Genomic DNA, 71,471 nt, shown 5'->3' on the forward strand with positions numbered 1-71,471 from the left:
CTGCCCCCACGTCACTGCTTGGCCCCGGCTGTCCTGATCTCTGTTGACAAATGGTTGTCTTCACAGTCAAACTAACTGTACTCTAAGTAATGAACATGCTAATTATTCTTCCCTACTCCCAGCACATTTTTCTAACTAACCTGTCACACATGGATAAGTGCAGCGTCTGCATCAGCACGGAGGACGCTGGGAGCAGGGGTCCGGGAGGAGAGGGTGTTGGGCCTACAGCCGGGATCTGTGGGCTCTTTCTCGTTCAACTACCTTTACTCACGGTCAGGTGTCCGGAAATATGTTAATTTCTCCTTTCTTTTCTTAAAAAAAAAAAAATCTCTTTAGGGGCTGAGCGGCCATGGGTCACTTCACTAGCCCCTGAGGGGATTGCCAGATTCGGATGCAGAAGGACCAGGGGCCCCAAGCTCTGAAAACTATTCCAGAAGCAGCATTCGAGGTGGTTAAAACCCCAGACTTTGAAGCTAGACAGGCCTGGTTTTGAATCCTAGGTCAGCCCCTTGCTTCCTGTGGTTTAACCGCTCTGCAGCTCAGTCTCATCTTTTGGGCAATATCATCTGTCCCCAGAGGGGTGTGTTGAAGAGCACATGCACAAGCCAGGGCCCCAGGACACAGCTGCTCAGGGCTTTGGGTCCAGGATGGGTCTGGTCTGGTGTTGGCCGGACCAGGGCCGGCTCCAGGCCTGGAGACCGTTCTGTTAGGAAATCGGCATCGGGCGCCGGCCGCTGCGCCCCGCGCGCCCCCTGCGCGCCCCTCCCCCGTGGCCTTGGCCTCCCTCTCTTTTTGTTCCGTCTCAGCAGCTCTCTGTTGAGATGAATGGCATTTCCAGAGGCTTCACCTCTGATAAGTGTTCCTCTGTAGCCGCAGCCAGAATCTTAATGTGCGCGCTGTAATCTAATGGCCATCTCGGCTGACTGTTAAAACGCTCTCCTCCTGGGTGAAGTGGACTCGCTCCACTGGTACGCGCGCCCCGCCCAGGCGGCGTGTCTCCGGGAGCTCAGATGTGGAGGTCCCACCACGGGAAGAGTGACCTTCTTCCCAGGCGCCTTCTCAGCTTTCTAAAGTGGAGCTGGCTGGACATTGCGCTCCATGCCTCCGCGCCCCATCCTGTTTGCGGGGCTCCGGGGAACAAGCCGGAGAGGCTTGCTCCTTCCTGCTTTCCTGCGTTCCTGGCACCTGGCAAGATTGCCACAGACGCCCTGGGCTGACCATGTAGGATTCTGTTGATGCTGTTTTCTGTGTGCCTGCAGATCCTGGCGCAAACTCAGACGCCACAGACCTAAACACTGGAGCAGGAAGGAGGTCAGGATGAGCCTTAAAGACATCAGGCTGTAAGATACAGAGAATTCTTTAAAGCTGGGCATTTAAAATCTGGGATATAAGTGGTGAACAGTCACAACATGGCAGCAGACGCATCGGGCACTCCTCACCCCGCCCCTACCCTGCCCAGTCTTTCTTTATGGAACAGTGTCCCTCAACCATGTGACAACTGTGGAAAGCACCAGGTCCTTTCATTTTCCTGCCGTCTGGTGGTCCTAGGAGTAGATATCTGACCAGCCTGGGCCAATGGGATTGTCCTAATAGTTCACTGAGAAGAGTCAGCCCTTTACAGGTGACAGAACTGAAAGACATAAAACTCCAGAGTTGGAGGTGGAGGTATTTTCCACTGTGTGGAGAAAACTGGTCTGCAGAGAGAACATGGCTGCCGAGTTGTGAGAAAGTGGAGAGAGAAGGAGAGAGACTGAGACAGAGACTCCGTTTGAGAGGCCCAGCCTCATCTCCGCTCTTTTCAGTGTTTGGTTGTTCAGTTCCTTGGATTCTTTGAGTCAATAAATTTCCCTTTTTTGCCCAAGCTAGCTTGAGCTAAGTTTCTATTGTTTGCAACTAGAGTACTTTTCAAGGGGCCTGGCCTTCACTTCTGATGCACTGTCACTAAGACAGCAGAGGTCTTAGAAGGGCTAACACTTTATGGGGACCAGACCCCTTGTCTACTGGGACCTAAGCGTTCCCTGACACCTACAAATAAGATCTCGTTCAGGTGAATACACAGATCTTGCTAGTGCCCAGCCCCTAACCAATCTTGTAAAGACTCCACACGTTGTGAAGTGCCCCAGGCACCCAACGGGAGTTCTCAAGAGCATCATGACCAGCCAGGGCTGCCCTTGCTCCTGGCCTCTGTGCATCCAAGCTCCAGACGCTTGGGTCCTCCATGGACCCCCATGGACCTCTTTCACTCAAGCTGGCCTCAGCTGCTTTAGGTATGAGGCCTGTGTGATCTCTTCCCCGTGCTGGCCTCTCCCACAGCAAGATGCAAATCCTGCTGCCACTAAGTAGAGTGGCCAATGTTCTCTTTCTTTTTACTTTCTTTCTTCTTGTTGTTGTTGTTTTTTTTTCTGGCTGTGTGGCATGCGGGGATCTTAGTTCCCCGACCAGGGATCGAACCCGTGCCCCCTGCATTGGGATCGCGGAATCTTAACCACTGGACTGCCAGGGAAGTCCCCCAATGTTCTCTTTCAAAGTGAGGTTTTGATAAAAGCTCTTCTTCATCACTGCCAAATAGATGTTGAGCCTGGGATGAAGTTTGCAGAATCTTGCATTTTCTGTGTAACTTCCGAGGGAAGAAAACTGTCCTGTAAGATGCCAGGCCACCACCTCCCTCCCTCAGCAGGTTCCCTCTTACACCTTCTCTCGACTCTTATTATGATGCTGTGAAGATTCCAGGGAAGTAGCTCAGGAATTACCTCAGAGAAGCCAGCTGCAGTGGTTAACAGCCCTTCCTGTGTGGAAGTTTTCCTGGGAGACCCCCTTTCTGCTCCTTATCTAAGTTCTTTGGTTTAGTTTTAATTCTCTTGTTGCTTGTTTCCTGTGGAAACAGAGGCATCAGCCGTCCACCTCCTCATCATTCATTCATTCATCCAGGGCTTATTACTTGGCTGCTACTTTGGACCCTGCCCTGTGTCAAGTAGTTATTTTTTTCCTGGGAATTCAAGGAAAGAAAGAAAGACAGTACTCTGGACAGAGATCTTTTTGGTGCTCAATAAATAAAAAACATGCTTCACTTTTTCTTGCCTTCCTGCCTCTCTCCCGAGCCCTGCTTCTTCTGGCAGGACACGCTGAGCCAGGGTACTTTGGTGGCTATTTAAAAAAAAAAAAAAGGAAGAAGATGAAGCCCTGTAATTGTGCTGGGACGTTTGGAAATTCTAATGATGAAAGGCAGAGTCCGGCCCTCACTTCCCCTTCCTGCACAGTGAAGGCCTGGGGTGCCACAGAGCTGAGCAGTCCTTGCTGGGAGCCTGAAACAAACATGGATTACGAAACCCTGGGCGGTATTGTCCTGCTGGCCATCGTCACCCTCATCAGTGTGGTCCAGAACGGTAAGGGAATCCCCTCCCTCAGGGTAGATTTTGTTTCTAGTTGTTTGAAAGTCAGGCTTACACAGTTGTGTGTGTGTGTGTATGTACACTTTTGTCTTTATCTGTATTTGTATCTTTATTTGAATGTATAGGGGTTTGAGCCTTCCTGCGTGAATTTAGGTTTTTCCTTCTCCCAATCGTCCTTTCACGTTAATGGGGATGATTAATCATGTCTGTAGGGCCAGGGCAGCAAGCTGTACAAAACCCGTCACTGGAGTGTCTGCAATCAGCATTTTAACTATGAATTACTGTGGCCAGAGACCAGTTGGAGGGCAGGAAGGCTGGAAAGGGACAATCAGATATATGTTCACCCAGACACTGGGTTATACTAATTGCAGCTGGGCTGTCTTCACCTGTCACCTGTAGGCTAAGAAAAAGGAAACTTTTGGTAGCTCCCTGTTGGTCCAGGCTGAGTCGGGGGAAGCTGGAGGGTCTCCTCCTGTGAGAACAGACTCTTTTCATCTCTCTTGAGATGCCCCAGGCCCTGGCCCTGGTCTGTCCAGGGGGTCCTGGGCTTTTCCATAGAAGCACAGCAAACCCGGAGCAGACTTGAGGTGGACGATGAGATTTCTAGTTATTTTTGGCAGATGAGATTAAGTCTTCTTCTTTGGTGCAAGGGGGGAGGAGAGATTACAGATGGCCACATGTCTGAGTTTGAACCGCAGTCTTTCGGCCAGCCATTTCAGATAGATAACGACAGGGCACAGTGGTCTCCCTGACACAGTCCCATGAACTGAAGAGGCTTCCTGGTGGGGGAGAGACAAGTGTGGACCAGCTACTGCTTCGGGCTGGAGACTTTTCCTCCTGGGCACACAGATGATTGGGGTGCACGTGCAGCGTGTGGAGAGCACGGCCCCAGCATCACAGCCTCTGTCCCTCCCCATCCAGTCCCCCCAATTCCCTTTCACAGCGTTGTCCCACCCATGCTCGGGGGAGAAGACATGCTGCTGCCCTTTTGAAGCCACAGAAGGAGCCCTTGCCTCCCGCTCAGAGGCTTAGGATCAGCCCTGCTCCCCTCTGAGGCAGAGACCAGGGCTCCGTGGTGTGATGCAGACATCACCCTGTGAGGACTTGTTGTTTCTAACTGTTAAATGTGCCCGTGCAGGGGAACAAGAACAATGCAAATGACTTGGAAGGTAACAGCTCTACCTGTTTTCACCATTGAGTTTTTAGGCAAACACAAAGGTCCAGTTGTAGGTCCAGAACTTCTCTCTGCAATTCTAATTAACCTCGATGTTGCAGCCACAGGTCTACCTTACTGAGGGTGGAAAATATGCAAAAACTCTGGCCCCACCCCCAATTACATTTGATACCCTTTCTGTTAGCTTTAGGAACTATTTACATGTTGTTGCCAGGCATGGCGCACTTTGTCCTTGTCCCAAGACAAGGAGGTCAGTCCCCGTGTCTGTGACAGTGTTGGAGAGCTCTGCACTCTCGGTACATTGTGTGAGCCCGATTCCCCAGGGGTAGGGCCAGAGCCCACCCGCCTGGTGGAACCTCCTCCTCTGCCTCCCTGACGCTCGTTAGTCATCAAGATCTTTGAACTCGTGGCCCTCTTCCAGCTTGATCCAGCAGAACATACGTTTGGAAATGCAGACCAAGTTTAAAGTACCTCGTTCCAAGGGACCTGGACCAGAACTACCAAAGCCTGGTTTCCCAGGGAGTGTAGAGAGATGGATTTCCTATGCGTAGCATCCAGAGGGCCTCCAACTTCTTGGCCAAGGTGCCAGCAGCTTTGCCATGAAGCAAACCTGGGAAACACAGATTTAGAGAAAGTGATTTCCATAGGAAGCCAAACTAATTAGATGGGGAGGAGAGGGTGAGCTGAGGGGAGGGACCCGGGCCTCGTGCGCGGAGGCCTGAATGGTGACCGCAGAAGTCTTCTTTACAGCATCCTCAAGAGCCCCTGCTGAACACTCCCCTGACGGGGGCTCACAACGCACTGGCCTTGCCCTTCCCATTGTTAAGTGTATTGAGAATTTGCTTTGTGTCAAGTATGGTGCTGGGCATAATATTATCTCATTTAATCCTTGCACCCTATGAAATATATAGTATTATATTGCTTTGCTTTTTATTTTTAAAATTTTTTAACATCTTTATTGGAGTATAATTGCTTTACAATGGTGTGGTAGTTTCTGCTGTGTAACAAAGTGAATCAGCTATACATAAACATATATCCCCATATCCCCTCCCTCTTGCGTCTCCCACCCACCCTCCATATCCCACCCCTCTATGTGGTCACAAAGCACTGAGCTGATCTCCCTGTGCTATGCGGCTGCTTCCCACTAGCTATCTATTTTACATTTGGGAGTGTATATATGTCCATGCCACTCTCTCACTTTGTCCCAGCTTACCCTTCCCACTCCCCGTGTCCTCAAGTCTGTTCTCTATGTCTGCATCTTTATTCCTGTCCTGCCCCTAGGTTCCTCAGAACCTTTTTTTTTTTTTTTAGATTCCATATATATGTGTTAACATACGGTATTTGTTTTTCTCTTTCTGACTTACTTCCCTCTGTATGACAGACTCTAGGTCCATCCACCTCACTACAAATAACTCAATTTCGTTTCTTTTTGTGGCTGAGTAATATTCATTGTATATATGTGCCACATCTTCTTTATCCATTCACCTGTCAATGGACACTTAGGTTGCTTCCATGTCCTGGCTTAATTCACAGGTAAGCAAAGTGGAGCTTGGAGAGGTTAGACCATTGGTTGGAGGTTCCAGAGCCAGTAATGGTGAAACTGGGATTCAAACCTACTCCAAAGGGTAGACCTTTACACAGTGTATTTTGTCTCGAATTCATTCATTCAAACGCTCACTACTCAGGAAGCTCTCTCTTATATGGAACTGAAATCTGCTGCCTTATAATTTCTATCCACTGGTGTGTCTGTTCTTTGGAAAAGCTGAGACTGTGCCTGCTGCTTCTGTGTTTACAAAGTCACCTGTAACATCCCTTCTTCAATGTATCATTCCTCCTATGACTTGGTTTCCAGAGTCCCTTGTCATTGGGTTCCCCCTCCTACCCCACTCCCCAACTTGCCATGTTCTTTCTAAGATGCAGGTGGGTGTTTTCCATGCAGGGAAACTGTTCCCGAGATTCAGACACCAGTTCTGTTAAAATAACGGATGTGTGGATTGTTCTTTTGTATCACACTGCTGGCTCATACTAACTTAATGAAAATCTCAAGAGCTTTTTATGTGATCCTGAGAAAGTTATTTACCTTCTCTGACCACCAGTTTCCTCAACAGAGAGATGGAGTTACTAATATCTTCTATGTGTGATGGTTGAAGGTATTGCCTGAGATCATTAACACAGGTAGAGTAGCCAGCAGAGACCAGCATGTGGTAAGTTCTTGGTCACCGTTTGCAGCCTTCTCTCTCCGTGTCTCTCTCTGTCTCTCTGGTTTGGCCTGACGTTAGCAGCCAGCCAAGAGAAGCGTGTGAGTGGTCTTTGCACGCATAGTTTCTGTAACGTGGTCAAGGAAAATAGGAGTTGGAGTGTCAGTGTTTGGAGGAGTGGACAAAGGTGGCCCAACTCTTTCACGTTTAGCTTAGAAGGAGGGGGAGGTAGACCCTAGTGGGATACAGGACTAAGGCAGGCCTGTTTTTGTTTTGTTTTGAGGGTAGGAAAGATCTGAGTGTGTTTCAAAGGTAAAGATTAGGAGGGAAACAGAGACTGAAGGTTCAGGAAATGGGGCAAACACTGATGAACAAAGACCTGAAGAGGGTGGCAGAAGCAGCGTCAGGGTTGCAGGTGGAGGGCTAAGGCTTGGAAAAGAGGAAGGAGTTTGCTCTTGGGCAAGGAGAGGAAGAAGAGAGGCAGACTCGGAGAAGGACGGCCACGCCGTGCAGTTCGTTGCAGAAATAACCTCAGACTTTCTTATTACGGTCCCTGTTTACATGTTCAGGGGCAAGCGGTGTCACCTTGGGTTCTGGAAAGACAATGATCAGAATTTTCCACTGTATTCTATTGTAAGAAGGGACGTCCAGAGTGGACAGTTGGATACTTAAACCCTATGTAGTTGATGGAATCCCTGAAGTGAGCGTCTATGTGACAGTAGGAGCTTCTATGTGACACACCCTTGAATGCCCAGCTGGAGTTGAGTCCCAACCTCCCTGCTCCCCGGTGGAGTGACTCTGAGAAAATTATTTAACCTCCCTGAGCCATAGGGCCCTTGTCTACAAAGTGGGGACAGTACCACCCACTTCACAGAGCTGGTGCCAGGCCCAATACAGGAGCATATGTCCAATGCCTAACAGAGGGCCTTCAGACAAGCCAGCCCTGCAGCTCTGCTCAAAACGGGCACAGTTCTAGGAGAGGAATGTACTTTTGACAAAAAGGAAAACGTGAAGACTTTTATTCATGTACACAATGGATAAGGCATCCTTTTTATGTCTTTTTGAGGAGCCTAAGAGGAAGTTGATGGAAAGAAACCCTGTGAGTGGGTCCCTGACAATCACCCTTTTCCCTTTCTCACTCTTGAAATAGGAGGAAAGGAATAAAATAGGAGGGGTGAGAGAGAGAGAGAGAGAGAGGGAGAGACCTTTATCCCACCATCCCCACCATCCAGCCTGCAGATTCGGTCCCCTCAGCATCTCTTAATCCCACAAGCATCACCCTAACCAGCTCCCTTCTGTCTTTCCCCTGTCCTGGGTCTCACCCCTTTAAACACTCACCATGCTAAAGACACAGTGGCTTTCTGGCGATGCCGCTCCTCAACTTACATCTGCCAGTAACTCCTTGTTGCTCTCAAGATGGAAGTAAATTCAGAAGTTCTTAACGTGGCTCTCATCAAGGTCACGGTCATGCTGCCAAGTCCGGCAGGCACTTCTCAGCCACCGTCTTCTTCAGCCTTGGTTCACTTACTGCTTTCTCCCTGGGGCTCCCTCCGGCCACCCTGTCTGCACCCCCAGCGGCCCCTGTCGTGCTGTGCCTTCTCTTTTGTCTACAGCTTGGCACACTGTGTCATTCTAATTTTTGCATTTTGTTTACTGTGTGTGGTCTGTCTTCTCTTCTTGTATCCTCGCCAGAATGTAAGCTCCTCAGGCCAAGGCTCTTTGTGTGTTTTGTTCTCAGACGTAAGCTGAGTGTCTGGCACATGGCAAGTGATAATAGAGAAATGTCATTGAAAGAACAATTCACCACCTACCTCTTTGGTCTCATCTGTAATTGTACCAGGTTCCACTTCCCATTCCCCACCACCAATAAGCTGGATGTACTGACCCCCAGAGGTTCTTGCCTCTGGACCTTTGCACGTTCCATTACACTAGAGTGGAGTGGTCTCCTCTGCTTGCCACACTTGTTCTTCAGATTTTATCTTAAATATCACTTCCTCTAGGAATCCTTCTGTGTCCCAAACACTGAATTAAGTTGCCCCCTTTGACCCTCGATGGCTCTGTATTCTCACTCAATCTGATCTTAGCACAAGTCCCTCTGTAGTGTAATTTCTTTACTTGGTTGTCTATTTCTTCCGACTGTCGGATCCTTGAAAGTGCGGGTCGTGTCTTGCTCACCATTGAGTCACCGACACCAAATGCAGTGATTAATGGAGGGTAGCTGCTGAATAGACTTTTGCTCAGTTACATTTGATGGAGGACATTTAGGGCTCTTTAGATGTCAAGTTAAGGAACCGTCTAACATTCTAGTAAAATAATGGGATACCAGGCTCGTGAATGTTCCCCGTTATAAACCAAATCCAAACCTTTCCCCCTGGCAGGGTTCTTTGCCCACAAGGTGGAGCACGAAAGCAAGACCCATAATGGGTGGAGCTTCCAGAGGACGGGGACACTTGCCTTCGAACGGGTCTACACTGCCAAGTGAGTCCAAACCCTGACACTGCTAACTGACAGAGAGGGGGCCTGGGCACAGGGCTGCACGTCTGTCTGGGCCAACCTTCCAAAGGTGGGGGAGGCGGGGTTCCCAGGGAAGCTTGAACTTCACCTAGGAGACTTTGGGGGCACTTTTCCTCATCTTAGCAAGTGGTGGTGTGTAAAGAGAGGAAGCCGGGCTGTGAGATGGTGGGTTGGAGCTCCGCCTGTTCGGGAACCTCTCAGCCAGTCATTCAGTCGTGGAGTTGACTGATTTTCTGGGGCGTTAGTCCAGAGGGGCTGCCGGGAAATCCAGCCATTGCTCACCAGCCGGCTTCGGAAGCAACAGGCAGGACCAGCTGGCAGCTGCCTGCAGCCCCTCAGGTCCCCTTGGTGGGGTCTGGAGGGGACTCTAGTGCGTTTCCTAAGCCAGGTCTCATGGAGCAACCAGAACGGAGAGAATGGGGGAATTATGCAATGGCTTCCCCACCTCTCCTGCTTTACTTCTGAATGAAAAGCTGTTTGAAAACACCTGAAGAACTCAGTGAAGGAGGCGGGTGCTATTTGGGATGCAAATCCAACATCCATTTTCCTCTCTGCTGAAGCATTCAGACAGAGGGTTCAGCCAGCGGCCTGTCACCTGCTTCTCTGAGCCTGTGATTGGCCTGTGAGAAAGGGAGGCTGAAGCTCTGAGCTGGCCTTCAGTCTCAGTTTGGAGGTGACTTGGATGTCTCCAGAGATCCTTCCAGAGTGGGAGTCGTGGCCACACAAGCAACGGCAGGAATAGCACAAGCCAATGCAGCCCCTCGAGGCCCCTCTGTCTCCCGTGGGCCCCAGCCCCTCAGACCCAGCACTGCTGCGCAGTCTGATTCCGAGGAAATCCCTTCCTGAACTACTTACAGGGAGATTTCCATCTTAAGATTCGGACCTGCGGTGGGTTAATTCTCAGAATCCGTTGAAGAAGCGTAAGGGCGCAATTTAAGCCATATTAGATGTTCACGTTTACAGGACGTGGAGGAGAGTGTGTGCGGTGCCCGCAGCCCCTCTGTGCTGTTTGCAGGGGAGATGGGAGAGGGCCCCTCAGACACACCCACGTGCAAGAGCGCAAGAGGGGCAAGGACAGTGTCCTCCATCAGGGGTAACGCCAGAACCTCCCCGCACATGGAATCCAAAAGAACGTGAATGCCATTCTACCTGTTGGGAAAGGGAAGCTTCTTCCCGCCCAGATCACTACATTCTCACCGGCTGCCCCGTGTTCTTAGGGGCACAGCCGGGCCCGTCTGGAGAAGTGGCGCAGGGCTGCATGCGGCGGAATTTCTCGGTACCGGGTGAGAAGCTAAGTTTCCATCCTGCCGGAAATGAAGAAGAACCGGGCCAGGCCAGGCCGCCTGGTGTCTGCCATCTCCCCCAGGAGTGCACTAGCCCTGCTTCTCAGAAGACGCCTCGCTGACGCCTGGTCCCCGCTGCCAGCCTCCAGGTGGCATCCCTGACGTCCGAAGGCGCTAGAGGAGAGTGGTGGGTGATTGGTGCCGCCTGGGGGTCCCCACCGCATGGGTGCTGCCACCCAGCTCCCAAACCCACGTGACTTTCCCACTTACCCCCCCGAGAGAGGGATGGGGGGAGAGAGAGCTGTGGAGAGGTCGGAGCTTTGGGGGGAGGGGGGAGCGGAGGGGGATTTTCTGTAATTAAAAGGTTGCCCAGACACTGCTGTGGTTTTGTTACAAAGACTACTTCCTCCCTGACCCAGCTGGCAGCGCCCTGTGTGTGCCTGGGGTGGGTTGTGGACGGTGCTGAAGATCAGCACAGAGGCTGCCGCCTGCTGGCGACGCCAGGAGCCCCCGGTCTGCGTGCCCGAGCCAGGAAGCTACCAGGAAGGGCCTTATGTGATAGCCCGGTAGAAAGTCATCCCCAGTGATAGCTTCTCCAGGGGCCTCCAAAAGCACCAAAGAGGGGTACAAGAAGAGCTGTAGGGGTGTGAGAAGAAAAGAACATGTATTTTATATTGCTATCTAAAAAATAGGAAATTGAACTTTACTCAATTTTAATATACAGATTGAGAGAAGGATGTGTATATAATTTGTACATAAATACACCCGTCATAGGGTTGCATGATCAAAACTCTTGGTTGATGGGGTGTGGGATCATAAATGTTTAAAGACTGTATAAGGGGAAAAATAGCAGAAAGAATAAATGATGCTGGTGGAGTGAAAGGGCTGATGCATGTTTGTCAGCATAAAGTATGACTGTTGAGTGATCCAGAGAGTTCAAGATTTGGGGGCTGTTGGTAAACAGACGTCCCAGCCAGGTGAGGCCTTCAGCTCAGACTCAGCCTCGGTTAGTGGGCTGCGCTACCACCCATCTCCCTCGAGGGCAGAGCTGAGTCAGGGTTTGAGAGTTAAAAGGATCTCGACCTTGACTCTGTCTTCATGTGTCTAAAACATAGATCAAAGTCCTGTTCCCAGCACAGCCAGAGCCGTCAAAGTTTGATTTTTGGAGAAAAGTCTCAGTTAACTGACCTAAGATTCTTCTCCATGAGTGTGGGTGAGCACAGGTTGTGGAGAGAAGATGGGTCTCTGCAGATGTGTCATTTTCCAAAATGTGACCCATAGATTACAAGTTCATGGGCTGTTAACAGGTGTTAAAGAAAAGAATAAGTTCTGTACAGCAAGACTTTTGAGAAACTTTAAAGTACTAAGACACTGTGATTCTTGGTTCTATAAGAAGGGGAGGTCTTATTTAACTACAGACACCCCTCCTTTTTTTTTTTTCTAGAGCATATCAAAGGTTTAGTGTTTCACAAGATGCAGTTTGGTAAATGACACCCTGAGGTCCCTTCTCCCTCCACTGGACTCACTTCCAAGTAGCAGGGACTTATACCAGGGTTGCAGGATTCTTCAATATACATAAATCAATCAATGTGATAAACCATATTAACAAATTGAAGAATAAAAACCATATGATCATCTCAATAGATGCAGAAAAAGCTTTTGACAAAATTCAACACCCGTTTATGATAAAAACCCTCCAGAAAGTAGGCTTAGAGGGAACTTACCTCAACATAATAAAGGCCATATATGACAAACCCACAGCCAACATGGTTCTCAGTGGTGAAAAACTGAAACCATTTCCACTAAGATCAGGAACAAGAAAAGGTTGCCCACTCTCAGCACTATTATTCAACATAGTTTTGGAAGTTTTAGCCACAGCAATGAGAGAAGAAAAAGAAATAAATGGAATCCAAATCAGCAAAGAAGTAAACTGTCACTGTTTGCAGAAGACTTGATACTATACATAGAGAATCCTAAAGACGCTACCAGAAAACTACTAGAGCTAATCAATGAATTTGGTAAAGTAGCAGGATACAAAATTAATGCACAGAAATCTCTTGCATTCCTATACACTGATGATGAAAAATCTGAACAAGAAGGAAATGCTCCCATTTACCATTGCAACAAAAAGATAAAATACCTAGGAATAAACCTATCTGAGGAGACAAAAGACCTGTATGCAGAAAACTGTAAGATACTGATGAAAGAAATTAAAGACAATACAAACAGATGGAGAGATATACCATGTTCTTGGATTGGAAGAATCAACATTGTGAAAATGACTATACCACCCAAAACAATCTACAGTTTCAATGCAATCCCTATCAAACTACCAATGGCATTTTTCACAGAACTAGAACAAAAAATTTCACAATTTGTATGGAAGCACAAAAGACCGTGAATAGCCAAAGCAATACTGGGAAAGAAAAATGGGGCTGGAAGAATCAGGCTCCCAGACTTCAGACTATACTGCAAAGCTACAGTAATCAAAATAGTATGGTACTAGTACAAAAACAGAAATATAGATCAATGGAACAGGATAGAAAGCCCAGAGGTAAACCCACACACATATGGTCACCTTATTTTTGATAAAGGAGGCAAGGACATATAATGGAGAAAAGACAGCCTCTTCAATAAGTGGTGCTGGGAAAACTGGACAGCTACATGTAAAAGAATGAAATTAGAACACTCCCTAACACCATACACAAAAATAAACCTAAAATGGATTAAAGAACTAGATGTAAGGCCAGACACTATAAAACTCTAAGGGGAAAACATAAGCAGAACACTCTGACATAAATCACAGCAAGATCCTTTTTGACCCACCTCCTAGAGAAATGGAAATAAAAGCAAAAATAAATAAATGGGACCTAATGAAAGTTAAAAGCTTTTGCACAGCAAAGGAAACCATAAACAAGATGAAAAGACACCCCTCAGAATGGGAGAAAATATTTGCCTATATTTTGAAGCAACCAACAAAGGATTAATCTCCAAAATTTACAAGCAGCCTATGCAGTTCAATATCAAAAAAACAAACAACCCAATCCAAAAATGGGCAGAAGACCTAAATAGACATTTCTCCAAAGAAGATATACAGATTGCCAACAAACACATGAAAGAATGCTCAGCATCACTAATCATTAGAGAAATGCAAATCAAAACTGCAATGTGGTATCACCTCACACCAGTCAGAATGGCCATCATCAAAAAATCTACAAAGAATAAATGCTGGAGAGGGTGTGGAGAAAAGGGAACCCTCTTGCATTTTTGGTGGGAACGTAAATTGATACAGCCACTAGGGAGAACAGTATGGAGGTTCCTTAAAGTACTAAAAATAGAACTACCATATGACACAGGCATCCCACTACTGGGCATATACCTAGAGAAAACCATAATTCAAAAAGAGTCATGTACCACAATGTTTATTGCAGCTTTACTTACAATAGCCAGGACATGGAAGCAACCGAAGTGTCCATCAACAGATGAATGGATAAAGAAGATGTGGCACATACAACAATGGAATATTACTCAGCCATAAAACGAAATGAAATGGAGTTATTTGTAGTGAGGTGGATGGACCTAGAGTCTGTCATACAGAGTGAAGTAAGCCAGGAAGAGAAAAACAAATACCGTATGCTAACACATATACATGGAATCTAAAAAAAAAAAAAAAAGGTTATGAAGAACCTAGGGGCAGGACAGGAATAAAGATGCAGACATACAGAATGGACTTGAGGACACGGGGAGGGGGAAGGGTAAGCTGGGACGAAGTGAGAGAGTGGCATGTCCATATGTACACTACCAAATGTGAAATAGATAGCTAGTGGGAAGCAGCTGCATAGCACAGGGAGATCAGCTCAGTGCTTTGTGACTACCTAGGGGGTGGGATAGGGAGGGTGGGAGGGAGATGCAAGAGGGAGGAGATATGGGGATATATGTATATGTATAGCTGATTCACTTTGTTATAAAGCAGAAACTAACACACCATGGTAAAGTAATTATACTCTATGTTAAAAAAAAAGAAGAAGATAAAAGGTGGTAAAGACAATATAAAGTTAAACATTTTAATACTGAAAAAAAAAAAGTGGCAGCCCCGAGTGGGACCCAGGCTTTGTGACTTTAGGGACCACACGAGTGACCTCTAAGGTCTCTAAAGGCAGCTCTATCACTGACCAAAGGACAAAAGCTGCTTGAGTTCAGCCCAGCAGCGGCCCTCTGGCGAGGAGGGGCATGTGTGCACGCAGCTGTGGATGGAAGATGTGTCAGAGGTCCTGGATGGGGAGAGGGACTGGCTTGAGCCAGAATGGAGGTTAGGACTCTGGGCGTATTCTGGAAATCCAGAGAAGAGCCCATTTTCTTAGAGTTGGGAGAATTTCATTCAATTCCAGGCAGACTGTGTTGTACCAGGGCCCATGGTGACTTGATATAAGAGGCAGGAATGATTGAATGGCTGATCTAATGCCACATCACTAGACACTTCTCTCTATGAGCACATCCCTTGGACAATAAAGAATTTTTAAAAATTTTGCATCACCCAGACAAAATCACAACTTCAAAACAAACAAAACAGAAGCTTGAGAATGAGAGGAAGCAGGGGAGAGCTTTGATATTAATAGATTTTCAAACTGTTGGAGCGTTAGGTATTAGATCCCATCAGACATGGAACATTATTCAACTAAAGAAAGGAATTTTCTCTCTAGTTTTCTGAAACTGGGAGATGGATCTTTTCTCAGTCCTGAGTCTGCAGTTTTGTGTCTCTAATGAGGTGTAAGAATAGACGTGATGCATTTGCTTTGCGGCTGCTACAGTTATCACTTTCGGGCTTGTTACTCAGTAAGTGCTTCACCCCAAATGGCAGATTTGTAAGGGACTCCCGCCCTTCGGAGTTCTTACTGTGTCCATAGATCATTGGAAATCCTGGGTATCCAGAGCCCCCAGCAGTGTCATCTGGGCTCTTCTGGCTCTCCTGTGTCTATCCAGGACAGGGTACATTGGTTTCTTACCTTTTCCATTTGTTAACTTCTCCAGTAAAGGATTTTTTGACCATTAGAAAGGTCTGAAGGCCCCTGTGACCCAACCTCTGGGTTCTCTGCCGGGGACAGCCCAAAGGCTGGTCATTCCAGGGTTCTCAGTGGTACCAACTGAATCATGAGATCCTATCGGTTTGAACGAGGCTTCAAGGCTGATTTTTAGGGAACTTTATGAGAAACAGATCAGGAAGGATCCAGATGAAGAATCCAAAGAAGGAATTTGGATAAAAGGCCAAATGTAATTTGAAAATTGCATCTTTGCTTTTACCTATACAGTTCGAATTACCTTAGACCAGTGGTTCTAAAACTTGAGTATGTATCAGAATCACCTGGAGGGCTGTTAAAACTCTTGCTGGGTCCGCCCTCAGAGTTTTTAATTCCTTAGGTCCAAGGAAGGCATTAACATTTGCATTTCCAACAAGTTCTGTGGTGATTCTGACGTTGCTGATCCAGGGGCCACACCTTGAGAACCAGTACATTAGACCATCGACTCTTAGAGCTTAAGTGGATCTCAGAGTTATTCTGTATCAGTCTCTTAGTTTTACTGGTAAGGAAACTAAGTCCAGAGAGATTGCTTTGCCAGTGACAAACAGCAGGTTAATGTCAGGTGGGGGACGAAATCCTAGTCACCAAATCCTTCCCGCTCTATTGCATTGCCCCTCCTCTTTTGAGTCTTCTTGTGTTGTGTTTCCATGGACGTGCATATTGATTGTTCTGATCTAGGCTGTAAACTCAAGAGAACACTTGCTGTTTGCTTTAGTGCAGGCATACCTCTTTTTATTGTGCTTCACAAATACTGTGGATTTTTTGTTTTGGTTTTTTTTTTACAAATTGAAGGTTTGCAGCAGCCCTGCATTGTCACATGATGGTTACCATTTTTTAGCAATAACATTTTTAAATTAAGGTATGTACCTTGTTTTTTAGACATAATGCTATTGCACATATATTGGACTACAGTATAGCATAAACATCACTTTTATGTGTACTGGGAAACAAAAACATTCCTGTGACTTGCTTTATCCGGTATTTGCTTCATCGTGGTGGTGTGGAACTGAACCCACACTATTTCTGAGGTGTGCCTGTAGAGTCGAAGAGATAACACACCTGGTTTTAGAGTCGTACTGACCAGGCTGTGAATCCTGGCTTTGCTACTCTGTAGCTGGGTGACCCTGGGCAAGTTATTCAACTTCTCCAAGATTCAGTTTCTCATCTGAAACATGAGACTAATTGTGGTAGGCCGAATAATGGCCCACAAAGGTGTTCACATCCTAATCTCGGGAACATGTGAATGGGTTATGTTACATGGCAAGCAGGAATCAAGGTTGCTAACCAGCTGAATTGAAGTTCAATTTAAGAGATTATTCTGGATTATCTGGGTGGGACCCAATGTAATCACAAGGGTCCTTCAAATGTTGAAGAAGGAGGCAGAAGAGTTGGTGTCGCAAAGAAGACATGATCAGACATTGCTGGTTTTGAGGTTGGAAGGGTCCACAAGCCAAGGAATGCAGGCCATCTCTAGAAGCTGGGAAAAGCAAGGAAACAGAAGCGATGCATCTCCAGAAGGAATGCAGCCATGCGGACACCTTCATTTTGGTCCAATGAGACCGATTTCAGACTTCTGACCTCCAGATAATCAATGTGTCTTGTTTTAAGCCACTGAGCTTGTGGCTAGTTGTCCCAGCAGCCACAGGAAACGCATGTAGTCACCATGTATGCTCACAGGATTGCCTGAGTTTAAAGGAGACCAAGGGTGTAAGACACCAACACGAGGGTGAGGACTGAGCCCTGCACAAAGCCATTGCTCCAGCAGCAAGATAACGCCGGGAGCACCAGCTTTGCTGAACCGACCCTGGTCCCTCTAATGCTTGAGGCTCGCCTTGCCTTCCTCAGCCTGGCCCGCGTGTCTGGGCTGACTTGTGTGTCTGACCTGAAGGTTTCTTAGTCGGGTCCCTCTTCCCTGCTGCCCCGACCCTGACTGCCGCCCAGCCCTGCTGTCCGCGGCGCTCACTTTTCAATTCCAAGAAGCGCTTTGGCGTAACCGGGAACAGGAATCCTGCCAAGGCGAGTCCATCAAGAAAGTGGGTCTCCGATCGGCTTCACCGAGGAAGGGAGCGGATGGATTCCGAACACGTGTCAGCTTTACACACACCACTGTCTGTTTCTGACATCTTATCAGGTAAAGGTCAGTGGAATTATGAATGGGGTTTGTGCTGTGCGCGAGAGTGATTATTAATTCGGGGTTTCAGGTAATTTTCAGACTGCACTGCAGTAACGTGTCTTCTGATGTTTCCCCTTGTGTATTTATTCTACAGCCAGAACTGTGTCGATGCGTACCCCACCTTCCTTGTCATGCTCTGGAGCGCCGGGCTCCTCTGCAGCCAAGGTAACCCAGGCTTCTTGTGTGTTCTCTTTCTGAAACATGATGCATCACCCGGAGATTCGAGTGCATGCTTTTTGCTGAAAAGGCTTTGCCTGCCCTCCAGCTCCAATCCATGAAGCCCTGGAGAGGCGAGACCCTCCGGACGCCATGTTTCAGCGGGCGGGGTGCCCGCGCGGTGCCCTGCGGTAATGCAACGCTAATGCTGCCCCCCTGGTGGCTGGTGGAGAGTGGCTGCGCTGACAAGGGTGGTTTAAGGCTAAATGTGACTCAGAATCCTTAAGCAGTGTTAACTCAGATACAAGGGCATTCTAAATGAGAACGCCCGAGGGGTCTATTCTGGGCCAGCTGTCACTTGGCTGTCCTGCTAATGGGCTTCTGCATGTGGTCCTTCGTCGGACCAGGTCTCCAGCCTCCCCGGTTCTTAGCAGCCCACGGTCTTGACTTCAGCAAGTTGACACCCAGAGTTGATTTAAAATTAAATGGAAACCCGAGTGGTGGGTTTTTTTTTTTTTTTGGACCGTGCCACGCGGCATGTGGAATCCTAATTCCCAGACCAGGGATCGAACCCGCGCCCCCTTCATTGGAAGCACAGAGTCTTAACCACTGGACCGCCAGGGGAGTCCCTCTGTGGTATTTTTGGTCCCCTTTGGAGACTGGCACTGTGTCTGGTGAAGGCTCGGCATGACCTGGCCGGCTTCCATGCTGTGGCCCAGTGGTGCGTGAGAAAAGGCCACTAGTGTCCTCTGGCCTTCACTCATTCTATAAAGTAGGTAAAGTGGATATTATTTCCCCCTGTTACCTTTGAGGACCCTTTGGTTCAGGGACATAAAGTGACTTTTTCAAGGTTGCTCAGCTCAGTAACAGAGCCAGGATGGGAGCCAAGGTCTTTCCGGCTAAATCCTGGATTTTTCACAAGTATCCTCTTTATTTATTTCTATAAAAATATACATTGAACACCTACTATGTGCCAAGCCCTGTCCCTGGATACACAGCGATAAATAAAACAGAGATGGTGGTGAAGCACACAGCAGTTGGCGAGATGGACCATAGAAAATAAATGAATGGATAAATTTTTGCCAAGAGTGAGACATGCCATGAAGGAAAAGAATAAGGTGCAGTGAGAGAGAAGAGAGGTGAGGGATGGTAGCAGAAACCACTTCAGGAATATCATGTGCGCTGTAAGGCAGTCAGTAAGCTCACTCTTTATTTCCCACTTTCTGTCCTCAGTTTAACAAGAAACATGTCTGGCATCACTTGAAAAATCAAGTCAAACTACACTTAGAGTAGGAGTGATGATTCCTTTTATGCCTTAGACGATACTTGATACAGGTGAATCTGGAGTTGTTCTGGTTAGTTAAATACAAAGGGAGTTGGAAGGGGTTTCAGGGTCCTGGAAATATGCATTTTCTGCCAAAACAAGTGTTGGCATTGCTGGGAGACAGAAGTGTCAGTCACCCCTGTTCAATAATCATCACTTCCTATGAATATGGTAGATTGTAGAATTTTTTAGGTGAAAGGAGCCCCAGCCCAAACCCATCACTTTACAGAGCAGGAACCCAGACCCCAGGAGAACTTGCTCAAACCTGAGAATTTTAGACCCTAGATTTGAATCCACGACACCTCTCCTGGTGTTCCAAGCAGCCCAGGTCCACACCAGAGGTGGGCACCATTCCCTGCATATGGGTGATGAGTTCAGCCACTTGGCACCCTGATTTCTTTTAGGTCATGTTCACCTTAGCTCCCAGTGAAAGAGAGATGGGCCGGTAAGTTAGAGCATAGCCACCTGGAAGGGACCAACCAGGAAAGACTTTGTCCAAGGCAAATTGTGAATTGTGACAACTTTGTGACCTTCAGAGAAGAGAGGATCGGAGACCAGAGTACCCGGTATGCCTCGGGCAGTAGGTGACACATAAAAAGTGCTCGGTTAATGCACTTAATTTGGTATTTGAATAATGCTGGGGGGTTTTCACAGAGCTTTTATACCCATGCTTCTGTTTCACCCGCATATTAATTTCTGATAGGTAGGAAAGCTGGAATCAGCCCTTTGTCCAGATGTGGAATGAGTTAAGCATTAGCTCCAGGTCGTAATAGTCCTGGTGGGGCTGGGTTTCCTAACTCTCAGCTCCAAGTGTTCAGGACTCCATGGGGTTATTTGGCTGGAATGCAAAGGGCATTTCTTTCCCCAGAGATCTTTCCTGAACTGTAACAATTGTTCAGAAAAGGTTGCGCATCGCAATTCCTGGAGGCCCACAGGTGAAGGGTGTACTTTGAAGAGAACCAGCTTCAGAGCAGGGCTCTGGGTTCAAGTCCAGCTCTCCTCCCAAACACACACACACACACACATTTACAAGCTGACAGTCTTACACAAGCCCCTTGGCCAATGGAGCCCATGTTTCCACATCTGGAAATAGAAAAGATTATATCAGTCATGTGAAAAGGATTCAAATTAGATGAAGGGTTTGAAAAGACTTTGTAAACTACACCGTGATGCCAATACAGGGTAACATGACTATTATTATTTTTTTTTTATGTGAACATAATTTTTTATTTCTCTGAGATAAATGCCCAAGTGTACAGTTGCTGTACCATATGGTAATTCCATGCTTAGTTTTGTAGGAAATTCTTGAAGTCTTTACCAGACTAACATTTCACATTCCCACCAGCAATATGTATCCTCATCAGTGTTTGGTGTTATCATTATTTTTTGTTAGCCATTCTGATAGGCGTGTAGTGATGTCTCATTATAGTTTTAATTTGTGCTTCCTTATAATGTCTAATGAGAGTAATCTTCATGTGCTTTTTTTTTTTTGCCATTTGTACACGCCCTTTGCTGAAATATCTTTCATGTCTTTTGTTAAATTTCTAATTAGATTGTTTCGTTTTATTTTTTCTGTTGAGTTTTTTTTTAACATCTTTATTGGAGTATAATTGCTTTACAATGGTGTGTTAGTTTCTGCTTTATAACAAAGTGAATCAGCTATACGTATACATATGTCCCCATATCTCCTCCCTCTAGTGTCTCCCTCTCACCCTCCCTATCCCACCCCTCTAGGTGGTCACAAAGCACCGAGCTGATCTCCCTGTGCTATGCGGCTGCTTCCCACTAGCTATCTATTTTACATTTGGTTGTGTATATAAGTCCATGCCACTCTCTCACTTCGTCCCAGCTTACCCTTCCCCCTCCCCATGTCCTCAAGTCCATTCTCTACATCTGCATCTTTATTCCTGTCTTGCCCATGGTTCTTCAGAACCTTTTTTTTTTTTTAGATCCCATATATATGTGTTAGCATGCGGTATTTGTTTTTCTGTTTCTGACTTACTTCACAACATGACTATTATTAAAGACCTCAGGTTTCTTCCAGCTGCAGGCTCTTTGCTGAACTTCACATCGGCCCCGACTGGCAGAAGCTGAGGCCTCTGCTCAATTTGGTGACCAACATTGATTGCATAATGACTGTATTAATATTGGGTTAACTTAGCATGCTTTGGGGTCAGCGACACTAACACGAGGTGTTTTCCTTTCTCCACTTAGCTCCTGCAGCTTTCGCCGGACTGATGTACCTGTTTGTGAGGCAAAAGTACTTTGTTGGCTACCTGGGGGAGAGAACGCAGAGGTAGGCCACTGGGACTGTTTAAGAACCGTGCAGGGAGTTGTACTTTTCCAGCTGGAAGAGTGATCATTCACAACGGTATTCTGTCTACCATTTAAGGCCCTGTGGGACCACTCAGGGTGGGAGGGCAGAGGTCGACTAGGGTCCCTCATCCTTTTCTCCCTGAGCTTTGCTGGTTCTGAAATACAGCTGGGGCCCTTGACTAGTTTTCCCATTTAAAAATTCCTCCACTCGGTGCTGGGCTCACAAAGGATGCTTTAACGCATTCTTTGCAACCCCACACCCTCTACTCCCACCCTGCAGAGTCTGGGGCTTGAATGACGGTCTCTGTCTGGCTTCCCAAAGCCTCCAGTGAGTGAAACATTTCATTGTTCGCCTAGAGAAACGAGAATGAAAGCTTGCACCTTGTGAGGAGCTCTCTTGAGTAACAGATCATCCGGGGACCCTCAGAAAGAATGTTGAGACAGTTAGATGCGCTAGCAGGCATCAGATGGAGCCAGTGGATAGAGTCACCCCTGCGCTGCTTACAGACGTTGCCCAAAGCGGCAACTGTACTTTCCCTAGACCTGGGTTGGGAAGACTGGATTTTAGTAAAATGAATGATAATACTTGAAGAAGAAATGTTTGAGTTACAATTTCCACCAGTTCCTGAGTGATCAGAATTCCTGATGGGCTTTGAAGGCCAGGAAGATGCTCTGGGAGCTCCGCCCACATGCTGACCCCAGCCTCCCGCTCCATGTCTCTCCCTTGTGTGGCTTCACTTCTCTCTGACTCTCGCAATAGCGCCCCCTCTAGTGGATAAGGGACTCTCCGTTCAGAGAGCCTCCTTCGGCGGTGATGAAGGCAGTGCCATCCCAGAAGGTCACCAGGTGAAAACACTGCTTCTGGGGAACCTGGGGGCCTGCAAAGCTGAGTGATTTCGGGTGGTTGGATGGTCAGCTGCAGCCGGAGAGGAATGCTGGTGCCCCAGCGAGTCTCCTCCAAGCTCACCTCCCCCTCATTCCTCTCTAGCGACGTTTTTATTTATCCTCTAAACCCACAACTCCATTACCTCTCACATCCTTATCAACGCTGTCCTCAGTGATATTCTTTATCCTTCTTTATCCTGGAAAACCTCTATTCTGCCTTTCCCCAGAGGTTTACCTGTTGTCCAGAGTCGAAGGCGGCAGAGTAACTATCAGTGAAATGAGGGGCCCTGCTCTCCCGGCTGGCTCTCCCAAAGTCCCATCTTCCTCCCCCAAAGTGCCAGGAATTCAGCCCAGTCACTGGTCTCCTCTGTATCCGTCACCACTTGCCTGAGATTTTTTTTTTTTTTTTTTGGCGGTACGCGGGCCTCTCACTGCTGTGGCCTTCCCCGCTGTGGAGCATAGGCTCCGGACACGCAGGCTCAGCGGCCATGGCTCACGGGCCCAGCCACTCCGCGGCATGCGGGATCCCCCCGGACCGGGGCACGAACCCATGTCCTCTACATTGGCAGGCGGACTCCCAACCACTGCGCCACCAGGGAAGCCCTTGCCTGAGATTTTAAAGTTGCTTTAATTTTTAAATTTTTTTGGCCACGCCGTGTGGCTTGCGGGACCAGGGATTGAACCCGGAGCCACGGCAGTGAAAGCATGGAGTCCTAACCACTGGACCACCAGGGAACTCCCTTAAAGTTGCTTTAATTCCAAGACGCTCTGTGGGACATGATGAAATATGCCCATTTACCCACAGGCTCTTTTCATTTCAAAGGTGGTCACTACTAGGGAATGAACAAGAATAAACAACAGGATATAGACTTAAAAATGGACACATCTCCGGACCTCATTGAAATGAGGCCTATGCTCTTAAATCCCTCCCTGGTCTCCCCCATTAGGTGGTAGGAGGAAGATCCCATCGCCCCTTAGCCCACGGTCTGTGCCAGTTCTGGACCCTTCTCACCACCCCTGCATATGCATTACTAATCATCATGGGGCTCCTTCCCGCCGAGACCAAGCATGGCCTCACAATACTTTCTCAACACAGTGTTCTGGGCAGTTGTCATCGGCAGAAATGATATACACTAGATGAAGTGTCTGATCCTAATTTAGACCAAAATATAGCCTGAGGTAGCAGTGAGCCTGAGGGCCTCTGTGGTCATGTCAAGGGGATTTTTTTTTTTTCTGTGCCGTGGGGCATGCCAGATCTTAGTTTCCTGACCAGCGATCGAACCCATGCCCCCTGCATTGGGAGTGCAGAGTCTTAACCGCTGGGCCACCAGGGAAGTCCCCAGGTCAAGGGGGTTTTTAATTCTGCCTTCTAGAAACTACTTGCTAATCCATCTTCTGTTGTGGACTCCTCTCCTTCCCCCACCTTCTGTCCCTGGGCTGTGTCACCCTTGGACTCTGCAGACGCCTTAATGCCCTCCGGACCTGCTTTAGTTCTTGGCTTCACCAACACATGGAGGTTACTGCTCAGTGAGCTCCTTCCCCAGACCTTTCTCCCTTGGGCTCTAGATCATCTCTTGGGTCTGCTCCCTGCAGAAGTTCCAGTGTCATTTTTGGTCCAGTGGGTAGGTAAGTCACTCCTTGAGGTATCTCCCTCACCAAAGCTTCGCCTTCCGGCTTCAAGCTGCCCTGCAAGGATTTTACATCTCCCTCCTTTACTCCTAGAAGTTATGGCTCTTATTCTCAGTCCTTCTCCTGACACGGTGACCCCTTTCTCCCTGTCCTGATTAGGTCATCAGTAGCATCCTTAACGACACTGCAGTGTAGGATGAATTTTAGTTTCTTCCCCTTTCATTCTGAGCTACTATCTGGGCCCAAACTCAATGGCAGTTGGCATGATGTTACAAGACTCTCTGCCTTTTATCACCCGCCTTGCATCTAGGCTGCTCTATCTGTTTGTCCCTCAGAGCCCTGTTCCCTGTTGGAGCTCCCACTAAATTCCTCTTTGCAATTTGAAGTTCTCAGCTCAGAGCTGGTTTGGGCAAAGATTGGCTGCGACTCGAGGCCTGTGAATTCGGGTTACCCAAGCCCACCTTCTCCTCATTGCCCACGCCCCCCTCGTTCACTCAGCATCATTCAGGACCTTTACTGACCACCTGCTCTGAGCAGGTACTGTGTCAGTTGTGAGGTGATAACAGTAAGCATGGCAGAGACCTGGCAACCTCCCAGAGTCAGGGGCACCGTGCAGGACCCCAAATATTGAGCTTACAGAAATGATAATGGACACGGTTTTCAAAAGCCTATCTCCAAGCTTGAGACTTAAAAATACAGTGAATGAAAGGCCGGAGCTGGGGACCCCCCTGTTCACACTTAGCCCTGCACATGGCAGCGTGCTGAGTTCTTGTCTGGGAAGAGTTACAGCACCATAGACCCATCTCCTTAGGGGAGATACGCCTCGAATCCTTAGAAATATCCTACCCAAATCAAGAACACCACTGTTTCATCAGGAGGTACTCCTGTTTCATCCTTCACCACAGATTTATCTTGAGCACGTTCTGAAATAGCTTCACAAATCACTTTTCCTTGTTTCTGTAATGAGCATATGGTGGCCTCATTCATGTGATAAATCTGAGTCACTACAATATTTGACTTTTAACAATTTAATTTCTCAGAAGCCTCTATTCTCTGGCTGAAAAATAGACTCCTTTGCTTTCTTTTCAATTCCTTATCAGCATTAGCAGGCAATTCTCTGTATTTGTCTTTGAGGACCACCATAACAAAGTGCCACAGACTGGGGGGCTTAAACAACAGAAATGCATTTTCTCACAGTTCTGGAGGCTGGAAGTCCAAGACGAAGATGTCAGGAGTGTTGGTTTCCTCTGAGGTCTCTCTCCTTGGCTTGCAGACAGCCGTCTTCTCCCTTTGTCTTCAGTGGTCTTCCCTCTGTGCATGTCCATGTCCTCACCTCTTTTTATAAGAACACCAGTTATGGTGAGTTAGGGTCCACCCCAGTGACCTCATTTGATCTTAATTACCCCTCTTTAAAGACCCTCTTTCTAAATAGTCATTCTGCAGTACTGGGGTTTAGGAACTTCAACACATGAATGCAGGGGATACAATTCAGCTCATGACACTCTCTTTTGGGACCAAACTTTTTTTTCCCCAACAAAGAGCTAGAATGTGTCACTTCATGAGCAGGACTGTGAACAGGAAACCAAGGAGAGAGGAACACAGCCGGCTAAGGAGCTGGCAGTGCCTCCCAGACTTTACTGGGCCCAGGAGTCACAGAGGGAGCTTGTCAGTGGCACAGACTCTGACCCAGTGGATCTGGGGAGGGACCTGGGATTCTGCATTTCCAACAAGTTTCCGTGCTGCGGGTCCACGGGACACTGTGGGCAGCGAGGACGTTCATACTCAACGGTGGAATGATTTTCAACTTCTCGACACAGGAATATCAGGAGTTGCCTTATGAACCTTGGGGGTCCCTTTCAAAAAGATAAAATTTCTAATGTCGAACCTATGGATGCCACATTCTGCTCTCTGACTGTAGCAAACAAGGGCCAAGCAGCATTAAGGCATCTGTTTAGCTGAGCTGGCTGATCTCAGGGAGCACCCCTGATTGCCACAGGGGCCCCTCGCCGGGGTCTTTACTAACAGCCTTAGAGCTCACTTGGCTGGACTTTCCAAACATGCCAGTGCTGCACATATGGACCAGCCACAGCCATCATAGGAGGATGCTGCAGGGGAGAGAGGAAGCCAGGGCAGCCCCTGTGCACAGCTAGGTGGTTACATGTCACTGGGGAGACGCCTCCTGACACCAGCTGATGCTCTGTCTAAGTGGCTTAGGATTTCGAGCCTCTGACAGAAGGCGAGGAAAAGTCTCCCTCCCCGGATTCACTTAGATTGTAAGGGCCTGCCTTCCAGCGCTGGGGGTCGGCCCTCTTTAGTGCGAGCGTGAGTTATTCCCAGGCAGCCTCAGGAGACTAGATGGAGCCCTCAGAGGCCAAAGCACCTCTTAGATTCCACCAGCCTTCTTGGCTCATTGAAACCATCCTTCTCACATAGAGGCACTGAAAGTCCTGCATTCCACACATTGGCCAGCACAGCTCCTCTTAGGCAGCCCATGGGTTCCCAGTCCCCGGTCAGAACCCTGCTGACCAGCAGAAGCCACCACCTTCATGCCATCCAGGAGCTGGCATTCCGATGGCACAGAGAAGCCGGAGAGAAGAGCCCTAATGGTGATGGGTTTGAGGTTCCTTTAGCTTGGTTTTGAAATAGATTCAATGACTAATAGTAGCTAAGACACTTCCATCCATCATATGAAGTAAATGGAGCATTCTAGAGTAAAAGGAGCTGTAATTTAAACCCGCTGTATCTCAAAGTGATAATATTTTTTGTTAAATTGGTATCATTTGTGCTGCTTCTACAGTTTTCTATTTACTTTCTTTCCAGCACACCTGGCTACATATTTGGGAAACGCATCATCCTGTTCCTGTTCCTCATGTCCCTGGCTGGGATAGTCAACTATTTCCTCATCCTCTTTTTCGGAAGTGACTTTGAAAACTACATCAAGACAGTCACCACCACCATCTCCCCGCTCCTTCTCATTCCCTAACTGAATTCCGGGTGGGTGTGCTCAGCTAATCAATACCTAGAAGCCATCATAACTCAACCCTTTAAACGATGCTGTAAATCTGATGACCCCCTGGGCTTTGCAGCTTGAGTGAACCTCACTTTTCCTGGAAGAGAATATCTTCATGTCAGCTCCACCCTGGAACATGATGGTGGCACCAGATTTGCTCTTCAGATCCCGTCTGTGTGTTTCTTACTTATCCTGCTTTCCGAAGATGTTTTGTGACCCGATTTATGTTTTCCTAAAATAAAATGCAGACACATATGTGAGGCTGGTGGTTGAGTTTTACGTGGGTAAATTGCTACAGTTGAATAACTGCTTTGTTTTCCTTGACCTTAATGATGATGATAAAAAAATACGCTGTCTTCACACACACACACACACACACACACATACCTGGAAGGTCACCAGTGGTCAAGTGTGATTATCTCTGGGTGAAGAGATTTGGAGTAAGTGTTAATCTCTTATTTATATTTTCATGTATTATTCGAAAATATTTAAGTGGCAAAAAATACCACTAAACAAAGAAGGAGACAGGACACAACTGAAGGCTGCCTTTTCCAGGTTGGTCTAGTGTTGCCCCTGACCCCCAGCATAGCACCCTATGCACGTGTCAACCACAGCAAATCCATAACACAATGTCAAGGTGTTTTTAGTATGTGCCACCCATCCCCACTAAACCATCAGCTCTTGAATGTTCCTATTTATTTTGCTTTTCCTGTGCCAAGCTTAGAGGCTGGCACATAGCAGGCATCCAATGGCTCAGACTATTTGGGAACTCAAAAATTAACGTCCTGTATGGTGATGTATCGTAGGGGACAGTAGGCGTGAGTCGTATGAGATTAAGATTTTTTTCTAACAGTTTTAATGAGATAAATAAATTGGGGATAAATGCAAAAACAAACAAGCAGTCCTTCCTATGGACAAACAGACTTCCTTAAGAATCTTTTGTTTCCTTAAGAATCTTTTGTTGAACGTGTGCCCCCTACCCGCACCCCATGAGAACTAGGTTGGTATCTTTATGTGCTAGCATCGTGCCCAGCACTCTTTGTATCATTCAGTTTAAAATGTGCTGTAGGGCTTCCCTGGTGGCACAGTGGTTGAGAGTCCGCCTGCTGATGCAGGGGACGCGGGTTCGGCCCTGGTCTGGGAAGATCCCACATGCCGCGGAGCGGCTGGGCCCGTGAGCCATGGCCGCTGAGCCTGCGCGTCCGGAGCCTGTGCTCCGCAACGGGAGAGGCCACAACAGTGAGAGGCCCGTGTACTGCAAAAAAAAAATAAAAATAAAATAAAATAAAATAAAATGTGCTGTAACTCAGTGTCAGAGCCTAAGAGGATGCCAGACCCATCGTAGGGTCCCCAAATATTAGTAGAACAAATGAATAAGTAAGTGCATGAGTTCATGAGTCACTGGCTGGTAATACTTAATAAAGTATGTGTGTTGAGCCATTGCCCGTATCAGGTACAGATTCGTAGTGGTCCAACCACTGTCACACCTGCTGTCCCTTGACAAAAAGAGCACAATTTGGAAGACAGCAGGGTGTGCTCAGGAGTCTAGGACACCCAATGGAGAGAAGCCAGCTCGTCGGGACTGAGCTCTCAGTTGAGGTGACCAGCAGTAGATGAGTTCCCTTTACCCCCAGCCGAGTTGCATCATGGTCACCATCCCAGGGAGGACAAGGGAGGACGGGGGCCACCTCTCCCCCCGGCTTTCTCCTGTTGGGAGCAGAACGGATGGAGACGTGGAGTCTGGCTTCAGTGATGTCTGCATCAATGTGTTGCATGTGTGATGCTCAAGGCAAGCAGGTCTCTCAATTCACGGGAACAGTCCTCACGGGGTCATGGTTCCCTAGCCCGTCTGAGGGTCCAGGCTGAGGACCCCCATCCAGCAGGAGCCAGTTGCCTCTGTGGAGCTGCTTCTGCTCTCAGCTCTTGGGGCGGGAGCAGGACTCAGTATCCTAGCCGGGCCTTTCTTTTCTTCTTGGTGACAGGAAAGGTCACGGCAAGCTGCAGGATGCAAGTGGCCCCTGGGCCTACCTCAGCCTCGGTTGGTTCAGAGGATGGTAGGGTGAGAAATCATCCCAGTTTGCCTGGGACCAAGGGCTTTCCTGGAAGGTGGAGCTTTTGTTTTTAAAACTGGGACAGTCCTGGGAAACCAAGAAGAGTCGGTCACCCTAAGGGTGGGCTAGGCCAGAATATGCCCACTGGAGCCCGGGGACACCTTAGCTCCCAGAGGCCAAACTGGCCATGGGGCCTGCAGAGGGCAGGAGAGGAAGCAATGTGGTGGCCCAGCAGAGGAGGCTCTGCAGGCCGTGGCCTGGGCAGGCCGGGCAGGGCTGAGGCACCGGGGGGATGAGACCCGCGTAGAGCAGTCCTCCTCCACATTGTGAATAAGGGGCTCTCAGGCGCAGAGCTCCTGCACGAGGGACCCCCCCCCCCGATAGGAGGCAGCGTTGCGCAGTGACCAAACTCTCTGCAGAGTTCCGGCCTCGGCTGGACCCCTGCTGTCACGTGTGCCGTCTTCCTCAGCCTCAACTTCTGCATGTGCTAAACTGGGCTAATAACAGTGCCAGCTTTACGGGGTGTTGTGAGGAATAGAGATAAAGCAATTGAATATGTTTCGCAGATAATAAGTGCTGAAGATTATTATTGCTATATTTATTATATTCATTATCGTTATCTTACTGCATTCGTTTTCCGTTGCTGCAGAACGAAATCCCACACACTTCGTTGTTTAAAGTCAAGTGCATTGACTACCACAGGCCTCACGCTGCTGGCTCTAACGCAGAGCTCTCCTCCCAGACTGCTCCGGGGCTCCCTCCATCCTTTCATTCAGTGTCTGTGGTCATCTCTTCCCAGAGCCCCCAAGACCACCGCACTGCGCCTGCCTAGAAGCCCATCCTTCCTCCGCCCCACCCCCTGTCCTCCTGCCTTCCTGCTTTTCTTGTCTGTGCTCATCACCACCAGAAATCAGACCACTGCTTTACCCCTTCCCTGGTTTCTTCTTTGCCTCCTCCACTGGAATGTAAGCTTCCAAAGGGCAGGGCCACTGCCTCTATTGTTTACTGCTCTACCCCAGAGCAATAGGTACCCCAGAGCAATACCCCTATTGTTTATTGCTGAGAACAGTGCTGGAGCGTGATCAGTGCTCAAGAGACGCTTGTGAGCCAATAACAGAATAGACTAGGGTGGGAGGTTGTATCTCCTGGTTTACATGACGTGTGGTGGTGAGGCAGGCCTGAGACCTGGACCCTTTGCTGCAGCGCTTGCACGTGGACACACCTCTCCTCAATCTACAGAATAGAAAGAAACTGTATGGGACTAAAAAGAACTGTGTGCATGCACAGTTGGGGCAAATTCTGGACCCAGAAGATACAGAGACCAAAAAAAAAAAAAAAACCCCTCAACTGCCACTTTTGAAGAGCCTGGAGCAAAAGCAGGGTATTGAGCCTTCCCCCTGCACACAACACCACCTAAGGGGTGGGCAAACTCCCTAAGCCACCCTTCCGGCCAGACCCCTGGACACACCTCACTCTCACGCCCTGTAAGAAACAAGCCTGCCCCGCCTCGGGAACGAACAAGCAAGGGAACCTGTTGTTAGTTCTCCCTCCCCGCTGCTGCAGCAGGGGCCCCGGTAAAGCGTTGCCTGAATTTCTTGTCTGGCCTCTAGTCAATTTCTATTGCCTGGGGAAGGCCAGGAGCCCTGGTCGGGAACAGTGAGGGTTGTGGTGGTGACATCTGAAGGACTATGAGTTGGGACGCGGAGCCTAACGGATGATCTCAAGTTTTAGTAAGCAAAGCTCCAGCTACGGAGCTGTTAAAAGATGCAAATCCCTCAGTGCCACCCCCAGAGATATGATTTGGTAGGTCATGAACAGGGCCCAGGAATGCACCTTCTTATTCAGATTCTCAGGTTTTTCCTGATGTGAGTGGTTGCAGACCACCTTTTCAGGAGCACTTTGCTCTAAGGCTGCACCACCCAATATGACAGCCACACGTGACTATGGAGCCCTTGAACTTGGCTTGTCGGAATGGAGATGGGCTGTAAATGGAAAATGCACACCAAATTTTGAAGACGTAATATAAAAATGTAAAATATCCCATTAAGAATGTTTTTATATTGATTACACATCCAAATGATAATCTTGTGGATATGTTGTGTTAAACAAAATGCATTCATTCATTAATTAGAATTAATTGCACCTGGTTCTTTCTACTTTCCTTAATGTGATGACTAGAAATTTTTAAATTCCATATGCAGCTTGCGTCGTATCGATATTTCCATTGGACAGCACAGGTCCAGAAGTTCTGTGGGAGCCAGCAAGTTCTTCTAGCTGAAAAAAATGCTGGACCTCAGGCCAAGCACGTGTCTTTGGGTAACGATTCCTTGCAGACGAAATTGAAAAATTACCACAAGAAGGAAACAGGTCCTGCCTAAATCTGGAAAAGAGTTCTTTGAAGCTTGTTACCCATATGATCATGAGAGTGTTTCATTAAGTATTTCTGATCACAGATGTGGCACATTATTAAAATATCATTTTTCTGGTCACCCTAGAGGCGAGGGTTATCTGAATATGGAGAGAGAAACAGCTTGTGGAGTTGTTGTATAAATGAAATTACTAGAAAGCACTGCACTCGATTGCATACTGGCTCAGGGGCTTATTCTTATTAAAATGTTTAGATAGCAGTTTCTGTTCATTTCTGCAGAATTGCTCTCCAAATTAAAAATTCCGCTTGGCACACAAATAGACCAGAGTCCCAGGAGAAGTTTACCCTCCTTTCTTCTTGTTACCCTGGCCTATGCACTTAGATGCTGTGCTGATAGGTAGTACAGATTGTAACCAGCATATGTATTAAAATTTCCTGCAGCTCCGCAAATTGACACACTCCTGCTGGCCTAAAAGATGTCAGCATAGGCTTCAAAGAAATCAGAAATTCTATCTATAGAAAAGCAACAACTCTGTCTCTCTTTGGATAATTTTTGAAAACAATTTTTAATGGAAATTGGCCTTAAAGGTTGAGGAAGTTTGCTGCAAAAATGGACATGCTATTCATAGACTGGAAACCACTGCATAAACATAATGAAACATAAGCCTTCTCAGAATTCCATCGAATAAATATCTGCTCAGCCAGCCAACAAGAGAGCAAAAGAATGAACATTTGGTGCATGATTACTTGCTTCTGTGCGTGTATGTTCGGTTCTCATCGTCAGTGCTATGGCAACCTGACGGTGGCCACAGCACTGTCTGGAAAGGCCGATTCTCACCTGGAGCCAGGAGGCCACGCCCACTGGGCACACTACCTCCCTCCCTCAACCCAATTATATTTACACTTATGGATGCGCTGGCCAGTGACAGATGAAAAGAGTGCTGGCTGGCGTGACTGACGCCATGCGGCTGGATGAGGCTTGTTATTTCCAGCCTCTGAAAAAGGCTGGGGGAGGGGCCGGAGGGAAAGGTGTGTGTGTGTGTGTGTGTGTGTGTGTGTGTGTGTGTGTATAGTTCGTGCCCACTGAGTGGAAGAAAACCTCAATAGCATTCTGTGATTCAGCTGACACATCCTTCCATTGCCCTTTCAATCACCTGGGTTAATGGGGACCACAGAAAGCAGAGCTAATGACTGAAGCTCATCTCAATTTAACCTTCTGTTTCAAAGCCCCTCCTTCCATGAGTTCCCTGCCTTCATTCTTCCGTTCGGTGGGGCTGTTACTGAAACATGAAATGGGAGAGGCCGGGCAGAGAAAGGAAGTGGGTCTCCAGGAAGCTGAGAGTTGCTTGTGTACTTTTCTGAAATGTTCCACTTTCCTTCAGAGAGGGATTCTCAGCTGGTGTGTTATCATGAAACAAGCCAAATAAATCTCTGAGCACAGGGCCTGCCTTTGATAAAATGCCAAAAACAGACAAACAAACAAATAAATAAGCCATTGTGTGTTACTCTTATCACTCTTTATATTGTTCTGTTGGAAGCATTTTAAAGCATAGCATCAGAAAAACTCCTACCATTGAGAAAGAACTCAGTGTTTGGTTCACTCAGACCCGAAATAGGAGAGAAGGAGAAAGAAATGCCATTGAAGGGATGGGAAAGAAAGAGGAGAAAAGACAAGAAAGAAAGAAGTCAATGTAAAATGGAAATGTTAAAGAGACACTTTAAAGCATATGAGGAATACAGAAGATGTTGCTGAGGGCTGTTTGCACTCAGAGCTTCGTGCCACTGGTGTAACAGAGGGTCTTTGTCTCCAAGTGCCTACCTTTTATTTGGGGGAACAGAATTGTTTATGAAAAGATGGTCCCCAGTTCAAGCTACAGTGAGTAGGATCTCAGAGGAGGCGGTGACTGCTGCCCGAAATAGTCAGGGTAGGGAGGAAGGAAGCCAGAAGAACAGACTGTGGGCTTGTGATGGTGGGGAAAATGGTGCTTTGTGGTAAGCTAGAGGATTCACAAACCATCGGCTTACCTGGGCACATCTTCTTGGACCCTGGAGATTGGACTCATCCAATTTTACAGAGTGGCTATAATCTAAGATGTTTATATATTAATACAAACACAGATGGATCTATTATGTGCTATGAATGCAAAATTCATATGAGTTTTTTATATAAAACACAGGACTTGGAAGCAGCATCTCCCTCTGTGTACTTGAGCCACCCTCTTCTGGAGTTTAGGGAGCCTTTGGTGGAGATGTTTGAGAGACACTGGTCTGTGAACACAGGGGTCAGCAGAGATAATGAGTAAACCACTGTGACTGGAGTGAAGGATTTCCTGAAAGGAAGGTCCATGGGTTCGGTTGTGGAGACTCCAGTTGCCAGCCAGCCTGTGGGATTTGGATGGTCTCAGTAGAGAGTTGTTGAAAGTGGTTTTTTTTGTGTGTTTTTCTTTTTGTTTTTTGAGAGAAAGATGATTTGTGCAGAGTTCTAATAGAATAATCTGGCTGCTTTGTAGAAGACAGTTTGAAGAAAGAACTAGCCAGACACGGGAGGAGAAACAAGCTGGATATAATCAGTAGGTGAAGATGTCAATGGTCTAAATGCAAGATGGTGCCTGGACTAAGAGGGAGGCTGAGAGGTTGGAAGATGTAACATTATGAATAAACAACAAACGGGAAGCATGGTTGGTGGAATGAGAGCAGGGAAAGAAGAGGGAGAATAAAGAACTCCTGGTTTTGAGCTTGGATAAGAGAAGATGCACAGTTCAGTTAGGTCCCTATCATTCCCCTGCCACATTCCAGGCCTGGGTCCAGGTGCCGGGCATCAACAGTGACTAAGAGACAAGATCCCTGCCCACAAGGAATGTTCATCCCAATGGGGATCTTAAAGACTCCAAGGGGTAAAAGAAGCACCTGAGCAATGTAGGTCACAAGAGCCCAAGAGTGGGCACTTTCGACTTACAGTTCTGCGTAAAATTGTCATGTAAAATAAACGTCTAGGGCTTCCCTGGTGGCGCAGTGGTTGAGAGTCCGCCTGCCGATGCAGGGGACGCCGGTTCGTGCCCCGGTCCGGGAAGATCCCACATGCCGCGGAGCGGCTGGGCCCGTGAGCCATGGCCGCTGAGCCTGTGCTTCCGGAGCCTGTGCTCCGCAACGAGAGAGGCCGCAGCAGTGAGAGGCCCACGTACCGCAAAAAACAAAACAAACAAACAAACAAAAACATCTAAAGACGTTGGAAAGCCACTTACAATTAGGAGAAGTGAGAACCCTAAACAGTTGATCATAACCACGATGATGCCTTTATTACTGTCTCGCTGTGTGCCAGGTGCTGTGCATGTGCTCTGTCTGCCTTGTCTTATTTAATCCTTTAATGACCCACAGGTAAGGACATCTGCCCAAGGTCAAAGGGCTAGGAAGTAGCACATTCGAGAGTCAAATTCAGGTCTATCTTATCTTAAAGCTCTTGTGGGGACTTCCCTGGTGATCCAGTGGTTAGGACTCCGTGCTTTCACTGCTGGGGGCCCAGATTCCATCCCTGGTCAGGGAACTAAGATCCTGCAGGCTGCGCGGTGGGGGTCACAGGAGAAAAAAAAAAAAAAGCTACTATGAACTGACTTAATCCAATTGGGCTGAGCACCACTCTTGGGTAATTTGGGTTTATGACGTCACTGAGACATTGAAGGTACTCATTATCATGTTATTAGGAAAGCAATTCTCAGACCAAATTTGGACACAAATACAGCACTTTTATTAAACAAGGATTCCTTTAGAAAGCAGGCCCAGAACAATTTGTACAACTGTGAGCTTGATGGATTCTATCTCTTGACTAAAAATGTCCCCTGAGGCACAAGCAACAATATTGCAGAGGTAGGGCCCTAGAACAGGCATTAGGCAAACAGAAATTTTAACCAATGGCAGCTCACAGGACTGTCTTTGGCCTCAGTGTCATCCCTATGCACATGACCCCAGCCACACTGGGTCCTACAGCATGCATTGGGGAGCATTTTTACAGTATTTTACCCAGTCCTCCAAACTTGAATACCTTTAATTCTACCACTGAGAGTCTATTTCTGATATTCATCATGTAGACTAATGAGTCTCTCATTTTGCCAATAAAAACTCATTTCTGACATGCATTATCTTAATATGCAAAGCCTCAGGTGGTGCTTGAAATTTGAAGAGCTGACATCTTTCTGATATATTGCCAGCTGACCGCTCTCGGAGGCTGAATTTTCTATTACAGCAACTCAATGCCCCAAGAGTTAAGGCTTCAAATAATACAAACTCATGTTTCCATTCTCGATGTCAAGCTATTTTCAAGTAAACTATGGACATTAAAGTAAACTAATGCTCTTAACTGTTACTCCATAAAACCTGCCATATAGATTAAAAAAAAATTGATACAGGGACTTCCCTGGTGGCCCAGTGGTTAAGAAGCCACCTGTCAATGTAGGGGACACGGGTTCGATCTCTGGTCCGGGAAGATCCCACATGCCGTGGAACAACAAAGCCCGTGCGCCACAACTACTGAAGCCCGCACGCACCTAGAGCCTGTGCTCTGCAACAAGAGAAGCCACCGCACTGAGAAGCCCACGCACTGCAACGAAAAGTAGCCCCCGCTCGCCGCAACTAGAGAAAGCCCGTGCGCAGCAATGAAGACCCAACGCAGCCAGAAATAAATAATAAATAAATAAATATATATATTGATACAGATAAACTATAAGTACCTATATTATTCTTTTTGACCAAGGAATCTTAAACTCATGGCTCAGGCATGAAAATAACAGCTAACAATGACCAGCTTTCATTATGGGCAAGGCATTGTGCTGAGAGCTTCAGATACATCTGCTCATTTAATCTTTTTTTTTTTTTTTTTTTTTTTTTTTTTTTTTTGCGGTACATGGGCCTCTCACTGCTGTGGCCTCTCCTGTTGTGGAGCACAGGCTCCGGACGCGCAGGCTCAGCGGCCATGGCTCACGGGCCCAGCCGCTCTGCGGGATGTGGGATCCTCCCAGACCAGGGCACGAACCTGTGTCCCCTGCATCGTCAGGCTGACTCTCAACCATTGCGCCACCAGGGAAGCCCTGCTCATTTAATCTTTAAAGTCAACTGATGATCAAGGTATCGTTATCACATGCCCACTCACGAAGGAGGAGAGTGAGCCTTAGAGAGAGCAAGTAAGTAACCTGCATCACAGAGCTCAGATGTGGTTTTGGGGTCTGGACCTCTGGGGTGGGGATGCTTGAAAACCCCGAAATTATCCTCAAAACGTACATGTGTGGGTCTCCATGTTGTTCATGTTGTTTCTGAGGATGGGGGGTGGGAAGGGACTTGCTAAGGGTCCTTGAAGGCTTTCAGCCTGGGGGTCTAAATCAGCTCAGCCAGAATCCAGACGCCTTGTCTGACAGCAGCCCATTAAGTCATCTTCTTGATGGAGGCACAAAGCAAATGCTTCATGTCCTCTTCGGCGGACAGACATATTGAACTGGGTCTTTTAATCTAAAAACCTAGCATCATTGTCCTAATTTATGGAAAATATGTCAGGTAAGAAAAATCACATTCATAAGAAATCAATTGACCCTTTGTATTTCCCAATTTAGGACCGGGCTCAAAGAACAGGATGGCTCCACACCGGTGAAAAAGAAAAATCCAGGTCTTTTGCTTACTGTTTGTTTGTTAAAGAAATGTGACTTGAGGGAATTTTCCTGATAATGGCCTTGCAGGCCTTCCAGACTTTACAGGTGATCTCTAACGCTATGGTCCTTGGCTGTTTGAAAAAATAATCTACTCCCATATTTATTTACACCAAAGCAAAATGATCATGTTTACCTTGGCTTTGGTGAGGTGTTGACAGAACGGATAATTGAAATATCTTACTGTCGGTAAAGCAAACTGACTTGAAAAAGAAGAAGAGGAGAGATAGAGGAAGTAGACATTTTTTTGGAAAGACTTTGTCCTTCCATCTTCCTTCTGAGGTATCTTGAGTCTTCATGGAAGAGTACTTCAGGAGTTCGTACGAAAAAGAAAATAGATGGTTTCTTTGATCCCTTCTCAAGCCATACACATTTATCTTAAGAATTGCCTGAGATTTTTATAGAAAGAGGTGTATAAATTTTGCAAAAACGTGAACCATGTTCTACGTACACATGCCCAGCAATCCACCACTTTACTGCCTTCCTTACACTCTAGAAATGAGGCTAAAACAAGTAAATGCCTGATTGTCCTTTGAGGCTCATCTGCCCCTTATACAAAGAGTTCCTGTGAGCACTGAAGCTTTGTTCCTTATAATACGAGAATTTGGTTATATAAATGCAGAAATTCATGAATTTCCCATTATAATGCTGGGGTATGCAGAATTGAGAACCTATTTCGGGTTAGAATATCAGACCTGAGAGAGAAATTGGTGTGGAAATTGATTTTTCCAAAGCCTCCACATTGCAAATGCAAAACCTCTTTTATCTGGTTACTTCTGGGGAAATCACAGCTGGGAGCTAATGAATGGGAAGAGACATCAAGATGTCTTAGCTTCCTGTTGGCCCTAATTCCCCTTCCACCACCAATCCTAGGGGATGCTAGCTCTGAGCCTGAGCTCCTAGGAAAAGTCTCCTCCTACTGTCAGTCCATGGCCAGTGGGCATTGGGGTCATTTTTCAGAGGTTGTCATGGTCATGTTGATCTACTCACATCCTCTTGCCTGATCCCAACTTCCTTGGGACTCCCAATCCCAATACATATGTGAACCACAGCAGAAGGGAGACATTTCAGGCTGGAGGACGGTAAGAAGACCTTTCAATAATGAATAGCTTCCTCCTTCTTCAAACACCTAGAGCATCTCCACTCTCCACTATATGTCTCCTCTAAATCTCCACGCCTAGACTGTAAATTCCATGAGATGAAAACCTTTGTCTTGCCTTTCTCTTGTGTATTTTCAACCACAAGCAGCGGGCTGTGAATATAGCAGACACCTGGTGAATACTGATAGATTAATTCCTTCTTTTATGTGGCAGAAGCGTTCGTTGATGTTGTATTTTCTTTAGTAGATGGAAAGCTTCATGAGGACAGGGAGTATGTATTAAACACTTTTGCATCTTGTGCAACATCCAATTTAATTACTGATCAGAGTAAATGGAGAGACTGAAATAGATAAGGCAGCGATGAGTAGACCAGGTTTTGTGATGCTTCACCGGAACAATTTATAACGTTGGAAAATGTTGGAAATTTTACAATGTAAAATTGTAATGTGATCAGTATGGGGGGAAAGGGTGAGGCTAGACTCCCTTTACTTCTAGAACTTTCTCCCATGGCTCCCAGGAATATTAGGAAAATAAACTAAAATAATGAATCTAAAGGGAGAAAAGCAGCATCTTCACAAATGTTGACAAAGAATTCTGCACTGGGGCTTCCCTGGTGGCGCAGTGGTTGAGAGTCCGCCTGCCGATGCAGGGGACGCGGGTTCGTGCCCTGGTCCGGGAAGATCCCACATGCCGCTGAGCGGCTGGGCCCGTGAGCCATGGCCGCGGAGCCTGTGCATCTGGAGCCTGTGCTCCGCAACGGGAGAGGCCACAACAGTGAGAGGCCCGCATACCGCAAAAAAAAAAAAAAAAAAAAAAAAAAAGAATTCTGCACTGACAATGGATTTATTTATTAAACAGCAAGTTTTTGATAGGGACAATAACTACATGTGAAAAATGTTTGTTTTAAGAATTTTGATAAAAACACACAGAGATTTCTTCCAAAGGTTAAAAGCAGAAAGGCCCCTTGTTCTCCCCATTCTATAAATTCTATTCTGAATGAGGCTGTATGATTCACATTTAATAAACTGTCACTGGGTTGGAAGAATTTCTTCTCTGGATCTAATAGACTGAAGGCCAAAGGGTTTTTTGGTTTGGTTTGGTTTGGTTTGGTTCTGGTTTTTTTGAGTTTTTTTTTTTTCTGTTCTAATTTACACCACTATTTACAAACCTGCCATTTTCTGTACTTAGAATACTTTCCAAAATGCAGAGAAGAGGCCCAGTGAAATTGTTAGAGGTCTTCTACCTCCTGGCTATTCAGAAGAAGCAAACAGGTGCTTCCCTGGTGGCACAGTGGTTGAGAGTCCGCCTGCCGATGCAGGAGACATGGGTTCGTGCCCCAGTCCGGGAAGATCCCACGTGCCACGGAGCGGCTGGGCCCGTGAGCCATGGCCGCTAAGCCTGCATGTCCGGAGCCTGTGCTCCGCAACGGGAGAGGCCACAGCAGTGAGAGGCCTGCGTACCGCAAAAAAAAAAAAAAAAAAAAAAAAAGAAGAAGCAAACAACTACTGAGCCCTGAAACAGTGGTCTTTGATCAGCCTATGTCAGATGTTTCCCCCGTTTGTCCACACAAGATCACTTATTGGGCAGCCTGGATTAGGGTTGCCGGATCAGATACAGAACACCCATTTGCATTTGAATTTCAGATTTTAAAAAGTGAATAGTATTTTGGTATAAGTATGTCCCAAGCATCACAAGGACAAATAAGAGCTGTTTATTTGAAATTCAAATGTAAGTGGGCACACTGTCTGTGTCTTTATTTGATTGAGTGGCATCCCGAGCCCTGGCTGGGGCTGGGTGGGAAGCAGTTCCAGCAGCAGGGGCTGCTCGCTCACGCCACACATCTGCCGCCTCCTTGGGCCTGTCCACCTCTGGTCACCTGTTCTTCTTCACCCAGTGGGACTTGCCAACATACCCTAAGAGGGTACTGTCACTGGAGTGACCAGCTCTCTCTCTTTACCTTCCTTCTCATGTCTCAGTTAGACTCCCATGTCTATATTTAGGACATTCCCTCCTTCCCCTGCCCTGCAGTAGAAGCCATGATCCATCCAACCATCCATCTATCCATCTATCCATCCATCCATCTATCCATCTATCCATCCATTCAATAAGTATTTATAGAACACCTTTTAAGTACCAGATACCATGCAGCAAAGCCATAATCTCTCTGGCAACACGTTATGTGAACAATTATTGCTCTGTCTTGGAGCCAACTCCTTGGAAATCCTCCAGAGCACAGGAAGAAGCTATCGTGATGAACATAGCAGCATCTCTGGACCTTTCCAACTGAGCCTACATACCTCCGATGCCACCAGTTGTCCTGGAACTAGTCCTGTGAAACGGAGTACAAGGAAGCCGAAAGCTTCCTGTCCCATTGTTCAGTTAAGGAAAGCCACTTGTTGTAACAAACAGACCCCATGTGTAGTCACACGAGAGGTTTATTTCTTATCTGGGTCATACTCCTGCGCAGGGGCGGAAATTGGTGGGCAGCCCGACTCGGCACAGTTATTCAGGGGCTTGGATTGGCAGAGGCTCTCTCCTCTTCACCAGGTCACTGGTCACTTCCAAGATTGCGCAGAGTCCTCATCGTTCCAGCCGGCCAGGAGAGCATGGAGGCACGCACGGGGGACTTGTAAGACCACGCCTGGAAGAGGCCCAAGACGATAAGAACATGGATTTGGTTAACTTCTCTGAGCCTCAGCTTCTTCATCTGTGAAATACTCCACAGACGCTTCTCAAAGTCAATTGGTAAAACCTCTGCTGGGATCCACCATCGGCAGGTCTGACAACCTTCCCTCGTGCCCCTTTCCCAGCATCAGACCTCCCCACACACCCCAAAAGCCACCCTGTGGGTAAAGGAGAACTGATCCCTCTTCGATTTCCACATCCTGCCTGCTTCTTGGTTCTCGCCCTTTTCAACTCACTGCCAAGTGTGAAGACACTTCATCTGACAGGATGTGTCCCAGCAGTGCATTTACTGGCTGGTATCTTTGGAACTTTGAATGCCTTTTTCCATAAGAGCAGCTGTAGGTGGCGTGGTCCGGGCCCCACCGAAGCCCAGCCCCCATCTTCTGGCCTAAGGGATGGGCTGGAGGGAGGCACTGGAACCTGGGAAGTTCCCATGGCAGCATCTGAGGCGGATCATCGGCAGGGAGTTGGGGGTGGAGTTCAGGGCTCCCTGGAGGCTTTGTGAGGGGCTGGTTCCCATGGCAACCGTGGGGTGGCCTCCACCACAGCCAGGAACCAGCGGCCCTGGCTCGAAGCTGACAGTAAGTTCTGTGCTTGTAAGTAAGCCTGGAGCCACCTGTGGATGCAACGTGGAGCAGACCGCCTTTCAAGCTGGGCTGTTTCCATCACCAGCAGGCCCCGAAGAGCTCTGTTTCTATCTCACTGGAAGAAACATTTACTGAGCATCTGTATGCTAAACACTGTCGTGGATGCTGGGAACCCCAGAAGAAGACGGTCACTGGCTCTTGCCTGGCAGGGCTCCCAGCCTGGACGGGGAGTGAAACAAACATCCACACAGAGGGACAGTGCCCATGGGACCCAGGCAGGAAGGAGGTGGTGGGAAGGCTCTGGGAGGAGGAGAGGCCACAGGGTGAGTAGGGTTTCAGGAGGAAGGGGAAAGGTTTGGTCTAAACGGCACCTGCAGAAGCTCAAAGAGGCTTTGACAAGGTCATGTGCAGGGTGAGTGTGTGGGGGGGGGTGGGGGGGGAGTGGCACAGGGACTGCTGGTGGCCTTCTAACAGGAGCACCTAAGGACTCTTGATCAAGCTCCAGGTGGCTGTGGACCCTGAAGCCTGCTCAGAGATGAGCACTTGAGGACGATGAGTCCAAGGGATACATGAGTACTTTCAAAAATTTTACCTAGATTTAGATTTCTTGGATTCGTTAAAAAAAAGAGAAAAACCCCAGGATGTTTCTCTAATGTTTGGCAAAACTTGTCCACTGACAAGTCCTGTGTGCACCCTCCAAATGATCATAATTATTATATTCTGGCCTGGAGACCAGCTGGAACTTTTCTCAAAAGTTGGAGAACTTAACATTGTGGTCCCTGCCCTGCAGGGGGCGTCCTGTGGGCCGTGATCATTCCCCTTGGTCCACGCAGCCCGGCATCTACGCTGGAGGCCACGGTAATTTCCAGGTATCCACATCCCCACGTGGGGTGACCAACTGTCCCGGTTTCAGCACCCAGAGTCCCTCATCCCAGGACACCCCTCAGTCCCGGGGCAAACCTCCAGGACAGAAAGGAAAGACTCAGCCCAGACCTCAGGCTTCTAAGATGCTGCCGGGCAGGTGGGGTCGTAGAGAGAAGGTTGGCTTCGAAGCCAGGCCTGCCCAGCTGATGCTTGATCTCTCTGCTTAGCTGAGTGATCTTAGAGAAGTTACTTCACCTTTTGGATCCTTTGTTTTCTCATCTGTTATAGGGAAAAAAGAATACCTATCTTATGGGTTTTGTAGTAATGTATGTTAAACACTGACACGTGGGATGTGCTCAGTAAATGACAGTTCGTATTTTCCAGGCGAAGGCATAGCAACAGTCACCATATAATGTGGTACAAGCTGTGTCGAGCTTTTCTATAGAATGTTGAGGACGTAAAGGAGATGCATATAACTTGCAGTTGCTTCCAGGTGCTGACCAGACTTGCAGGTGGGGCTCTCCTGCCTTGCCCACAGCCACTGTGGACTGTGATTAGAAGTTAGAGGAAAAGCAAGTGCAGGGCCGGGAGGATGTAGCGCGTAGCAAGAAGATTTGAGCACAGAAGGTAACACACACACAACACATCCAGGGCTTCCCTGGTGACGCAGTGGTTGGGAGTCCGCCTGCCGATGCAGGGGACACGGGTTCGTGCCCCGGTCTGGGAGGATCCCACGTGCCGCGGAGCGGCTGGGCCCGTGAGCCATGGCCGCTGAGCCTGCGCGTCCAGAGCCTGTGCTCCACAATGGGAGAGGCCACAACAGTGAGAGGCCCGCGTACCGCAAAAAAAAAAACCCACAAAAAACCACAAAAAAACAAAAAAAACCACATCCAGTCTCTGATCTTGAGTTTCGTTCATGTCGGGGAAGGACAGGCAGGGGGAGATCCTGATGCCTGCACGTGCTGCACGTGCCTGGAGCAGAGAGCTGGGTTGCCTAGCTGGAGGGAATAGGCATTCCAGAATTCCCAGGGAGTTCTGGAACATTCTAGGATATCCTGGCATGAACCCCCTGTGGGCGAAGCCAGGGGGCAGGGAGAAATTCACATTCTGTTTGTGAGAAGATGTTGCTTTTGAGGAGGAGGTTGAGTTTGCTGACTTGTCTGCTTGAGGATGTCTCCAGGAGGACCACAGCAGCCGTGTGGCCACATCTGGAGATGGCTGCCCCTCTGGAGAGGTCAAGACTCTGGACAGTGAAGCAAATTTCCTCCAAGAGAGTGGCCAGGTCGAAACTGTACTGTGATTTCTTTCCCAGAAAGTCTGAAGAATATTAACTGTGAATATTAATATTTCCTCCCATGCTCTCTACAGCTGGATGTCTCCTCTGGAAGGTCATCTTTTGTGCTGAAGCTGCAGAGAAGGCACTTTTCTTTCTCGTTCAGGAGCCAGAGCTCCTTTAAGCAGGGCATCTACAGTGACAGGAAGCAAGGTTAGCGATGAGAAGGTGTCCAGCCTCCCGAGGCTGCTCCTTGTCTCAGGACCAATGGCTCCAATAATGGTGATGGGGAAGATGAGGCTGGAAGGAACAGCTGGGCCTGGTGGCTTCGCTCACCTGCCATCTAAAATGGCGGAGAATTCATCAGTGGCCACATTTCCCTCCCGGAGCTGTGTGATAAGGCAGCTTATTAACAAGGCCGGGTCCGGGTCTACTGTCCTGTGAGGACCAGAACAGTGTTCTGCCTCGACTTCTCCACTGAGCCGTCTTTCCACCCCTCACCTGTGCACCTCTGATGGCTAAATGTCATCCCCAGGGCCACGTGCATCCCCTTCACCTGTTGACCCTCTACCTGGGGGCCACTGATGAGAGACAATGACCATGGGCGTTTCAAATCTGAGCTCTTTCGGGTGGAAACGCCCTTGATGGTAGCATCTCATCAGAGTGACCCTGGCAGCAGGTGGAGGGTGGTATTGCGTGCTTTGCCTTTTTCTCTGCATACTTTGGGTTCTTAATAAAAATAGTAAATTCCTAAGCAGGGCCCCCCAAATTCAGTCTCATAAAATGTGGGCTTGTGTTATAATGGGGTAGGTGAAATGACCGGGTGAGCTCGGTGCAGAGGGCAGGAGATCAATCACCCCTCACTTTATAGCCACCCGATCTTACATTATTGTAGGTGAGCTATCTTGGGACTTCATTCTGTATGGAATGAAGACATCATTTCCACTAGGTGCAAAAGGAGCACATTTGACCTGCATTTTGCAGACACAGTTAGCGTGATGATGAGAGATTCAGACGATTAGGTCATGGTCTGAGCTGGGGAAAGCTCTGGCCTCGGTATTACACTCGTCCTATCGCCTGAGCCAGGCATCCATGTGTGCGAGCGGCTGACCCCGGTGCACACCTTCAGGGCCCTGGGGTCAGGCAGTGGGAGTGTTGAGCCCCCAAGCCGGGCAGGGAGCCCCTCAGAACAGCGCCTGCACACCCTTCCCCCAAGCGCCCGCTGGAAAGCTGAGCGGGGCTGCTGGATCTCATTAGGCCACAGCTGCCCCGCAGCCTGGATACCGTGAGCAGAGCGCGGGCCTGGCTTCCATCACCTGAGTGCTGATTCATCCTGTAATCATCATCAGAAAGCACATTCCAGGTTCGTGGTTTAAGAGGAAAACAAACTTTTGTCTACAATCAAGGAGCCATGCCTCTCTGAGCGTTTAATGCTTCGCTGAGGCTCAGCACCACTTCTCCTCCTGTCTGGATCGGACCATCTAGCTTTGATTTCAAACACAGACCAGGAGGATGCTTGGAAGGGCACGGGGGCCCCCAGTCTGGATCTGCCTAAGATCTTAAAAGTGCAGATGTGGCCAGATGAATGTGCGCCGTGTGGATTCCCCAGGGAACGTTGGGCCCTGCATCTTTATTGGAAACACCCAATAAACCACGGGCCTCAAGGCTCAGTTGTTTTAGTGCAGGGCTTAAATGCAGCCTCCTTCAGGCTGCCAAGGCACCTTTGAGCACACTGCGGCTTGCGGTCCCCAGCAAACATGACGCCCTGAGGCCCCAGGCTGCTCCAGCACAGCCAGCTGGGAGCAGCGAGGCTCCAGTTTGCTCTCCGTGTGCAGGACGTGTTCTCGATGCAGGAACCCACTCTGCTCTGTGCACCAGATGACACGAGGGCCACCCATCATCAGGGATGGGGAGGCGGGAGAGCTGTGCCCAGCCAGGCACCCACTCACCCACAGGAGATTTTGAAAGCCAGCTGGCTGAGGCTCAGGGTGCGTCCTGGGGTGACGGGACAGAGTTTGTGTGAGTGCGGCCAACCCACCTTCCACATTTCTCTAGGTCACAACCAGCCCAGACAGCTATCCAGTCATCAAGCTCAGACGGAATTTCTATTGGCCGGAGAGCCAGGAAATTAAGGCCTGTGTGTTGCATAGCTCTACGTATGAGGAAATATGTGTCTTAGCTACAGGGAGTTTCTTTTGTCGCTGAGGCCTGGAGAAGGCTGACCTCCCGGCCGAGGGCTCAGCTGGCTCAGGCTCGGAGGGTGGCCTTCCAGGCTGCGCTCAGTGGAACGCCACCAACGGACACGTGCGCAGCGGGCCAGCCAGACACAAGTCGGGGCAGGCTCCTGGCACTCAAGAATCTGGGGTCAATGAGGGATCAATGGTGCCAGAGGACTGAAAACAATTGCAAACAGCAGGGTAGGCACTGGTGGTAACAGCAGTGGAACGCAGAATGCACAGATACAACTGTGCTATCCCAAAGTAAATCAACATCTTACCCCTCTGCAAGGCCTTTCTCTCAACAAGTGGGATTGTCCATGGTCAAGGTCGAACCACTGGTCAGTGCAAAGACCAATGACTCGATGGATCACTTACCCTTTGCCATGGGTGCCAAATTCATAGTCATTTAGGGGAGGTGTCTGCAAACTTCTGAAGCACGACTGATGCCTTCCTCATCTGATTTCACCCACACCTGCCATTTTTAAGCTACAGGTTTCCGTGATTCTTTGACTAACCAGAATGCTAGGTCTATATTTGTCTCTGTCATTTTTTCTCATGGCTGTGCCTGCTGTGACCTCCATGGCAGGGGTTGGGGGTGGGTTGACTTTCTAACACACAGGGAGGGACACTGACTCAGGGGAGTGGAGGGTAAGTGGCGGCTCTTGGCAGAAATCAGAGGCAGCTGGACAGGACCCGGACACCCCGGTGACGACATCTGGGAGATGACAGAGCCCTCCCAGGCCTGCTTTCCCCACAAGCTGCTGTGTATACACTGAAGTTTGCGTCCTGGATCAGAATGACTCCTTCCTGCTCTTGCTGCCTGGCCCCCCCTCTTTGATGGAACTGACTTTCGTCCCCGAATGGGAGCTGTCATCCCTCCCTCTCTAGGTCTCTGCCTCCCCTGGAAGGGAGGATGTCTGAGCCAGCCCCTCCCTGAGATGCATCTGGATGACAGCTGGTGGGGAAGAGGTGCTCCTTTTTAGGAGAAGAGCCTGGGGGCCACTGGTGGTCATGGTCCCCATCTCCTGGAGAAAAGCGTCCACCACCTTCTGGTGACAATGAAACCAAAATGCGGAGAGCATCGTATGGTGAGGGGGCCTGCAGGTTCGGTCTGAATTTGAACCCTGCTCCCGTGGTCCCCGCGGGGCTCCTGCTGTCTCTTGGGTCTATGAACCGATGCTCTTCCTTCTGTCCAAGTTCAAGTTGCATTTCTTGCTATTATACTTGTTAACAGATTCTTAGTGTTCTGCATCATATTGTCACTATTATTTCTGGTGCACAAGTTGGGGCACATTTTGGCAGCTGAGCACCCATTCATTTCAGCAGCTCCCGACACGTGGGGTGGGCTTGGGCGGCGATCGTCCCAAGCGAAGGCTCAGAAGACAAGCAGGACTTTGCTTCTTCTTCCCATCAGAGTCTGGCACTGAACGAACACGTTCAAGCTCCTGTTTTATAACTGGGTCAAGACTCAGGGACACTCAGTTATAAATAGTCAATACTCAGTATAAAAAGTGTTATTTCATGTTGCACTTAGTGAAACACTTAGTATTTGCGAGGAAAGATGAAAGGCAACAACAAGAAAAGATAAGCTGGAGACGACTCTGTAACCCCTTGTGAATACTAGGGTTTGCGGTCCTTATGGAGGCTGGCAACCATTAGCTTCCTCTCCCGTGAGGACTGAGCACGTGGGATTTAGATCAGATGTCAGATCTCCCCGTTCTTTCAATCCATCCTGCAAATCTTAATTCAGTCCAACAAATAACAACGGAGCAGGCAGCAGAAAGGTAAGTCCCTGTCTTACAGACAGACCCATAAGTATCCCTAACACGTTGATCTCATCCTGTTACTCAAAACCCCTTCAGCAGGCCTTCCCAAACGCCCTCAGCCTAAAGTCTCAGCTGGAAGTAGCTTTCAGGCCCTATGGGACCTCGTGCACTCAGCCTGTCATCCTCACGTCCCCAGAGGCTGGGGGGTCTCTCTGCTGGGCTGCTGGCCCAGCCTCCAGCCTCCAGCCTCCGGGAGGACCAGCCTCCACACTGAGAAGGAAGGTTCCTCCTTCACCCCCAGCCCCCCGCCATCTACTCCCTTTCCCCTCATAAGTTCTGACTCACATCCTTGCCTCTCGAGCTCTTCCCCACGTCCAGTCCTTATACATTTTTCTGGTGGAATTTCCCCACCATTTACTTTGAAACTCTCTCAAATAGGGACTTCTATGGTTGACTTAAACTGTGCCCTCAGCATGCATCTGGTGGTCCCTTTGTAGATGATATGCTCCTTGAGGGCCGCCAGCAGCTTAGTCATACGTGCAGTGTCCCAAAGCAGCAGAAAGTGCAGGGGACGCAAGGTCTAGGTCTCAGCTGTGGGATCTTGGCCAGCCGCCCCCCGCCCCGGGGGGGCTCCCTGGCTCCCCCTGCCTGCAGCTCCCTCCCCCGGGCTGCCTGGTGGTCTCTGCTGTCTGCCTTTTTTAGTTCAAGGCTCTCCTCATGAGAGGGACCTCCCAGTTAGCCCCACTCTCCTTCCTCTGGGTCCCTTCCCACCTTGGGGATAGTGCTAACTGGTCTTGTCACCCGTGCTGGCTGTCCTTGCTGAGGTGTCTGCCTCGTCTCCTGCCAGGAGCTCCCAGGATTCATCTAGGGTCCCGGCATTACTGCAGCACCTGGTGTCTACTAAGGACTTAATACGGGTTCATTTCATGAGTATAAGGTGGATCTGCTGACCTCACGGGATAAGATCTCCCAAATAAATAACAACAAAATCATAATTCTCTGGTAACAGTAAGTCACTAAATGGCCTTGTCTTTGTCATGTGTCTCACCTAACAGCACAGCCTATGATGTAAGTACGGACTATTGTTATCTGCGTTGTAAAGATGTGTGTATTGGCACTTCCCCAGTGGTGCAGTGGTGAAGAATCCGCCTGCCAATGCAGGGGACACAGGTTCAAGCCCTGGTCCGGGAAGATCCCACATGCCGCGGAGCAACTAAGCCTGTGCGCCGCAACTACTGAGCCTGTGCTCTAGAGCCCGCGAGCCACAACTACTGAAGCCTGCGCGCCTAGAGCCCATGCTCCACAACAAGAGAAGCCACTGCAATGAGAAGCCCTCACACCACAACAAAGAGTAGCCCCCACTCACTGCAACTAGAGAAAGCCCGCGTGCAGCAACGAAGACCCAATGCAGCCAAAAAAAAAAAAAAAAAAAGATGTGTGTATTAAATTACCTGTCATAAATTACCACAAACCAGTGGCTTGAAACAACACAAATTCATTACCTCATAGTTCTGGACGTCAAAAGTCTAAAGTCAAGGTGTTGGCAGGGCTGCAGTCCTTCTGGGTGCTCTTGGGAGAGTCCTTCCCGTGTCTTTTTCAGCTTCTGGAGGCTGCCTGCATTCCTTGGTTCACGGCCACATCACTCCAACCATCTGCTTCTCTCACCTCATCTCTTAGGATGGACTCTCACCCCTTGACTTCATCCTATTAGGACCTTGGTGATGACACTGGGTTCATCTGGATAAACCAGGATAATCTCAATCTCAAAATCCTCAATCCCATCTGCAAAGTCCCTTTTACCACGTGAGGTCACCTATTCACAGTTTCCAGGGATTAAGACGTGGGCATCTTGGGGGCACTATTCTGCCGGTCACAGTGAGGAAACTCAGAAACACAGAAGCAATTCTGTGAAAGTGTGCTGAGAAGTATAAAGCGCTTTGTAAGCAGGCGATCTTGATAATTTTCCTCATAGTGGCGAGCACTTGGGAGATATTCAACAAACATTTTGGAGTTGAAGTGATTCTTTAAAAGGGAAATGAATTGTCCCAATATCTATTAAAATACCTGCTTGAAGATTTTAAACTTTAGTTTTCCAGGATTTTTTTTTTATCTTCGAATTCTAGAGGTCTTCTTATTCTCATTTTCCTATGATCTTCTGAACATGAGGTTATTATTTAGTTCCTGATTATTCCTTAGGAGATATCTATGAGCCAGTGTAAGCTTATTTACCACCTGAGGAAACAAAGTCATAGCGACTGTCTTTGAGTGAGAAAGTACTGCATTAAGTTTGCAACAAAGCAATGATCAGACCCTTCCTGTCACAGAATATGGATTGGAAATGCGTAGTTTCTCTTTCCAGGCCACTATGCATTCATTCCTCTGCCATTCGGCATCTATAGGGCGCCTTCCAGGCACCAAGCCCTGGACGACGTACGCACGGAGCATAGATGAACACAAGAAGATCCACCCTCTGAAGAGTGTGCAGCTCATAGCGGGGGACAAATGTGTAAATATGCGATTATGACGCCACGCAAAAGGAGTCTAAACCAGCAGGGAACGAGCAGGCTGTACTCCTCGGCGGGGGTGTGACTAGGGAGCCCAGGCACCAAGCTGTGTGAGAAGGAACTGCGGACGTAGCTGTGGCTGCGAGTGATGCAGGGAACAGAGGCTGGAAGGGTCTGCTGTGGCTGGTGACCCCTGAGGTCTGTGTGAGGAGCGGAGGGAGGGTGCTCAGGAGGGAGCAGGCACAGGGGCCGGGGTGATGGAAGGTGAGGGCAAAGCAGGCTCTACGTCTCTTACGATCTGGCTTCCTTGGTCCTGTTCACCGCCCAGTCCCTTAATCCTGCATTGTTCTATTTGCTTTTGCCTCTGTCTTTCCATTCCCTTGAGTCTTAATAAATATATACGTTGAGATAAGACAGAATATATTGGCCCAGTGGGCATCCAGGAGGCATCAGAGGTTTAGCATTGGCCTGGGAGAGACCTGGAGGCGTCCCGAGCGACACGAGACTTCTCTCTAAGTCTCTGAAGGTAAGTTACTGACAAGGCTGCAGGGTTAAAAAAGCAGCACTGATTCCCTCTCCCCATCGGCAGATCTCCCAACTCTGGCCTCATCCTCTAGCCCCCTCGTCCTCTGAGCAGACAGTTTAACCTCTCTGAGCCTTCATTTCCTGGTGACAATAATAAGAGCCCCTTCTCTGGCTGTTGTAAAGATTAAAAGATTCAATACAGACGGTCCCCAACTTACAATGTTTCGGCTTATGATTTTTCGTCTTTACGATTGTGCAAAAGCAGTCTGCATTCAGTAGAAACCTTCAAGAGCTTCAAATTTTGAATTTGGATCTTTTCCTGGGCTAGTGATCTGTGGCCCGAGCCTCTCTGGTGATGCTGGACGGTGGCAGCGAGCACAGCTCCCTGCCGGCCACGTGATCGAGAGGTAACCAGCTGATACACCTACAACCATTCTGGACCCAGACTCTGTTTTTCAGTTTCAGTATAGAATTCAATACATGACATGAGATATTCAGCGCTTGATTTTGAAATAGGTTTTGTGTTAGATGAGTTTGCCCAGCTGTAGGCTAACGTAAGTGTTCTGAGCATGTTGAAGGTAGGCTGGGCTAAGCTATGCGGTTCTGTGGGTTAGGTGTATTTACCGCATTTTCGACTTAAGATATTTTCAGTTTACGATGGGTTTACCAGGACGTAACCCCACTGTAAGTCAAGGAAGATCTGTATATGTAAAGTTCTCAGCTTAGAGCCTGGAGCTTAACGGGCACACAAGAAATGTGTTAATTCCCATCACTGGGAAATTTTGCCCAAGGGAAGCTTTAATTACAGTTCCTTTCTCTCTCTCTCTCCCAATTCAAGGATTTGTTTCCAAGACAATTAACAGAATTCTGCCACCTATCAGCCCCTGGTAGCCAAGAGACTCCTGGTATTGGCATCAACACCATCTCTCTCGAAGCCGGGACGCTTAGGCAGGTGACAGTGTGTTGCTCCATGGCTCCCTCTGCATCCAGATTGGTGACCGTTACACAAGACACGTGCTTAAATATTTACTATGCGCAGAGTCACCCCAGCACGGCAGGGCTCAGGAGAAAATCCAAGAAGCAAGACGGCTTTGGTTATCATCCGCTCCCTAGCCTGGTGGAGCATATGCCTTGACGGGAGGTATCGTCAACAGCCTGGGCAACTGTTGCTTTAAAAATCTAACAATAATTGTCTCCCCTCAGGGACTTCCCTGGCGGTCCAGTGGTTAAGACTCTGTACTTCCACTGCAGGAGGCAGGGGTTCGATCCCTGGTCGGGGAACGAAGATCCCACATGCCGCGCGGCGCAGCCAGACCACCTCCCCGCAAAACAATAATTATCTCCCCTCAAACTCAGGAATAAACATCAGGTGTGACAGATTGGATGTCAAACGTAGGCAATTAGAATGGCTCCCTGGTACCATTTCCCTGAGTGTCCCAGTACCTGAGTTCCCAGCTTGGATGCCTGGTGCGAATGCTATAGGCAGAGGGGGGGAGGATCAGACATGTTTCACATCATCTCAAAGCTGCAGGAACATTATCTTTATTATTATTTCTCTTTTACAGGTAAGAAAATCTCTGGCTCAGAGAAGGTGAGTAATGTACCTAAGACTACGCGGAATGAGAGGAGGAGCCAGGGTTTGGCTCCCAGCTCCTTGCTTCTACAGGCATGGCACAGAGGAAAGGCTCACACAGGAAGAATGTCCCAGCATCCTTTCGAAAGTCTCCTTGAGGAGATGGGTCTCAAGGGCTACCCCCGTGGCCAAGAGGCCCTGGCTTCATTTGGCAGTCAGAGGTAGGGAATTCCTTCCACTAAGGGCAGCCCTGATCCTCAGGCCTCTCTGTAAATTTCCTCCAGAGGAGGTTCATGGCAGTGCCTCTGGGGATGCGAACAAGATAGGGCCAGATCCAATGCCAAGCAGGCAGCCAGGGGGACTGAGGCCATCGCCAGGGTAACCAAAATCCATGCTATCGAGGGATTTCTGGAAGGATTCGAATTCTCTCTTGGATCCTACCCAGGGGCGTGGAGAGGAAAACAACACCAGCGCACACAAGAAGATTTCAGAGTCCGGAGGGGAGGCAGGCACAGCCGGCTGACCGCTGCATTGGGAGGGCACGCCTCAGAGGTCCCTTGCAGCCTCCAGGCAGCGTTCCCTCCCGGGGAGCCTGGTATTTCTACAGCTGGAAGAAAGTCTGCTCAGACTGTCACGGGAGCCCAGGAGGGCAGCCTGTTTCGGGGACCCAGAGGCTGGTGCAGACACCCTTTAGGTCTCTGCCCTGTGTCGAAGCCCCGTCACCCCCCGATCCCTGGGAAGATCCTGATTCTGGAGGTGGCGGGGCTGCTGGTGACGCTGGGGGAGAGTCTGCATTTTCCTGGTGACTTTGATGTGGAGGCCTATGGGCCGTATTTTGAACACTGCTGCTTTTCCTGCCAACACAGCTTCCACTGCCTCCAGTCTGCCCACAGCAACACTTACAGCCACCTGGAGTCTCAGGGCATTCTCTAGAAGACGAATCCACACTGGAGTCAAGAGGAGTCTTCCCTGGGCTCATCATAGAGCTGTAGGGGGCCCAGGGGCAGGGCTGCTCCTGTGACTCTGCCCAGGGAGCAGTGTCGCCACCAAGAATGGTGTCCCTCTCCTGCCCCAGAGCCCGGAGAGGGCAGTCTGGGCTCACCCAGAGATAGACAGGCATGTGCTCAGAGCAGGACGGCTCCCTGCAGCCCGCTGGCCCCGAGAGGGTTAAGGGTCTGCCTGGAAGCCTGGATTCCAAGGAGTAATTTGAGCACCGGGAAAACAAGGCCCTTTCTGTATGGCGCTCTGGGCACCCCAGCTTTGGTGCCTGCCCCTGGGGGGTCAAGACCCCGAGCCTCCCCGCCACGGTGGGAAGAGGTTAGCCAGCAGCCCCAGGACAAAGAACGCACGCACGCACGGAGGAGGATGGGGCTCCATCTACACAACACTTCTGAACGTTCTCGAAAGGAAAATAAACAAGTGCGTGAGGTAGTGACTGAGATATTCAAACTATTTCCCTCTGAAGTGGGAGAAGTCTGTCCCCTGTCTCTCACTTCACTTCAGGCCCTTCTGGCTTTCTTGATCTTTCAGGGTTATAACTGCTATCTCAGTGACTAGTAGAAAACTCCATTAGGCTCCTTCTTGAGGAAGGGAATTAATGACTGAAAATTTAGTGCTTTGTAAACACAGTAGGGAAAGCATTTCCCCCAGGCTTGCTGATTCCTTGGCAGGGAGGGAGGCTGGATGGGAAAGTGAATGTTTCCAGCCTGTGGAGAGGCCTCCACACCAAACACTGCCTGCTTCTTGTAAAATCCAGCCCTACAGCACTGGGGTGCTCAAAACTCCTGAAAAAGGAATCCCAGAGAAAGCAAAAGAAACAGGAGCCAGGGAGAATGAGACCCGTCTGTTGAGTTGAAAAAACACCAATGGGTGAAATTTTCTAATCTAAATGCATATTTTCAGTAAAAATGTATGTCTTTGGCAAGTCCAGCTTTTGACCTGAATTAGAGAAATCAGTTGTTTACACAGCCCCAAACCGCAGACTAATTACCCTCTTTGTTCTCTTAAACGGTTAGGCTGGGCCAATGACATAAAACCCTTGGAAATAGAAAACCTCTCAGGACAAGCATTCAGAAGTAGGCATGGGAATCGGGATGGTGGTGTTATGCGTTGCTGGCATCCATACAGCAAGTTACTAACACCCGAGGGAGGGGAGGTCAGGGGAGAGGGCAGGGAGGGGGCACATTTGATAAAACAGCAATGTTCCAGGCCCTTTCCCAGAGAAGTTTCCTGGGCCACCAGATCTTTCTCCTTCAAAGCTGCCTTTCCCAGAGACTGGCCTTTTCCTGCCTAGTTACTTCCTCCTTGAGAAAACCACAGTAACATCATTTTAGCGAATCCTCATAACCCTGAAAGTTGGCCAGTCCCACTTGGAGACCTGGGGGATGGAACTGCCAAGGCCTGACCCAGGAGATTCATTCATTCTTCCCCAGCTTCTTGGTTTGGTTGTGTGAACTCATTTATTCTTTGAACAATAGTACTGAGTGCTTACTGTGTTCAGATTTTGGGGGTGAATCTCTGAGATTCAGGAATTGAGACCTTCAAAGACTGTCTCAATATCTGTCATAGCAACAGCAGCCAAAAAAGTGTATTACTTTGGGGATATCTGAGTTTTCGAGTCAACCCGCCATGACTTTCTCTCTGTTTTTTCCTGTTTCCACGGCACCAGGCAGACTCGTGAAATGGTATTGCTGTGGGTCTTCCAGGCCTCGGAGCTTGGAATGACCCTTCCTATGATTTCAACATCATTATGAATTTAATTTAATTTGCAAAAAAGTTCAGCAATCGTTTATAATAGGATTGTAAACCAATCTAAAATTTTTAAAAATGAATCTGCTACCTAAGTCCTCTGAGAAGTTAGAATATACTTTCCGAGTTTAGAAAATCAGAAAAATTAGGCTTTGTGTATCACATACAAAAGAGAAAAGTCTAGAAGACACAACTTGGAGATGTCCAAATCAAAGATTAAGCAAAATTAAAGATGCTGGTAAGTAAAATAAACAGCATTGGAAAATGTCACCACTCAGGTAGGCTGGCAGAGAATTTTAAAATTCTCTTTTCTTACAAAGGAGTACAGGCAACAAATACTCAGGAGCCCTTTGACCTAACACTGTGCCACAGAAAGGATGCGTCTGATGTCCGTTGTATTTTATTTGCATTTTTCTCTGTTCCACAAAGGAAGGATTTAAGGGAGTTTACAGAGGAGACACAAAATATAAGTTTAATATACACCGAAAATAGGAGCAAGTGAAAAAGGAAAGATAAGGGTGGTTGACATACAATGGAGCCAGGAGTGAAGCAAGGAAAAAATAGAAAATATACTGTTCAGGGTTATAGACTTCCCTCCAATGGGCCACAAGTTTGGCACTAGGGTTAACGAAGAAAGGGAAACAGATGAGTGTTTAACATAAAAGGGATCAGTTACTTCCAAGATCACTATTTTTGAAACCAAGGAAAGGCAGGCATTTCTCCTGAGGGCCTTTCCCCGCCCATCGGTGTAATGTACTAAGCCACCACCCTAGGAGCATCCCGTATCTGACCTTGCCCCAAATTTAGAACTGTGAAACTTGCTTAGGACTTCAGTTTTTTCTTGGTGCACAGTCCGCTCCTACATACCACATACCTGGGCACACACTTATTCAGTTTGGATCTGTGTACTTTGGTCCAGACAATGGCATCTTCCAGAATCTGCCCTACAGATCAAGTAGACAGAAAATATCACCAATGACTGTATTTTTCAATCCCCACGTTGTAAGGAACGTCCTGACCATGTGAGTGTCCGAGTGGGACTAATAAGAAAATTTGAGTATGAAGCAAAGATCACCTGATGGGTGTGGAGTATTGGACAAGCCCCCAACCTTCAGCCTGTCTGGGGAGGGGGCGGGGCTCCGTGGGATCCAGGCACTCTTGAGACCCATCCCAGGTCCAATCTACATGCCACGGAGACCAGAATGGGCGGTTTGGTATTTTTAAATGGTAACAAGTCTGTATTCCATCCCTTAGATGCTTTCCCCCTCTGGTCCCGTTAAATGTGTTTAATTGATGCTTCTTCATGTTAGAGTATAAATAAGCTGTTCCCTTTGATAGAAGTCTGGGGCTTTCCCTAGGAGGAGGGCACATCAGGATCAGCCTTCTCATTAAATGGCAATTAAACGACCGGTTTCCTCGCCTAGTGCCCGGGCTCCCGCGCTCCCGGAGTAGGGAAGGGCGGACGCGCCATCTAGTGGTCGCTCTCAGAACGTCCCCCAAGGGCGGCCTCCTGAGGCTCCCGGCACTCTGGCATGAGAGGCCCCGGCAATCCAGAGGTTAACCAAGAGCTTGTTGGGTCTCGCGTTCTCCTTCCAGCCTGGCTGAGCCTTTCCGTGAGGGTGGTCGCAAAGGGGCCTGGGCTGATGGTAGGCAAGGAACCCGGTTAAGAACGATGCGGCGTACCCTCCCTGCAGGGCAGCGTGCCTTTGCCGCAGGGACCTCCTCCCTGACTCAGACCACTGGTCCTTCTGCATCCCTGCGCTACGTCTCTCTGCTGCTTTCGCCGCAGAAGCCCTGGGACGCCCCTGGCTCCGCACCGCAGCTGCTTCTACCCCCTAATGCTGGCACATTTCTCCTTGTCCTCTACTGTGCAGGGTTCCCTGGGCAACTCAGAGGATATCTCCCTTGGTGTCTTCCAGGTCTTGGAGTTCAGGATGACCGATGACCCTTCTTACTATTTCAACATCATTATGAATTTAATAGGTTTTTGCAAAAAAAAAAAAAAAGCCCCGGGAAACATTTATAATAGAATTTGCATGAGAAAATGCATTCCATATTCCAAACAACCAGCGTGTATACAATCCAATCATAAGATAAGGGCTTCCCTTGTCTATAACCTCTCCTACCCAGCATCTCATCCCCCTAGTTCTCTTCCCCAGGTCAAGATCAGGGCCCAGGACTCTGGGACCCGGTATTCACTAAGTCAGGGGTTAGGGGCCCAGCTTGGCTTAGGCCGGGCCACGTGTAGGAGTCAGATCAGATCTGCCTGGGCAAGTCAGATGGACTGTGCAGTGGCCGCCCAGAGCACGAAGCAGGCACAGAGATGCACGGCCCAGATCCCCTTCTAGAAAGAGCATGAGGCCCAGTTACAAGGAGCACGGCTGGCTGACAGCCTCCAGCTGTCAGCTTCTCCAGGACATGCCTCAGCTTTCAAACCTGGTTCTACTCTTCTTCGGGCGGCCCAGGCCTACCTCAGAGGGAGGCTGTGGTCCAAAGGCCCAGTGCTTCTGCCTAACACGCGACTCCTTTCCTGGACGGGCTGGGCTCCAGAATCCCTGCTGAGATGCTCCTCTTGCCTGATGGTTCCCCTCCCACAGGAGTTTCTCGGCTGCACGCTTAACTCCATCTCTGGGTCATTCCTGGAGAACGAACCTAACAGATTGACTTACCCTATGGAAGTCAGCTTCCTTGGCATTTGGGGGATCATGATCCCCTTTTGAGAGCATGACCATAACTCTGGGGGTCTTCCCAGGAAATGTACACATACACACACTCAGTTTCACTGAGTGCAGACCTCCCAGGCCACCCCAGGGGGCTCTGAGTCAGGTTGAGAACCCCTGGTTTGAGGGAGGGTGTGGGCGCAGGAGGGGAGGGGGATGGTGAGATGGGGGTGCGGGTTGACAAGAGAGCTTCAGACATTTGCAGCGAAGGCTTAATTCTAATTTCTGCCTCAGATGTGACCCTGAGCCCAGCTTCCTATGAGCTCATGGACTCTGTGAGGACAGATCGGAAGCCAATTCCCTTAAGTACTCTGCAAGCCCCTCAGGCAAGCTGCCCAGCTTGGTCCCATATGGCTCTGGCACAATGAGGGCTCAGAGAACAGAGCTGGCTCAGCCTTGGAGCGCCAGGGCCCGGTCGCCCATCTGGCAGGGATGGGGGTGGGCACCACGTCATCTGGGGAGACCACCATGTCTACCAGGCCCTGGAGAAAAGGTTCTAGGCACCTTGGAAGGCAGCATCCTTGAAGGTGGACATCACTGAACTAGGTCCAGCCGGAGAGAAAGAGATGCAGCTCGGAACTTGCATCTAACAGGACCTCCTCCAGAAAGTCCCCCGGCCTGAAATAACTGGCCTGGGTTTGCAGGGGGTAGGTGTCCTCCATGAGCAGGTGGGAAAAGGAGCCAGAAAAACAGGATTCTGCAAGCTGGGCAGTGGTGTTGTAGGACTTACAAAGGCAGACACAGAGCACTTATTATCTACCAGGCACCATTTAAGCCCTGACATATAGCACCTGATTTCGTTTTCATACAAACCCGTGTGACAGGTCCTATCATGAGTCCCATTCTGCACTCAAAGCCACTGATGCACAGAGAGGTTTAGCAACCTGCTAAAGTCACACAGCTGAAAATCAGCAGAGCTCGGATTTGATCCCACACAGTGGGGGCGGGTCTATGTTTTTGATCTCTATCTGTGCTGGCTCTGTGCTCCACAGTGGTCAAGAACTTGGACCTTGATGTCAAATGGCTTAGGGTACATTCCCAGCTCCCCCTATTACAAGCTGTATGATGTCAGTAGGTTTCAGACCTCTCCATGACTCAATTTCCTCAACTGAGTGTAAAATGACATTAATCCCACCTCACAGGGATCTGTGAGGTTTAAATGAGATAGTCCTGTAAAGGGCTTTTGCTGGCACTCAGAAAAATGCTCAAAGTGACATTGCATGTATACGAAGTCTTGGATGTATGCCAACCACAGAACTCAAAGTGCCTTCTTCAGAGAAACTTGTGTTCCAAACCTCCCAGGCTGGCCCAGGCCAGCCCAGCCACAGAGGGCCTTGAGGTCAGGAGGCCTGGGGCAGGCATGGAGTTAAGGAAGCCAGGCCCATCTTTCCCCACGGGTTCCTTGCTGGGCCCGGGGCCCCCGAGGGCTCCTGGTTGCCTGGAGCTCTCTATCTTCAAAGGGTTTATGTCCTGGGAGCCTGCCCAGGCCCTGCTCATTCCTACAAGTGCCCGAATCAATAATGCTGTTGTTTCCCTGAGAGACGAGGGGCATATGGGAGAAGGCTGAGGGGACCCTGTCACCCACCCAGCTGTCTGAAGGCTGGCCTGAGCCGGGAGGGGAGAGCCCACGTGGGCCCGGGGTCCCGCCTGCTTTCCATCAGGCCAGCCTGTGGCCTCGAACAAAGGAGCAGTTACAGGGAGCGCGGCTTGCTTTGTAAGAGGACACCCTTCTAGGGAGTTTAAAAGCCCCTGATGAATACAAATTTAATCAACGTGAAACTTTTCTAGTACACGTACTTTGTGTAAAGCAATAGGCACTCACATTCAGGAATACAGAACCCCAGTTCTACAGAAAAGTTCCTACAGGCAGAAAGAAGAGAGAATCCCGGTTCTAAGACAGGGGAGGTCGGGGAGAGGCGGTGGATGAGGGCGGGGCTGTGTAGGTGTAGAGCGTGGGGTGCAGGGCTGGGAAGAAAGGAGGGGTTTTTGGAATGGATTTTCACCGATTAATACATTATGTGGGTGTCTGTTTAAAATAGGATATGAAATAATTAAAAACACAATGCAATTTCACTTTATAATTTGCATTCCATCAATCAGGATCCAAATGGAGGCTTTTCTTGAATGAACCTAAATTTTAATCTTTTACTTCTCATTTCAGAGTTCATTACTCTTGTCTCCTTAGAGGCTTTTTTCTCCTGGCATGGCATTAAGAGCTGGAGAGTGTAGTCTCATCATATAAATGAACTTTATAAGCCACGGGTTCCTCCATTCTCACTTTAGCTGGAAGCATGAGCTACTTGAAAGGACTGCAAATAGTCATTCCACCCCTGACTTTCTTTCCCTGTATGCAGCATCAGAACTCAGGTCACTTTGGGACTTCCCTGGCAGTCCAGCGGTTAGGACTCTGTGCTTCCACTGCAGGGGGCACGGATTTGATCCCTGGGTGGGGAACTAAGATCCCCAAAGCCGTGAAGTGCAGCCAAAACAAACAAACAAAGAAACAAACAAAAACCAACCCAACCGAAAAACCTCAGGTCACTTAGCATCCTTTACAGATACAGCAATAAGAGGTGTTTTTTTTCCCACACAAATTTGTATAAATATATTTTCCCTAACAAATGATGCTTGATTAAATCAGTTAATTTAATTATAAGAACACCAGAAAAGTTTATTTTTAAAAACTGCCCTAGTGACTTCCTTGGCGGTCCAGTGGTTAAGACTCCACGCTCCCAATGCAGGGACCACGGGTTCAATCCCTGGTTGGTGAACTAAGGTCCTGCATGCCACATGGCATGGCCAAAATATGAAAATTTAAAAAATATAAAAGAATCAGCCCAACATGCTTCAAATAATTCATTGATGTGGCTCTACCCCCTGTAGATTGGATTATATAAGAGATTGCCTATTACTTCCTGCTTAAAAAGAAAAATAAAACTGCCCTACAGTTATTAGTTTCCATTTTGATTCTTTTTTGTTGGCTTTACTCAACAAATTATAAGTGCTTACTATAGACCAAGCACTAGTCTAGCCATGGGGCTATAACACTGAACAAAATAGACAAAGGTTCTGCTTTTCTGGAGCTTTGATTTTAGAATAAGCATATTTGTCAAGCGAGTGAACTAATTTCTGAGTGTTATGGTAGTGGTGTGCAGGAGGGAAGAACTGGCAAGTCCTTCGGGGGGGAGTGTCTGGGTTGAGATGTGGATGCCAGCCACGTAAATGTGGGGCAGTAGGCTGTCTAGGGAGCAAGGACAGCAAGTGCAAAGGCACTGAGGTAGGCATCCACTCGGCGAGTCCAAGAACAGAAGGGTCTCCTGGCTGGAGCGGAGTGAGAAGATGCCATCCGAGTGGTCAAGCAGTGCTCTGAGTGCCCCAGTGAGGTTAGGGCTTCACTGTCAATGCCTTGAGAAGCGCTGGTAGGTTTTTAAACTAGGAAGTGACGAGATCTGTTTTGCTTATAAAGATTCTCTGCTGTCAAGGATTTGCTGCAAAATAGTGTGGGAAGAGGGGAGAAGTGGGTCAGGGTCTAGTTAAAACAAGACTGGCTGTGGGTTGCTAAGTATTGAAGCCGGGTGTTGGGGTTTCAGGGGGGGTATTACATTCACTTTTGTTTTGTGTGTGCTTGAAAATTGCTATAATGAAAGTTTACAGAAGAACTCTTTAGACTGCAGAAGAAACAAAAGTGGGAAAAAAGAACCCTTTCAACTGCAAACGGACAAAACCAAGCAATAGCAAAATACCTTCTCTGGCCACTCTGGTGAACAGATTATGTCGGGATGGAGGGCAGGGGACATCCAGGTAGAGGGTTTCTGCAATGGTTCAGGCAAGCACCGTGGGGCAGGGGGAATGGAAGACGTGAAGTAGGTCTGGGGCGTTTTGGAGCTGGAGCCCACTGGACTTGCTCGTGGGCTGGGGGTGTGGGGAAGGGTGGGAGGCGTCAGCACAAAGGACTGTAGGGCAAGTCATTATCCCCAAATGTGCCTCCTGCCACTAGACGGGACTGTCATCTATTGAACTGCATTAATTAGCTTATTAATTGGAGGATGTGTATTTATCACATCTTTGAGTTTCTGTATTTTCTGGTGCTTTGACCTGTGGGCTTTGCTGTTCCTGGAGGGACTGCCCCTCCCGGGGTTAGCAGTTCCTAGAAAGAAGCAGCAACTGGCCTGTGAGAACACTTTTCAAATACAAACCAACCAATCCAGAGCCCACAACCCACATCCTAGCCACCTCCCTTATCTATCGGGCTCTTACACTTGGGGCCACTAGTCCCCGGCCCTAATCACCCCAGGCCTAGGAACCAGACAACTCAGGACAGCCTATACCCCAGAGCCTGCTGAACTATTCCCAAAGCCAAGCCCAAGCCTGCTTCCCCTGCCTTGTCCATCCCCGCCAGCGGGTAAACCATAGTGAAGACCCTTCCCCATCATCCCCGCCTCCGTCTCTGCCTCCTGATTACCTGGTGCTTCCCCGTGTGGCCCTGCCCTTGGAAACCGTGAGTCTTACTTTACAATAGCAGTTGTCTCCTGATCTGCTGGCCTCACCATACCTGAATAGTCATACAACTTACATTTCAAAACAGAGGGCGTTGCCTGGTGCTATTTGAGGGGCACCAGGAAGCCCTCCCCACCAAAACGGATGACCCTCACCATTGGCAGCCTGAAGTCCTTCCCTTTCTGTCTGCACGGATCTGTGTCTGCCCCTGACCTCCTGCTTAGAGGCAAGTGTCTCAGAGTTGAGTTGTGTTGTGTTGCCTTTTCAGTCCTTTATGACTTCCTGGGAGGAAGCCCAGTAGGACTTCTCTCTTCCAAGCACCCAATTTAAGCCACGTTGAAAAGGGGGAATTTGATGAGAGAAGAGAGCAAAAAGGACCATTTGCCAATGGAGCCCTCTTGGGGCTGATAGGCCTGGCAGGATACTGAGGGACGCGGGGCAGCCAGTGGGGCCACGTTAGGGCGCTGCTACCTGCTAGAGCGTTCCAGAGAAAAGCCAAGAAGAGGGATACAACCAACAAGGGAAGTGGAAGGTACCTAAAAATTCTCTCGTGCTCTTACGTGTGCAGGGCTGCACGTTACACAGTTCCAGGGGAGTGGTAGCTGTGTGGATGGTGCCCTGGAGCTGGTAGGGCACTTGGCTCTTCCAAGAGGGTACGAGAAGTGGCAGGAGGTCAAGGAGTTATGGGAGCTTTCTCTCCTACAGGCTGTGATCTGCTGCCACGGCAGGGACTCTCAGGGTCCCCTTGTGAGAGCTACTGCTGGACACGGCTGCCCACCACAGGGTCCATCTCTGATGCCTCTGCCCAGTCCCTGTATCGCCGTGGGACCATGTGACCACCTGGCTAATGGAACTGAGTGCAAGCTGTGTGCATCACTACTGGCCAAGAGGGGGAGGTGTCCAGGTGTCTTCCCATGATCTTTTGTCCATCAGGGTGACCTGGGAGGCCAGGTGTTGAAGGTGGAAGTGCCACATGATAGAAGGAGCCTTGAGTCACTCCTTGGAGGAGGACATTCATGAGTGAGAAACGAACTTTTACGGCATTCATTTGAGCTTCTGAGATTTAGGGGTTATTTGTTAAAGCAGTCGGCCTATTCTGACCAATACGACTGCCTGCTCTGAACAGAAATCTCATGGATAATTGGAGTCATAAATAATCCCCACATGATAGCTTAGCCAGTAATTAGAGCTCTGGTCTGACCAAGTCTTGTGTGGACTCAGTGAAAGAGAAGCAAATGTCTTTTTCTACCCACCCCATGATAAGGCTTGTTAATGAGCATCAAAATGGCCAGGAGACTGAGAACAAAAAGCAGGAGGAATGAAAGGCCTTAAAAAAAGCACAGATCGAACAACCAAACCTGAGAACATCACTTAACCAAGTTGTAGAGGGAACTGTGAATACGAAAAGAGGTTTAACACAGTGACTGCCAAACCAGTCATCATTTAAGCAGTAAACGTTTAGTGACCACCTGCTATGTCCAGGCACTGTACTGGGTGTGCTGTGGAGCATAAGTCAGACAGGGTGCCTGTCCTGAAGGAAATTATAATCTAGGTGTGGGAGATGGAGACAAAAATGAATATGTAAGACAATAAGTGAAATAATTGTGAGTTGTATCAGGGGCTTTGAAGGACTCAGAAAAGGGATGAAACCGAACAGCTGTGGGAAAGCGTAAGGGGGAGAGGGGAGATCTCTCCCTCAGAGCCAAAGGGAAGAGAAGGGTGGGTTGCAGGCTGTGCAGGGTAAAGGTCAGGGCTTGGAAAGCAAGGAGGATGGAGAAGGGGCGCCAGAAGCATTCCCGGCAGGGAGGCAGCATGTGCAAAGGCCCTGAGGCTGCGGCTGTACATGCTTGAGCAGCTGAGTGAAGACCACTGTGAGACCAGGTCGGGGTGAGGGAAGGTGGCATGAAATGAGAGACAGAGAGGCTGGATTAAACAGGGCCTGGGCCGTGGTGAGAATTTTGACTTTTATTCTCATTTCAGTCTCTCACTGCTTCCTGGCCTTTCTGTTTCAAAGGGCCCACCTCCTACAAACTATTGGGTAGAAAATAAACTGCGAAGATCTATTGTACAACACGGAGACTACAGCCAGCATTTTATAATAACCATAAATGGAATATAACCTTTAAAAATTGTGAATCATTATATTGTACCACTGTAACTCATATAATATTGTACATCAACCATAGTCCAATAAAGAAATAAAGAGATTAAAAAATTAGTAAGTAAAAGGGCCCACCTCCACCTTCATCCAGGCACTCTGGAAGTTTTACAGAGAACCTCTTTCCAGCCTCTTCTGAGTGGGTGGCCGTCTGCTCCAGACTGAGTGCAGGCCAGCGGGGGCTTCATTGTCTCCACCTCCTCTAACTCTAGCACCAGACACAGGGCATGGCTTCCGGCCACATGAAAGGCAGGCCCCGGGCTTGTGGGGACCGGGACCTGGTCATGGCTGCTGGAGGTTTCCATCCTGTCTCCGAGGAGCCAGGTCAGCCTGTTGCTGCCAGGAAGCTTCACACCCTGTGCTTTTGGGATCAGGGGAAACACACACATAGAGCACCATCCTCCCAGGGCCCTGGCCTGAAGCCAGCACCAGAGGGGAGTAAGCTACAGAGGAAACTGATCAGGGACCGCCCTGGGTGTACCGAGGGGCGGGGCTGAAACGGCCTGCCCCGTGGCAGGCCGTGGTGCCGGTGAGCGGAGCCCCGCCCGGGGTGATGAGGTCAAAGCCAAGGCATGACCGGGGCTTGCCTGACACGCTCTCTGACACCAGCCGCAGTGGCCAAGCTCTGCCTTGAGGAGTACTCATACAGTGTCCAAACCAGCCCTTGTCACACAAGCCACACTATTTCTGACAGGCAGCCGCAGCGGGGCAGGTGCCGGCCGCGGCGCAGGTGTGGAGCCTCCGTGCTCAGGCTCCTCCCACCATCCTCCTTCCCACCCAGTTAACTCCCCAGAGACCCGGCCTGAGGCCTGATTTGTCATGAGGACAGACAACACGAGGGTCTGTAGAGCAGGCTGCACGGAGCCGAGGCTGGAATCCCAGGCGCTGTTTCCTAGCGGGTCGTCTGCTCAGGTGGCCTGACTTCAGCAGAAATCCACAGCGGAGGCCCAGAGCTGCACGAGCACCGGGGCAGTGCAGAATTCCAAATCCCAAGTAACGGGTCTCAATGGGCAGGCTTTCATGAAAGTCCCACCAGCCTTCAAGGGTTCAGCTGCCACGGGTCACGTAAAAGGTAGGTAGCTTTAATACACAGTTTCATTTGCTTGACTAGCAGCCTGGGTGCAGATCATCAAAGAATGGCTTGGGCTGGACAATCTCATAAGAGAATCCAGCCAGAGCTGCCAAGCCATATATGTGTTAATGTTGCAATGTCCACCCTGGACTTCAGGTCAAGATTAACTCAGTGAAAAATATTATTTCACAAGGTAGTAGACACCTTCTGAGTTGGAGAGCAGGGGGGACCCAGGGGGATAGATGAGGCATGGGGTATGTTTTGCCAAATGGTGAAAGCGGGGAAGTCTTTGAGAGAGGCTTCCAGGGAGAGCAATATTTTTCTTTGCCTCAACGACTCAACTCGGCTGTCATAGCCCCAAAGCAGCCCCAGATGGTACACAAATGATGTCGCTGTGTTCTAGTAGAATTTTATTTGTGGACACTAACATTTGAGTTTCACATGATTTCACATGTTATGAAATAATCTTTTTGTCTTTTCCTACCATTTAAAAATGTAAAGGTAACTTAGTTCATGAGCAGTGTAAAACTAGTTGGTGGGCTAGATTTGGCCCCCAGACCTTAGTTTTCTGACCCTTGAGATGGTTAAGGGTTCTCTCTACCCATCACTCAGTTTCAGCAAAAATCAGCTCATGGGGCTTCCCTGGTGGCGCAGTGGTTGAGAGTCCGCCTGCCGATGCAGGGCACACGGGTTCGTGCCCCGGTCCGGGAAGATCCCACATGCCACGGAGCGGCTGGGCCCGTGAGCCATGGCCGCTGAGCCTGCGCGTCGGAGCCTGTGCTCCGCAACGGGAGAGGCCACGACAGTGAGAGGCCCACGTACCACAAAAAAAAAAAAAAAAAAAAAATCAGCTCACGGTCCTTCTTGTTTCATCTCTTCCCCTATTCTTTCTCCCTCCCCTTGGATTCTTGGAAGCAAACGTTAATCAACAAATTATTTCATTCATATTTATATTTCAGTATTGATCGCCAAAAGAGGCTCTAATTTTAAGTATAAAACTACAACACCATGATCACATCTAAAAATATTAACAATAATTTCTTAATATCATAAAATATCCAATTTGTATTCCATTTTTCCAACTGTCTCATCAATGTTTATTATTGCATGTTTTGAGGGTTTTTTTCGCCCAGTTTGTTTGTTTGACTCGGGATCTAAAGAAGGTCCCTATATTGTAATTGCTTGATAGGTCGCCTAAGTCTCTTCAATCTATGAGTTCCCTTTCTATCTTTTTTGTTTCTCTTTACAAATTATTTGTTAAAGAACTTATAATTTTGTTCTGCAGTGTTCGCAGTAGTCTGTGTTTTGCTGGTTGCACCCCTGAGTTGTGGTTGGATATACTGCTTTGTTCTGCATATTTTCTACAATGCGATGGTATTTTCTGCTGATTGGAAGTTAGAGCTAAAGGTTTGATGAGATTCAAGTTTTCTTTTGTTTTTGGTTTGTTTTGTGGTACCATTATTCTGCGGGTGGTATTCTGTTCTTCCATCAGGAGGCACATAACCTGCGGTTGTTTTGCTGTTTGTACATTAGCAGCCGTTGACGACTGTTGCCTAGATCAATTCCTTTCTAAAGAATAAATAGAGTTAATTTTTTTAGGAGCAGTTTTAGATTTACAAGGAACTTGAGCAGACATTACAGAGAGTTCCCACAGACCCTCACGCTGCCACCCACAATGTCCCCTATTAGTAACATCCTGCACTAGTGTGTACCTTTGTTACAACTGATGAACCAATATTGATAAATTCTTATTTAATCCATAGTTTACATTAAGGCTCACTCGTCGTTTTGTACAATTCTATGGTTTTGACAAATGTGTAATGACATGTATCCACCACACACGATCATGCAGAATAGTTTTACTGCCCTAAAAATATGCTACACTCCACCCATTCATCCACCCCTGCATCTCTAAGTCCTTGGCAACCAATGATCCTTTTACGGGCTCCATAGTTTTGCCTTTTCCAGAATTTCAGGTAGTTTTAATCATACAGTCTTTCAGATCGTCTTCTTTTACTTAACAACATGCATTTAAGTTTCCTCTATATCTTTTTGTATTTTGAGAGCTCAGTTCTTTTTATTTCTTTTATTTACATGCTGAATAGTATTCCACTGTATAGATGTACCACAGTTTGTTGATCCATGCATCTACGAAAGGTTCCAGGTTGGGGCAATTACAGGTAAAACTGCTATAAACATTCAGGTACAAATTTTTGTGTGGGCATAAGTATTTAACTTGGGCAAATACCAAAGAGCACAATGATTGTAACGTAAGGTAAATATGTTTACCTTTTAAGAAACTGCCAAACTGTCTTCCAAAGTGGCTGCACCATTTTTACCTTCCTACCAGTAATGAATGAGACTCCCTGTTGTTCCACATCCTTGCCGGTTTTTGAGATGATCCCTTCTTTGGATTTTGGTCATTCTAGTAGGTGTGCATTGGAATCTTGTTGTTTTAATTTGCAGCTCCCTAATGACATGACGTGGAGCATCTTTCAGATCCTTGTTTGCCATCTATGTATCTTCTTTGGTGAGGTGTCTTTGCCCATTTATAAATTGTTTTTTTTTTATTGCTGAGCTTTAAGTGTTCTTTAGACACAAGTCCATTACCAGATTTGCGTTCTGCAAACATTTCCTCCAAGTCTATAGTTTGTCGTAATAATGTCTTTCACAGAACAGAAGTTTTTAATTTAATAAAGCCCAGATTTTGATTATTTTCTTTCTTGAGCCATGTTTTTGGTGCTGTATCTAAAAACTCAAGGTCATTTAGATTTTTTCCTTTGCTCTCTTTTAAAATGTTTTATATTGATATTTGGCATTTTACATTTAGGTCTGTCATCCATTTTGAGTCAGTTTTGTGAAGGGTATAAGGTCTGTGTCCAGATTCATTTTATGCCATGTGGATGTCCAGTTGTTCCAGCACCATTTGTTGGAAAGACTATATTTTCTCCCTTGTATTGCTTTGCTGCTTTGTCCAAGATTGATTGACTGTAATTGTGAGGGCCTCTTTCTGGGCTCTCTATTCTATTCCATGGACCTGTTTGTCTATTTTCTCACCAATACCACACTGTCTTGATTACTGTAGCTTTATAATAAGTCTTTTTTCTTTCTTTTGGCTGCGTTGGGTCTTCGTTGCTGCGTGCGGGCTTTCTCTAGTTGGGGCAAGCAGGGGCTACTCTTCGTTGTGGTGCTCAGCCTTCTCGTTGTGGTGGCTTCTCTTGTTGTGGAGCACGGGCTCTAGGCACGTGAGCTTCAGTAGTTGCAGCACGTGGACTCCGTATGTGTGGCATGCAGGCTCTAGAGCGCAGCGCAGTAGTTGTGGCGCACGGGCTTAGCTGCTCTGCAGCATGTGGGATCTTCCCCGACCAGGGATAGAACCCGTGTCCCCTGCATTGGCAGGTGGATTCTTAACCACTGCGCCACCAAGGAAGTCCCTGTAATAAGTCTTGACATCAGGTAGTATCAGTCCTCTAACTTCATTCTCCTTCAGTACTTTGTTGGCTGTCCTGGGTCTTTTGCCTTTCCATAAAAACTTGAGAATCAGTTTTTTTGATATCCACAAAATAGCTGGCTGGAATTTTGACTGAGACAGCACTGAATCTACAGATCAAGTTGGGAAGAACTGACTTAATAATATTGTCTTCTTATCCATGAACATGAAATTTCTCTCCATTTATTTAGATTTTCTTTGATTTCTTTCATCAAAATTTTCTAGCTCTCTTCATATGGGTCTTGTGCATATTATTTTGGGTTTACTTGAGGATCACATTTTTGGATGTGTAAAGTAAATGGTATTGTGTTTTTTTAATTTCAAATTCAAATTTTCATGCTAGTGCAGATCCACTCTTTTTTAGGAGGCCCAGAATAGTGATATGCTATCATCCCGTCTTCATTTATTAGCTGACAAACTTCTATATTAAAAAATTCCCCTCATCAACTCTTTGGTTATTCAGAAGAATGGATCCTTTAGGGAAAAAAGTATCTTTATGTGATATTTTCTTTAATTGTCATTATGAAAAATATTTTATATATTTTAGTATCCTATTGTATTTAGTTTCCTTATTGGTGCCCAAACTGTCCCCTTAGCACTGGGGGACCTTTTCAATTGACATCTGACATGCCCCGTGGCTTCTGATAGTTTCTTTCTTTCCTTATGTGACAAGGTGGTCCAGGCTCATCTTATACTCGTCCTTTCTCTGACCTATAACCAGCCATTTATCCAAGGAGTCCAGGTCTCTTTTAGTAGGAAATGGTGTTTAGAAGCCACTGAAATACACATGTCTGACTTTTCAGTGGTCAGAGCTGGGAATTGTACGTTTCATTTATTTAAGATAAAGTATATCATGAGTTTATACTGATATACTCAACTTAGAACAGTGAGGTTTTCTCTTAGTCCCACTGGTTTTGTAATGTTTTCCTTTCTTCCATCTTGGAATTGCTTTATCCCACAGTACACATACAGTAGTCTCAGAATATAATACCGCTGTTACCACCAACAGTATATTTATTGAAAACAGTTTAGGTTGTTTTCTTTTTCTTTTCTAGTCCTGGTCCTTAGGATATATCCCATTAGAGATATACAATAGAACATGGTGTTTTAAAATTTTCCGGTGTCGTTCCTGTTTGTGGGGTTATGCCACCAAGAGGTTATAGAGTGAAGTTTGTTTCAATTTGGTTTTGCTTTTTAAAAATTTAGGCATTTAAAAATTGCTACGTGCGTTTGTCTTTTCATATTTCTTTTTATATTTTTGCCAGTTTATCTTTGGAATGAATTCTTAGAACTGGAATTGCTGCTTCAAAGGGCAAATACATATGTAATTTTGCTAGGTACTGCCAAATTCCCCTCAGCAGGGGTTGTACCATTTTACATTTTACTGGCAAAAAGAACCTGATTCCCCATCTTAAAGGTTCATCCCTTACATTTGTAAAGTGTGTTAGGGCATGCTAAGTGTTTTCTTACAACATATTTTATTTTATCCTGGCAACAGCCCTAGGAGTTAGGTATCATTCTCACGCTAACTTTGTAGATGGCAAAACTGAGGCCCTAGAGAGCTGGAGTGTCCTGAACACAATAGGAAATGAGCTGACCGTAGCCTGGGATCCATGCTCAGGATCCCTTGGCACACTCGGGCAAGACAGTGTCCTGTCTCTTGTGTCCAAGTGGCTCTGCCCTCCAGCCTCCAAGTTTTCTTTGAGCTTATGGAAATTTGCCAGGTGTGTTCCACAGCAGATCAGAAGTATGGGCTCGTTAATGTGCCCTGGGGTGTCCTCCAGCCACAGAGAACGAGAGCCCCGCATCCTTCAGAGGCACGGTTCTGAGACCCATTATTCCTCAGGGCGCCTCCAGTGAGATGGAGCCCGTTGTCACAGCCGTAACCTGCTCAATAGCTCACCTTTCACTGGCTTTCCCTTCCTTCCTGACTCCCTCCCTCCTTCTTCCCGGGATCACCTTCCAAATAAACACACCAGACCCAAGTCCCCAGTGTGGGCTTTGTTTCGGGGAAACCTGAACTAGACAAACGGTAACAGCATCTATCTGTCTGGCTCTGAGCTGAGCTGGGCTTCAGGCACCTTGAGGTCCCAGCTGGGTGGACTGTAGCTCCAGCTCCCCGGGGATAAAGCAGCCCGATTCCTACGGGGCCACCTCATAGCTGATCCCTGGCCCTCTCCCCTATAACCATGGGCACAACGCGCTCTTGGAACAGATGCTCTGGGAAGCACGGTTCTATCAAGGCTCTCCCTGCAGTGTTTGCCCCTCACCCTCGATGGCCCCAGACCATTGCTTTGTGCGAGCTTTGCCTGAAGTTGGACCATCACTCGTGTAGAGAGGGGAGGGATACAGCTGTGGCCCTGCGCTGGCTTCAGCATTCTTGGGTTTAGAAGACATTTGCTTCGAACACTCTGGTCTTTCCTCGGTGTCTGGAAGGGGGCGATTGGACACAGGGTCT

General features: G+C 48.1%; 1 protein-coding gene across 1 annotated transcript; it reads left to right on the plus strand.

The window, feature by feature from the left end:
- The first annotated feature begins 2,986 nt into the window (after positions 1-2,986).
- ALOX5AP (arachidonate 5-lipoxygenase activating protein) lies at positions 2,987-27,373 on the plus strand. The gene is made up of 5 exons (XM_082602332.1): positions 2,987-3,383; positions 9,140-9,239; positions 17,901-17,971; positions 21,501-21,582; positions 26,937-27,373. Exons 1-5 carry the CDS (start codon positions 3,173-3,175, stop codon positions 27,097-27,099), a joined length of 627 nt encoding a protein of 208 aa, XP_082458458.1. The 5' UTR covers positions 2,987-3,172; the 3' UTR covers positions 27,100-27,373.
- Positions 27,374-71,471: the final 44,098 nt, after the last annotated feature.

The sequence above is a fragment of the Mesoplodon mirus genome (genome assembly GCF_964341445.2).
Source record: "Mesoplodon mirus genome assembly, chromosome: 17".
Taxonomy (NCBI): domain Eukaryota; kingdom Metazoa; phylum Chordata; class Mammalia; order Artiodactyla; family Ziphiidae; genus Mesoplodon; species Mesoplodon mirus.

Coding starts and splice junctions, on each gene's coding strand:
- ALOX5AP (XM_082602332.1), top strand. CDS start 3,173: ATGAAGCCCTGTAATTGTGCTGGGACGTTTGGAAATTCTAATGATGAA. Junction 3,384..9,139: donor CATCAGTGTGGTCCAGAACG/GTAAGGGAATCC, acceptor TCCCCCTGGCAG/GGTTCTTTGCCCACAAGGTG. Junction 17,972..21,500: donor CGGGCTCCTCTGCAGCCAAG/GTAACCCAGGCT, acceptor TTCTCCACTTAG/CTCCTGCAGCTTTCGCCGGA.